The sequence below is a fragment of the Grampus griseus genome (genome assembly GCF_964374135.1).
Source record: "Grampus griseus genome assembly, chromosome: 20".
Classification (NCBI taxonomy): domain Eukaryota; kingdom Metazoa; phylum Chordata; class Mammalia; order Artiodactyla; family Delphinidae; genus Grampus; species Grampus griseus.
In genome coordinates this window covers 40,220,768-40,290,090 of record NC_139014.1, presented here as the reverse complement: position 1 = coordinate 40,290,090, position 69,323 = coordinate 40,220,768, and the positions used below count along the sequence as shown (strand labels likewise).

The following is a 69,323-nucleotide window of genomic DNA, read 5'->3' as shown; positions in this document are numbered from 1 at the left end:
TGGCGCAGTGGTTAAGAATCCACCTGCTGATGCAGGGGACACAGGTTTGGGCCCCAGGAAGATCCCACAGGCCGCGGAGCAGCTAAGCCCGTGCGCCACAACTACTGAGCCCGCGTGCCGCAACTACTGAAGCCTGTGTGCTGCAACTACTGAAGCCCGTGTGAACCTAGAGCCCGTGCTCTGCAACAAGAGAAGCCACCACAATGAGAAGCCCGTGCACCACAACAAAGAGTAGCCCCCGTGCGCCGCAACTAGAGAAAAGCCCGTGCACAGCAACCAAGACCCAACGCAGCCAACAATTAATAAATTAAAAAAAAAAAAAGATGTAACTCAGGAGCAGCCAGATGGAAGAGAGGCACAGGACCAGGTGTGGAGAAGGACACGGAGCTTCCAGCCCTCCAGGTGTCCACTCTCCACACCTCCCCGTGCTCACTGACCCAGAAGCTCTCCGAACCCCACACTCTGGAGAGTTTCTGGAGATTTCATCACATAGGCTCGACTGATTACCTCGGTCGCCATTGGTGACTGATTCTCTTCATCCCCTCTCCCCTCCCTGAGATAGGGACGGGACTGAAAGTTCCAACCTCTGATGACATGGTTGGTTCCCCTGGCCCCATCCTCAGGTGACCAAGGGGCCTTCCAAAAGTCACCTCATTAACAAAAATAAAGTCATTAAAAAAGTCATGTCTGGGTTTCCCTGGTGGCGCAGTGGTTGAGAGTCTGCCTGCCGATGCAGGGGACATGGGTTCGTGCCCCGGTCTGGGAAGATCCCACATGCCGCGGAGCGGCTGGGCCTGCGCGTCCGGAGCCTGTGCTCCGCAACAGGAGAGGCCGCAACAGTGAGAGGCCCGCGTACCGCAAAAAAAAAAAAAAGTCATCTCATAACAAAAGACACCTTTGCCTCTCTCATCAGTTAGGAAATTCCGCAGGTTTTAGGAGCTCTGTGCCAGAAAGAGAACAAAGACCAAATATCTATTTCTTATTATAAATCACAACATCACACTAGACAGATGGTGGATGGGGGTCTCACTAGATCACCCCTCCTTCAGGGGTGAGCAAGTGGGGAAAATAACCCTGTGCGTCGGAGAAATACTGTGGAGGCTGGACCCTGACTCTGGAATGATCTACGGCAGGATCCAGGGGAAATGAACTTCGTGGGAAAAGAACAAAATGCCACGAAAAGAGGCAAAAAAGAGAAAAAAGACAGAGGGTGAGATGAAAAGGGAGATCGATGAGCGAAATAAGAATTGCAAGGACTCGAAACGCTGGCCAACACACAGTCCTGACTGGAAGCAGTGGGAGTGGGGTTGACGGTGCCAGACATGAGGTCAGTGGCAGAAGGCAAACCCTGCCCGTCCACGGGCGTGTGTTACGGGATGAACACGAGAAGAGGTCAGCTCAGAAGGCGCTCAGAGCCGGCATCCGCCCTCCTGATGAGACAGGCTATAAAAAGGTCCGTGTTTGTAGATGGAATGACCCCAACACTGAAGGTGAATTCAAAGAAAACACCCACAACCAGATATACAGTGGTAAAAATTGTAATAACCAATTACAATTGGTTGGCAATTGTAGTGGCCAACCAATTGGTGTGGCAGGCAGAAAAACAATGGCCAGGAACATGTGCTCCCTCGTATCTCAGGAAGGTGTCTGTTTTTGCCTGCCTAAGTGGCAGGATCTTTTTTTAAAATTTAAATTGTTGCAAAATGCACATCACATACAATTTACCATCTTAAATTAACCATTTCTACACTTGAGTATCGTTAAGCACATTCACATTGTTTTGCAACCGTCACCACCATCATCCTCAGAACTCTTTTCATCTTGCAAAACTGAAACTCTGTCCCCAAGAAACAACTCCCCATCCTCTCTCCCCGAAAGCCCCTGGCACCCGCCGTTCTACTCTGTGTCTATGAAGTTGACTTCTCTGGGTACCTCATATGCGTGGAATCATCCTTTTGTGACTGATTTCTCTCAGCGTAATGTCCTCAAGGATCGTCCACAGTGTGGCATATGTCAGATCTCATTCCTTCCTATTCCATTATAGACATATACCACACTTTGTTTATCCATGTGTCTGTAGAAGCTGATGGACACTTGGGTCGTTTCCACCTTTTGACCCTTGTGAATAATGCTGCTACGAACATAGGCGTAGAAGGATCTGTCTGAGTCCCTGCTTTCAGTTCTTTGGCATATGTACCCAGAAGTGGAGTCGCTGGGTCATACGGTAACTCTGTTTTTAATTTTTTGAAGGATCGCCGTGGTGTTCTCCACGGTGGCTGCACCACTTCACATTCCTACCAGCAATGCACAGGAGCTCCAGCTGTGTGTCCATCCTCATCAACACTGGCATCTTCTGGTTAGAGTGGGGCTGGCGGTGGCTTGAGCTAAGAACTGGATGAGCCAGAGAAGTTGATTTGATTTGTATTAGGAAGGGAAGGGCTGGATGCTGAGAGGGTTTGCAGGGTCGAGATGAGCCGCTGAGGGGCCGGTGGGGTCTTGGGGGAGACACAAGGAAGGGATGTTAGGAGTTTTGGTGGGCTGTCCTGAGGGTGCCCTTTTGGTGACGTTGTAAGATTGTTGTAAAGACATCAGCTGCTTTTCGGGCTATGCTGTATGTTGAACTGATGTTCCTGGGAAGGGGACCGTGTGCTGAGACCATCCAGGAGAGGCAGCTAGAGGTTATTGGCAAAGACAATCCCATGGACGTCTGGGCAGAAAAAGCAGCTAAAGACACAAAACCCAGGCTGCCTCAGAGTCACCTGCCATGCTGAGTACCAGGGGGCTACCGCGTTTTGAAGGTTAGTCTCTCTCTAGCCAGGTTGCCTTCAGGTGTGACGTTAACATAAAGGATTTTTCAGGTAGGCTAGAGCTCAGAAAATAACCACCCGTGTATTCATTCTGGATGACGTTCTCCGGCAGCGACGGCATGAGGTGCAGGTATGGGAGCAGCTCCAGGGAAGGGCTGAGCGGTGGCCCTGAACGCTATCGCAGTCCCAAAGACGCGCAAATCTGTGTTCAGACTGAATGCAAATGGCCAAATTTTATCATCGATAGAGTGCCTTTAACAATTAAAAAAAAACCCCACAAATTAAAACAATAAGAGCAGTGACCTGGATCTAAAATCTCTGATTATACCCATAAAGGCCAAGAAGAGGAGAGGCTGGCGGTCAGGCAAGTGTCAAAATTCCCCGCTGACCCTCCACCCCAAGCGCTGCCGAGGTCCTGGGGGCCCCCTCTGAAGCTGCCCGGGGTCCCCACGGTGCCAGCTCACTAGTTCGGGGCCAGCCCCCGAGATTGATATCGCTTCTGCTCCCAGACACCAGAGATGAGCTGTGGGCATGGGCGGAGCTTCCTCTCCCAGACCCCCCCCCCACCCCGCTCCACCGCCAAAACCACACCCGCATCAACAGGGAGCCTCGCTGAGGGTCGGAGTGACGGGAGAGAGCACAGCAGGGAAGCTGCACCCTCCCCAGGGGCTCCCTGGCTCCTCGCCTGGCTCAGCTTAGCCCCTTTCTCCCAGGGTACCCCATGCTTCTAGCGCTGCGGTTCTCCAGCTGTTTTCGGTATCAAGAGCCCTCTTTATTTTTTCTAATTTAATTGTTTTTGTTTTGTTTCTGGCCATGCTGCGCGGCGTGCGGAACTTCCCCCACCAGGGATCAAACCCACGCCCCCTTGAGCGGAAGCGCAGAGTCTTAACCACTGGACCACCAGGGAAGTCCAAGAGCCCTCTTTATACTTTTTTAACTCTTTTAAATTGAGATATAATTGACCTATAACATTGTTTAAGGCCCACAGTGTATTGACTTGATACATTTATATTGCAATGTGGTTGCAATTGTTGCGTTAGCCAACACCCCTGTCTTGTCCCATAAATATCACTTCTTCTAGTGTTGGTAACAATAGTTTTGTTGTCTTTCATAGTTGTACTGTGTACTGTGGAGACTTCCAGGACTTATTTTTCTTCTGGTTGCAAGTATGTACCTTTAAACACCGTCTCCCATTCCCCTACCCCCCAGCCCCAATCCACTCTGTTTTTCAGAGTTCTTCTTAGGTTCCACATATAAGTGAAATCATGCAGTATTTGTCTTTCTCTGACTTACCTCACTGAGCATAATGTCCTCAAGGTCTATCCACGTTGTTGCAAATGGCAGGGTTTCTTTCTTTCTCGCGGCTGAATAGTATTCCATTGTATATATAGACCACAACTGCTATATCCAGTCTTAGGTTGATGGGCACTTAGGTTGTCGCCGTGTCTTGGCTGTTGTGAATAACGCTGCGGTGAACATGGGAGTGGAGATATCTCTTTAATAGTACGTTTTCATTTCCTTTGGATATATACCCAGAAGTGGGATTGCTGGATTGTATGGTAGTTCTGTTTTTAATTTTTTGAGGAACCTTTATACTCTAAATTATGGAGGACCTCAAAGAGGTTTTCTCTCTGTGGGTCATATCTTATAAATGCTATCTGCTGTGTAAGAAATCAAAACAAAAATATTTTAAAGATTTATTTATGTATTCATTTAAAGTTAATAAGCTTGTAATGTGAAAGAAATTTTTGTGAAAATAACTGTATTTTCCAAAAGAAAAAATATAGTGAGAAGAGCGGCATTGTTTCATAGTTGTGTGACTCCCTTTCGTGTGTGGCTGGCTTAGTAGAAGACAGCTGGATTCTCACACGCACTGCTTCTGCATTCGGTGTCTTGCAGTAGGTTGTTCTGGTTGAAGTCTACAAAGAAAATGTAGCATCGTGCTGCTGTGTCACTGGAAAAGAGGCCCTCACAGAGGCCCTGGAAGGGTCTTGAGGACCCCCTTCACACTTTGAGAAATACTGTGAATCTCTGCTCGCTGTTTGGAAAGCCGTACCCCTCACTCTTCCCACTGGAGTGAGTCCCCAAACCTGGTTCTTCAAGCTTCAGTAACACGGGAGCCCCACTTCTTCGAGGTGACACGTGCTTGCCGTTCACCCTCTTGGTCGCAGGCCAGCGACACTGTCCGTGCCAAGCTGCCCAGAGCAGTGACTCGGGCTGGTGTTCCCAGGTTTTCTGATCGGGGACGGACCACACGCACAGGTCCCAGAGATAGTACCATTTAGATTCGCAATGAGGAATCCAGGAGTCTCCTCGGTGCCTGGTTTTTGCAAGGCAGGCCAGCCCCTCCAAGGCCAAGGCAGTTGCCCGGGGCAGCCTGGAGGAGCCGCACGTGGATTTGGTTCTTCCACCCCCGCATTCCCCCACCCCGACGGGCAGCCAGGGCAGAGCGGAACACTGAGGTCCCCGGTGGGCAGGGTCGGTGGCACTGTCAGTGCAGTCATGACACATTTGTCCCCAGTGTGGGTGACAATGTGGGTGGCTTGGTGGGTGACTCGGAGAGGACACCAAGGACGCCAGACGTGGCCCGAGGCCCTCAGGACACGTGAGGTGTCTGAAAGCCGCACAAGCATTCCGGGGGCCTAGGTGGGGTCGAAGTAAAGGAGTAAAGCGATAGATAAAAGTGCAGCAGCGTCTGTCGGGCCCCCATCTGGGTCCCCCTGTTGCAGCTTCTTGTAACCCGGAGCCCTGGGACCTCCGGGAGCCCCACCCCAGCTGGAATTCACAGGGCGGGCGGTGGCCATGACTCACACGTAACTTACCCAGAGCACGGGAGCAGAGCCACATCTGCCTTCCTGGGGAGACCCCCTCCCTACCCCTTCCCTTCCTCCCACCCTCTGCCCCCTCCCCAGCCACAATTCCATGACCCCAGACAACAGCAGCAGCATGGAGAGAGGGACCCACTGTCAGCAGGCTGGGCGCCCAGACTGACAGGGAGGGTGGGGACATGCAGGGCGGGACGTGGCAGGGGGCCGGGGTGGGGGGGGGCTGGGGAAGGACAGTTTACATCTTCCCACACCTGCCCCAGCGTCCTGGGTTAGCAGCTAGGGTTTTCTTGGTCCTTCCAGGATGGGATGGCCTCTACTGGCCTGGGAAGGAGGGGAGTGGGAAGACGGGGCAGGGCTGGTAGGAACCCAAGAAACCCAAGCAGCCATCCAGTCCCAGGGTTTCAAACTTCTCTGACAACAGAACTACTTTAAAAAACAGAAACAAACAAACAGAAACCCTGAAGGGCAGCCAGAGAGCTGTTCTGCGGAGAGCTGGGCCCAAAGCCTTGGGCCTCTCTCCATCATCATCAGCCCCAAGGTCTTGGGACACGGCTCAGTAACTACGAGTGTGGTCCGTTTGCCCATTTCACAGATGGGGAAATGGACCCCAGGGGGGAAGAGGTCTCTCGTCCACGTATTGACAGCCTGAATTCCGCTTCCTATATTCCCAGCCTCTCCTACCACACAGAGGGCAGCGCCGGAGTCTGCACTTTGCTTGGTGACAATTAGCGTCCCCGCGGCCCCGGCACGCCCTGCTGACCGTGAGGCCGGTGTGGTCTGTGCGCCAGGCTCCCTGTCCTGCCCCGACTCCCGGGCTTTTCTAGAGAGAGAGAGAGGTCGTGGCTTTTGTCACGTTCTCAAATGGGCCTGGTATCCAAAAAGAGGCTAAGAACCTCTGTACGTGGCGGGGCGTGGCGGGGGGGGGGGGCACCGAAGGGGGAGGGGCGCTCAGCTGGTGATTCTCTTCCCTGCGGAGGCGTTACCCTGTGTTACTAGGTTTATGTCCCTCGCCCACCTGTGACGCGGGGTCACCGTCCCCATTTTACATACGAGGAGGCTGAGACGCAGTGACACAGGTAGCGTGCCCCGGATGCCTCCCGAGAGGCTGAGGGGCCGGACAAGCAGGGTGGGGACAGGTCCACGGCAGGATTGGACCTGTCCGCAGCCTGATCCGACGCCTCCCTCACCGCGTCCACGCCAGACCGTGTCAGTTATCTCCGCAGCCAGAGAACCTGGCGCCGGGCACGGCTGCTGCCTCTGACGCTCGTTCCTGCGGAACAGAAACAGCCCAAGGCTGGCCCCTCGTGTCCTCGATGGCACTCGAGACCCATTTCTTCCAACAGGGAGGTGGAGGCAGAGGTCCCGGAACCATTGCGGGGGGGGAACCCCGCTAGGACCTGGACTCGCGAGGCTCCCCATGGGACAGAGAGCACGGCCCCTCCAGATACCCCAGCAAAGCCCTTTCTCTCTTCGCTCTTAGAAATGTCAGCGGCCAAACCACAGGGCAGCATCCCCGCCCTCCAGCCTGCTTGCTGCCCAGCTCACCCCAGGGGTGGACAAGGCAGATCCTCCCAAGACAGGCCCTAGGCCCACGTGGAAGCCCGCCCCTACCATTCCTGAAATTCTTTTTTTTTTTTTTAACATCTTTATTACATGCAATTTATTTTTCTTTCTGTGTTACTGAGATATAATTGACTTGGCACTGAGGTTAAGGTGTATAGCATAATTACTTGACTTACAAATATTGCAAAATAATTACCACAATAAGTTTAGTTAACATTCATCACCTCATATAGTTTGAAAACATGTTTTCTTCCTTGTGATGAGAATTTTTAGAATCTACTCTCCTCACAGCTCTCAAATATACCACACAGCTGCGCTAACTGTGTCACCAGGCGCACATTCCATTCCTGAAATTCTGACGGTTGGTTGAAAACAGAGTCAGCTGCTCCGAGCCTTAGCTTCTTCATCTGTAAATTGGGAATAACGAAACCCAGCCTACTTGCTTTCGGGGATTTCTAAGAATCACATGGGGAAGGTATTTAGAAAAGTTCAGGATAACTCACCGAAATGACAAGGGAGCAAACCCCGGCTGGGACTCACCTGTCACCACACATTCCTGTCCGCAGGTCGCTGGACCATGGCAGCCCGGGCTGGGAGCCTGCCTTCTCTGGGCGGTGATGGGGCAGCTCCACATACGGCTTGGGGGCCCAGGGGACCTAGGGTGGGGCAGTCCTCAGACGGGAATGTCCGCGTTCCTTTCTGCTCTGTGCAAGGGACCAAGCTAGGAGGGAACCTCAGCTCCCGCCAAGGACAACAGAAACTGGAGAGGGGGTTTGAGAAGAGTCAGAAGCCATACCCAAGCTCTTCCACAGACAGAGGGCACAACGTGTGGTACAACACCCTGGGGTAGAAAACCATCTTTCTTTACTTCTCTAAAGCAATTAACCCTGTTTCAAGCCCCCGCCAGCTTGGCTGGTGGGAAATTCAAGCTTAGCCGTGCCTGGGGGGCCTGCCCCTTTCCTGGGGTTGGACAATCTTCGGGTCTTGTACAGTCCAGAACATTTGGAGCGAGGCCCCGGGGATTAGGACCCAGACCGGTCACTGCTCTTGGCCAAGCCCGTGGGGTCTCTTGCTGGTGGACAGGGGTCTCTGCAGATGCTCCCAGCCCTTGCCCCTCCCCAGGCTTGGGGAACCTCTGCCCCAGAGGTTTCTGCCATGGCCCCCGCCCACCCCGTGCCCCTTGCCTCTGTGCTCCCGCCCCTCCTGTTACGAGGACTGCACTTGACACCCTTTCTTAGGGGGAGGGCTGGTGGGTTTTCTTCTGGGTGCCTAGCAGCTTCTCCTTTTAACCCCACAACTCAGAGACCCAGCCCCCCAAGGCAAAGGAACACCAAGGCGGGATCCTTAACAGAAGGAGCAGTAAAAATGACCTCAGAAGCAAAAAGAAAGCAAATAAATATCAATTCAATACGTGGTCCTGTCACAAAGCACGGGAGTTTTACTAGCACGCCGTTTCCAAATTTCGTGGAGAAGCAGCCACCAGCGCTGTGGCCCACAACCCTTGGCTTCATCCTCGGGGGGAACTGGAGAGACAAAGGCTGGGGGGCTATCTGGGGAGGGCCGCCTCTGCAGGGGCTTGTCTGGCCCCCGGGCGAATTTCTGTAAATGCTTCCGTGTGGGATGGGAAACCTCTTTGGAGGGGTCTCCTCCCTGGCCAGGGGGTACTCTGGGCATGTTGGGCGGGGCTCCAGGGTAAGGTGGGGCCTCGCTGACCTCTGGGCATCCTTCCCTGTTGCAGGACCTAGGCATGGAGTCGACCTCGCTGGACGACGTCCTGTACCGCTACGCCAGCTTCAGGAACCTGGTGGACCCCATCACACACGACCTCATCATCAGCCTGGCACGCTACATCCACTGTCCCAAGCCGGTAGGGTGGCCGTGGTCTGAGCCAGCGAGCGCCAGGGTGTAAGGGGGGAGCTTCCTGGGCGGAGCAGCCCGGTGCCCGAGGGGGGCAGGTCACCCTGCCCTGAGGCCCAGCATTCACGGCGGAGGCTGCGTACCAGCACCATCAGCGCTGGCCTCGTTTGGCCCATGGGCTGCAGTAAATCTGGATTCATTGCCAACATGTAAACCTCAGAGTATTTCACACAATCCCCATATTAGCTGCTCTTGAAAAATGGGAAGCTCCTCATTTCTACAGGCCTGGAGCTGAGTAGCCACCCCTGTTACATGGGGTCAGAGCCGCCAGGTACGGTTGTGTAGGCTGTACCCTGAACAAAGATGTGTACACAGAGGTGGCAGGGGTCGGGGAGACAGGAGACAGCTTGGTCCAGCCCTCTCTCTGCCCACCAGCCGGGGGCACGGGTGCAAGACTGTGTCCACCTAGAGATGGGCTTTGTCTTCTTTGCACAAAGGTGCTGTGTAAGCAAATGTAGCCATGGCCCTACATGCCGCTCTGTTTGCTGCAGTCCCCGCTATGCCCACTTGTCCTCCTCTCTGAGGCCAAGTGTCATTTTACACCCACCCACTTCACTCCTGTCCACTTCCTGCCTGGCTCCGAGGCTCTCCAGGCTCCATGGGCGCTGCCCAGCCCCTCTGGGTCTGGGGGATCTGCCCCTCTTCCCTCTGGCTCCACAGTCCAGGCTGGGACCCAGGCAGGGACAGGAGGGCCAGGGCAGGGCAGCTCCACACTTGGGCTTTTCTCTCTGTTTTGGTTTCTTCTCTTCCATCCCTCAATTTCCAGCAGCTTCCAAGAGATGCACTTCCTTGCAGCAGGAAGGAAGGGGCAGGAAGCCAGAGCAGGATGGAGGAGTGCCTGGGGCGGCCTCCACTTCACAGCAGGACCTAGGATCAGGGCGAGAGGCGGTTCCCAAGCCCACGCCGCACCTGGCCCGGGCGCCCAGGGCTGGAACCTTGCTCTGGGGTGGTACCTCCATCTGGGGCTTTGTCTAGGGCCTTCTCTCTGGCTTCTCTCTGGACTGCCTGGTGTCAAGACTTCAAGGTGGGGGGCTGGCCACGGAGGGCTGGGAGCCCGTCGGGGCAGGTGTGGGGTGGGTTGGTGGAGGGATACAGCAAGAGGCAGGGGTGCTGGGCTCAGACGTGTGACAGTAATGAGTGTCGGCAGACTGGGCGCCCCAAGGCCTGGGGTCGAGGGGCTGGTGCAGGAGCCATGGGGGACCGGCTGCAGCTGGAACTGCCCGCTTCTCATTCAGGGTATACCTGGCTCTCCTGGGGAGCTGAGACCAGGCCGTAGGAGGCCTTGTGGGTGCCAGACCCCTGCCCTTTCCAGAGCATGGATTTAGTTGCCCACAGATGAGAGGAGTGACAGATGACAGGGCACTCAGAGCAGCTCAGTAGGAGAGGACTGTTTTTTATGCTCATCTTAGAGTTGAGGAAGACGAAATACAGGTGATGAAGCGATCTGAGAAAGGTTACGGCCCAGGTGAGAACCCCAGCGTTTGGGCCCCACTGCTGGGCAGGGCAGGCCAGCGCTCAGGTGCTGGATCTCTGGGCCATCAGTGCTCCGTGGGGCTCACAAGGCCTGGGCTGGGCTGGGGAGGAGGGGCCTGTTTGGGGGCAGTTCCAGTGCCCCCCTCCCTCCACGCAGGCGGGTCTGCAGGTGGCCAACTGCCCATGTCGACCCCAGGAAACAGGACAGGGTAAGGGGCTGCGGGCTGAGGCCAAGGGGTCCTGCACTGCCATCTGTCCCTTCCACTGGGGAGGGCTGGAGGGCCATTCATAGGTGGTTTTGCTCAGGCTCCGACATCAAATCGCCACTGACTGGGTGGCTAATAAACAACAGACACTCACCTCTCACAGTTCTGGAGGCTGGAGGGCTGAGACCAGGGTGCCGGCCCGGGCAGGTTCTGGTGAGGACGCTCTTTGTGGTTTGCAGGCGGCCACCTTCTCCTTGTAGCCTCACGTGGCAGAAAGGAGGTGAGCTAGCTCTCTGGTCTCTTCCGATAACCCTCGTGGCCTCATCCAATCCTAATCACCTCCCAAAGGCCCTCCCTCCAGACACCATCACGTCGGGATTGGGGTTCAGCATATGAACTGGGGGCGGAGGGGGGACAAACATTCCGTCCATCGCACAGGTGTAACCTTCTCCGGTCACTTAATTAGCTGAACTTCGTCTTCCTCAACTCGAATGTGGACACAGCCATGCCCTCCCCTATAAAGCTGTCTCCAGAGCTCAGTGAGGTGATTTACAGGAAGCGTGGGCGTGTGCCCGGCACGGCCGAGAGCCTCGTGCCCAGGAGCCGAGGTGTAACCAGTCTGTGGGCACTGACCACGTGCCAGGCAGGGTGCTCAGACTTAGCAGGTCAGTTGTGGGACACAGAAGCAAGAACGTCGCGGCCTCAGGCCCAGCCCCTGTGGACTCAGAGTCTTGGAAATCAACAGGCTGATCGCCAACCCAGATTTCCAGAGGCAGCCAGAGTGGGGTCCACCCCGCTGGAGGCCTAGGGCCTGGCCAGTCCCCTCCCCGTACCCCAGGCCACGTGGCAGGAGAGGCCCTCTGGATGACTCTCCCAGCTGGGGTTGAGGCATGGGTGGGAGATCCTGGCTCTGAGGTCCCCAAGCTGATGATGGGGGCGGCCTCTGCGCGCGCGCGCGCGCACACACACCCGGGAGGTTGTAGACTAAGGGGGGGCGGGGTCTCCCTTAGCTGTGAGAGGGGACGAAGAAAGTAGCCGTTTCTGGTCCAACTCCTGGGGAAGCATCCACAAGACACAGAATCCTTCCCACTGCTAAGACGACCGCCTCGAACGAGTCCTGTCTATTTTCTCAACCTACCAGAAACCCCCTCCTGTAGCCCAGCAGGGTGTGGGCCGAGACCCTAGACAGGGCTGGGTCTGTGCCTGCCCGCAGAAGGGGGAAGAAGCAAAACCCCATCCCGCCCCTGACTGCGTATCAATGAATCCCAAGTCTGTATCTGCAGCCTGGCTTTAGACTCAAAAGTCTCTCCACTCCTGGACATTTCCGCCTGGGTGTCCCTAAATCCCCCAGAACAAATCCCCCTGTCAGCGCGGATCATGTCGCGGGAAGTTTTAGGAACTCCTTCCTTCCCACCCAGCACGTCTGTTCCATCATGTCCACCGTCAGGCTTCCCACCAGCAGACACTAAAATGAGGGTGTATGCTCAGTGATTTGTTGAGGAGCTCTCCCAGAACCACCTTCTGTTTTTTTTCTTCTTTTATATTTTACTGTATTTTCTATTGCTGCATAGCAAGTCACCCCAAAGCATGGTGGCTTAAAACAACAGACATTCACCATTGATCCACCTCTGCAGGTCAGGAATTCAGGAGCAGCACAGGCGGGGGTTCTAGTCAGGGGCTCAGGACATTGGCCCAGGCTGCGAGTCGTGGTGGCTCGACGGGGACTGGCAGGGTAGCATGGCTGCTGGTGGGAAGCCTTAGCTCCGAGCCCCGTGGCCGGTCCACAGGACTGCTTGAGCTTCCTCACATCAGGGCAGCTGGCTCGCCCCAGAGGGGGTGATCCCCGAGAGCAAGGGAGAAGCACAGTGTCTTCTATGACCAGCCTCAGACGTCGCATACTGTCCCTGCTGCCGTAGCTTATTGATCACCCAATCAGCCCTAACGCAGTGCGGAAGGAGGCTGCACCCTCCCAGGAGGCCAGCGTCCGTGGGGGCCGACTTGGAGGCTGGCTAAAGCAGGGCGAGAGTGAGAAGAGTTAATCCTGGGCCTTTCTGTCCTGCCCTCTAACCTCCCTCCCGTTAGCTGAGTCGCACTGACAGCCAGGAGCAGGAGGGCCGGGTGGTGCCGTCTGTGAGAGCTCAGCCTTCCCAGCACAGAGAGCGGGGTGGGGAGTGAACAAACAGCCCAGCACAGTCTCCGGATCTGGAGCGGCGTCCAGGTGCAGTAGACAGGGCAGTCATGTCTGATGACTGAGTGAGGAAGCCTTGGGTGCAGAGTGGTCAGGGCTGTGCTTGCTACACTTCTTGGGGTGGGGGGTTGAAGACGGCAGGGGAGTCGGAGGGACACGGTGACCCGGCCCGGAGGGGCCTGCAGGTCTGCCGTCGGCCTCTCTCCCAATGGGTCAGTGAGTCCCTCAGGCAGGGTCTTCTCCGAGGCCCGCGGTCAGCGGCACTGGGCCGGTGCCCAGTGTACCCGACTTGCGCCACAGCCCCTCCCTCTCCTTCCTTCTCCACGGGTGGGAGGGAAAGCTGCAGATTCCGCGGCCTGCCTCGAGCCAGGAAGAGGACTTACCCTTCCCGGTGGCAGCCAAGCTTGAAAGAGGCACTAGAACCCCAAACAGCACAGACACCTGCCCCCCTCCCTCTGCTCCACCCAGCCTCACTCCCCGCCCCCCGTACCCACACCTCATGGCTGCCCGGGGCTCCTGAGTTGACTTGTCAGTGTTCAGCCCCCGAGGAGTCTTGTCCCAAGTCGGGACTCCCCCAGGGTCCGCCTCTGGACCGGTCAGCTGTGGCTTGGGAGTGGGGTGTGGTCCCACAAAAGCGCTGCTGGGCCCCGCGGCTTTCCGAATAAGAGGAGAGGGGCCAGCATCCTCCTTCTTCGCCTCCTTCCTCCCCTTCCTTCCTCGTCCTCCACGCTGGGCGACTCCTCTTCCTGCAGGAGGAGGCCTGGAGGGGGCTTCCGACAGTGATGGGGTTGGGAAAACGTAGGTGGGCTTGCTTGAGGCTTTTCTGGTTTGCAAACAATAGAAGCTACTTGAACCAACCTTTGCAAAAGATTCATCCCTCAAGGGCAGAGCAGAGCCCAGGCTCAGAGCGGCTGCGGGGTTTGGATCCTGATGCCATCCTACACGTCCAGTGGCCTGCCACCCCCTCCACTTCTTGGTGCCTCGGTTCCCGCATTTGTCAAGCGGGATTGTAAGGGCCCCTGTTTCATGGGATGGCTATGAGTTAGTGCCCAGCGTATAGTAGGTAATATAACTCGGTAAACGTTAGCTGTGTTTCTTTAGTCCAGACAAGCGGAGGGGCTCTCACTTCCGAGGACATTAGCTCACGTTTGGTCTCAGGTCCGCTGTTAAGTGACCACATCTTCTGTCCCTGTTTAGTAGATGAGGAAACAGGCTCAGGTTGGGGGCCTCGCCCTGCGCGCGGCTGCCCCCTGGTGGCAGTGTCGGCGCACTGCGGCGGCTGCTTTGCCGCCTCTTTTCCTGTTTCTTCCTTCCGGGCCTGGAGGGCGGAGGGAGAGTACGTGGCCCCCGATTTTGGAAGCCCTGCGGGAGGTTAGGTTTAGGGCCAGGAGATCATTCTTCGGCTTTGGAACGGGTGCTGTGGGAGACTGACCACGTTCTGTCCCGGGTGGTCGCAGGGGTGATGCCGGGCAGACCACCACACCCCACCCAATGGTCCTTCTTGTCTTTCAAGTGTGTCCACCTGGCAGCACAGGGGAATCACCGGGGGAGCTTTTAAAAGTCCCCGTGCCCGAGCTGCCCACCCATCGCTGCGGGGTGGCCCAGGCAGCAGTGTTGTCTAAAGCTCTGGGTGATTCCAGCATGCAGGGGTCCTGGGTGCAGCCCCTCCCCTTCTCCCTTTGGCCTCCAAAGTTGGCCTTCACCCCGGCCGGCACCGTGACCCTTGGGATACGTTCCAAGCCTTCATGGGATGCCTGAAACCGCAGAGAGCCCCAAACCCTAAGAACACTGTTTTTCCTATACTAAAGGGCAGGTAACATACACAGCGATAATGCGCTGTACAAAGGGATGATCTATGTCCCAGGCGGGAAGGAGCGGGACAGCAGGCAACTTCATCACGCTGCTCAGAATGACGCACAATTGTACACGTCTGAGTTTATTTCTGGAAGTTTCCACTTAATATTTTCGGACCGAGGTTGACCATAGGTAACCTGAAACCTTGGAGGGCCAAACAGCAGATGAGGGGTGGGGGGGACAGCACTAACAGCGTGATGATGATAATGGTAATAATCAAGCCAGCCTTTACTGAGCAGCCACTCTGTGCCAGGCGCCCTGCTGGGCACTGGCCCCCTCACCACATCGCGTTGCTGTCTGCAAGTGGGTTTGCATCCGTGCCTGGTACTTCCTGGCCTTGGCCCTTGGCACTGGACCATCTGGTGGGAGCACACGCTCTGGGCCACTCAGTCTCCCAGGCTTCGGGGACTCTTCGTTGAATCGACTCCCCTTGAGACAGAGTTGGAGCCTCTGAAATCTCTCTGCTGCATCCTTTAACCCAGCGTATTTGTTTGCTGGGGCTGCCATGACAAAAATACCACTTAAACAACAGAAATGTATCTCCTCACAGTTCTGGAGGCTGGAAGTCCGAGATCAAGGCGTCAGCAGGGTTGGTTTCTTCCGAGGCGTCTCTCCTTGGCGTGTAGACGACCGTCTCCTCCCTGTGTGCTCATATGGTCTCCCCTCTGTACGTCTGTGTCCTGATCGCGTCTCGTGAGGACACCAGTCGTATAGGGTTAGGGCCCCCCGCAGTGATCTCATTTTACCTTCATTACTCTTTAGAGGCCCAATTTCCAAAGACAGCCACATTCTGGGGTATTGGGGATTAGGACTTCAATTTAAGAACTTGGCGGAGGGACACAATTCAGGCCGTAACACCCAGGGTCTCAAGGTCAGATGCTGATGGGCCAGACAGGTAACGAAGACGAATGAACTGGGCCGGAACCACTTGGCGCCTCATTCTTTTATTTTCCCACCGTTGACGTGGGCAGAAGAGATGTGGTAAAGTATTTCACCGTCCCCTTTGCTGTGTGGAATACGCGAGCAAGGACGTTTGCTTGTGGTTGAATCCCCAGCTTCTAGAGCAAGTGCCCGGCACCTAGGAGGTACCCAGCGGGTATCTGTCAGGCGAGCGAGGGAGTGAGCATGATAAGGTGGCCCTGGGCATCGGGGAGCGGCAGGGACCGTGGCGACCCTGGCTAAGGGGTCAACTGTCAGATCACCTGGAATCCAGACGTCTATAGAAATCTCAGGTTTTTCAGTGATAGCAACGAATTCACAGAAACTAAAACCATCGTGCAGATGAGTTTGCAACCCCTGCTCCCTGCTCAGGGCGGCCACCTTGGGCCCTCACAGCAGGCCTCCCCAGCTCGGCCTGGGGTCCATGCTGGTCCCGCAGAGGCAGGAAGCTGGAGGTGGGGGCCTGGGCTCCCTGCCTGCTCCATCCACTCAGGGACCTGTGGCTTCCTCTGCAGGAGGGCGACGCGCTGGGCGCCATGGAGAAGCTGTGCCGGCAGCTGACCTACCACCTCAGCCCCCATTCCCAGTGGAGGCGCCGCCGCGGGCTGGTGAAGAGGAAGCCACAGGCCTGGTGAGTCGCGGTCACCCGAGGCGGGTCTCCTCCGCCGCCGCCCAGCCGCCTCCTACAAGGGCAGCTCAAAGCCAGCTGTGCTGGGCCGGTTGTTGGGGAACAGCTCTCCGTCCCGGGGCCGTGGGGGGAGGGCAAGAGCTGCTTGGAGAAGGTGAAGTGAAGGGCTGGGGGCCGGGGGAAAGTGGCAGGCAGGATGGGCATTCCAGGTGGGCAGGAGCCCTGGGAGATGCTGGCGGCTGGGCCCCGCTCTGTGTGGTGGGATCTGGGGGTGCGCGCCCGTTCTGATGCTGGGGGAGGGGGACAAGAGGGGTTTCTGATCCTGGTGCGCTGAATGCGGGCACTCGCCCCACCACCTCCCTCCCCCGAGCCTTCCTGATGTCTCCCAGGGGGACCCAGACCCCAGCCTTGTCCCTGGCGTACAGCAGTGAGGACCCTCAGGGCTCGTGTGGCCCCCTGCACCCTGGGGGCAGAGGGGACACTGGGACACAGGACCTGGGAGCCAGAACAGCACCGCAGAAAGAAGCAGAGGGGAACTGTTGCAAATCACGGAGCGGAGCGGCTGGGGTCCCGAGGCTCTGGCAGGGCCCTGCTGGCGCGCAGGCTCCTCCAGGCCCCACAGACGGCAGGGGAAGGCCAGCCTCCTCGCTGAGCAGAAGAGCTCTGGGCCCCCTTCCCTTCTCCTGGACACCACCCCCCGCCCCCCAGGGCAGGAGAGGAGATGGATCCTCAAGGGCCCTTCCCTGGTGGAGGAAGTCACCAAAGGGGGCACCAGGTGGGCTGAGGGCAGGGACCAAATGCGGGGACAGGGCAGTTCTGTCTGCTTGTGCGCTAGTTCTGGAGGAGGGAAATGCAGGAGGGTACGCTCTGCTGGGACCCAGGGGCCTCCTGTCTCCCCGGCACACAGGGCGCTCAGTCCATTCTTCGTTCAGAAGCCTTACTCTGCTCGGACGCCTCCCCGTCCCGCTGACTGAAACCCACTCAGGCCCAAGTGATGGTCCCCCGCCCGCCCCCGCCCACACACTGGCCTTCCTGCTGGTTCACAGACACGCTGAGCTCTACCAGCCTCAGGGCCTTTGCACTTGTGTTCCCTCCGCTGGGACTCTTACCGAGCTCTTCCCTTGGCCTGTTTTTTCTCCTAAGAGGCCGACAAGGAAGACCAAGCTGTGATCCCAGGGCTGCTGATGGTAACAGGTGCTGCGCCCCCTCTAACTCCCTGTCCTTCCCAGGGTTGGAGCCTCGGGGCTCGCCTGGGGTATCTGGAAGCTGGGAGATCTGGGCCCCCGAGCAAGGGAGCGGGTGAGAAAGAGCAAGGGGTGGCGGGCGGTAGGGAGTGGAAGGGGGTGGACAGCAGCCCACACCAGGCTCGGGGCCCCTGCGCCCTCACCCGCCTGCCGTCCCGAGGGCCCCCCCAAGGACCCTCTGTCTGGTGGGGAAGATGGTCTTGAAGGAGGGGCTTCCGAGATCTGTGGCACTCGTGGGGGAGCAGGGAGCTCGGCCCTTCGCCGCCCTCCTGCACAGGGCGCCGTTCTGACTGCGTTTATTATTTCACATGACAACCCTGTGGTACCCAGTTGGCTTCATTTCTCAGGCAAATAACAGGCGCAGAGGTTAAGGAACTAACTAAAGGTCGCATGAGGGACGAAGCCCGCCTGCCGCAACTAAAGATCCTGCGTGCCGCAACTAAGACCCGGTGCAGCCAAAATAAAAAAATAAAAAAAAAAAAGCAGGAAGGAAGGAGTCCAGTGCAGACCCCGGCGTTGGCCCCAGAATGTCCCCTTAGTCACTGCAGAAACACTTGGGCCTTGCCCTGTGATCCCCAGGCTCTGCCCGCTGGGCAGCCAGGCTGAGATGTGGGCAGTGCAAGGGGACCGGGGCCCCTGGTCTCTGCCCCGCGGGCAGAGGGCTGAGCAGAGGCTGCCTCCGGAGAAAAGCCTGCCCCACCCGCTTGAACCCTGCTGTCTCGTCTCCCCTTCAGCCTCAAGGCAGTCCTGGCCGGGAGCCCTCCGGACAACACGGTGGACCTGTCTGGCATCCCGCTGACCCCCCGTGACCTGGAGCGGGTGACCGGCTACCTGCAGCGCTGCGGGGAGCAGGTGGATAGCGTGGAGCTGGGCTTCACGGGCCTCACGGACGACATGGCCCTGCAGCTGCTGCCCGCGCTGAGCACGCTGCCCCGGCTGACCACGCTGGCCCTCAACGGCAACCGGCTGACGCGGGCCCTGCTGCGCGACCTCACCGATGCCCTGAAGGACCCCAGTAAGTTCCCCAGCGTCACGTGGATTGACCTGGGCAACAACGTGGACATCTTTTCACTGCCCCAGCCCTTCCTGCTCAGCCTGCGCAAGCGCTCCCCCAAGCAGGGTCACCTGCCCACCATCCTGGAGCTGGGCGAGGGCCCGGGCAGTGGGGACGAGGCCCGGGACGAGACTGTGGGCCAGGAGGACCCTGGAGGGGACCAGGAGGCCAGGGAGACTACAGGTGCATCTCAGACGTGACAGGGAGGTGGGGGCCTCTCCAGGGAGTCCTGCTGGGGTAGGATGGCTGAGGCAGGGCGGGCGTTCCCAGCGGGGTAGCGGGCCACCATCCAGAATGGGCCTGGCAGCACCTCCCCCCGACCCAGGAAGCCAGATGGTAGCATCTAGGAAAGGACTGTAATTCCTCTCTGGTCCTCTCCATCACCCCCTCGTCAATCCACATCTGCCTTTTGGCTCCTCAGCAGTCATCCCTGGCTCAAGAGGAACCAACCCTCAGCTTCCCAACTTGTGGGTGCCGTGTAGGGGCTGGGGATGCTGGAGGCTTGAGTTGATGTGAGCGGTCAGAGCTTTCCCCCCCAGAAAAGGAAGTGTAGTGGGGGCTCTGCATCTAACCTGGGATTTTCCAGTCCTGAGTTACAGATATCCAGATGCTGGATGTGCCCCTGATCAAGGCAGGTCGGAATCTCTAGCTCCTGGCTGACGGTTGGGGTAGGGGACTGGCTGCTGGAGACCCCAGGAGCCTCATCCCCGTCTGGACTGAGGGGTGTCTGCCTCCTCCTTGTGGCGCCCAGGCTCCTTGGGACCAACTTCCCGGCCTCAGCCTCCATTTTCAAGGCTCGCCCTTCAGCCTGACCTCAGAGGCCACGGGACCAGCCACCCTCCATACCCTTCAATATTTAGGACAGTCTGGGGCAGACAGTGCATGCCACTCAGAAACCGCACAGCATCTCCACCTAGTGCAACTCCACATGCGTCGGTGTTCCTAGGGTACAGGCCAGAGTGAGCCTTGCTTGCTTTCATAAGGACCCTTTTCCCATAAAATCCCTCCCCATGGAGTCCCCAAAGTAATCCTTGCTACTTTGAGCACATTCCCGAAAACCCAGGACCACAAAGCAAGACAACTGGGAGAAGGGGAAAAAAATAAACCGGAGGTTCCCAAGGGGAGAAAGCCAAGGTTTTCACCCTACCTTCCCCTTACCCAAGGCCTACGGGTTAAAAAGTCATCCCTTTCAGGCACAATTAGCAAGTCCAGGGAGATTGGGAACCAATCATTCTTGAGCTAGAGAAAATCATTCTGGGTGCCCAGTGTTGGTGAACCAGACAGAGCCCCTCAGGCAAACAGCAGAGGGCTAGGGAAGCACAGCCTGACATGCCTCCAGCCTCAGGCCAGGTACGTCGGAAGGTGGCAAGATGGGGGTGGGTGAAGAGTCAGACAGTGGGACCTTGCCTGCTGCTGTCTGGGCAGGTGTGGGGTAGGGCTTCAGGAGCTACAGGGAGGCTATGCAAAAGGGCAGACAGAGCCCAGAGGGGCTGGGACTGGACTCGCGTGTTACAGATGCCTTAAAACGCTTTGGGATTTTTGCCCCAAGTCTCAAGAGGGAAGAACAGCTTAGACCTACCTAAAGGGAAGGTGACAAGTACTAATACCTGGACCGCTAATATTTGTCAGCAGTGATCAAACTGGACTTTTTCTTCAAATACACATTTGTAAGAACCAATACCAAAGACCATACTTTTATTACATTGTTGATGGTTAACTGCATGGAGATACAAATTTCAGGAAGTTTCCAGTTCAAAAACCTCAGGCTCTCACCCAAGAACACACTTATACAATATTTAAAAGTACAAAAGCTCCTTTTGGTTAAGGGACGATACAAGAAACCTCATGAACTTAGTGACACCAGAAATGCCAGTCCACGCGGTCCCAGAAAATCCATTTCTTGGCTCTCATTGGTAAGAATGTCCCTCTGATACTGAGCACAAGGTGTTTCTACACCAAATGCGGGAGGCCCAGGTTTTCAGGGCCCAAGCTGATGGCTGCCCTTGTTCCTTTGGACTTCAAATTCTGCCCCTGCCGCAGCACAGCCTGCAAGGAAATTAAGTATCAGTTAATCTTACTTTATACTCTAAGAACAGTCATTCACAGCCTAAAAGATATCTTCAGAAAACCGTAGGTTCACCACCACACAATCTGCCGGTAATTCCAGCTTTTTTAGGTGATTTCATCATTTGATATCCTTTTCTGCAAATCCATTTCAACAAAACTAGCTGCTTATCCATTCTACCGTGGGGGTGGTCATTGTGTAGACCAGATCTTACATCTTCTTGGGCTGGGGTACTGCTGCCACTGCCGCCCGCTTTAGAACTCTGCTGTGCAGATCCCACTCTTCGGTGCTCAAAGCTTGGCGGGATGAATGAGGCACCCACGGACAGACAGCAGATGCCAAAAGCAACTGGAGGCAGTTTCCATCGTCTTAACCTCCGTTCAAGTCACGTTATCGCAAACAGACCCAAGGCTGTCCATCTCAGAGCAGATAAGCAGTTTGCTCAGGACTGTACAGCCATGACATCAAAAGGAACTCCTGGGCTCACTCTGCCGTCTGGTCCAGACATCACGCACCGAAATCATTCTCAGATATTTTCTCTAATGCTCAAGGGCTGCACCGACACAAAGTATTAGGTCAGCCGGACCTGTATCTGGTCCAGCAGAAACTTCACATGAATCAACAGCTAGGCCTCCTCAACCACGAACTTCTCCAGAGCCCAAAGCTAGCTTACCTCGGAGCAGGCCGATGCTCGGGCTCCCACACGGTGATCACGCGCTGGCCACCCTTCACTAGCTTGCAGCCTGGGTGAAGACAGATGATGGGTCACAGTCCAGCCCAGCTTACTCCTGGGCACCAGCTACTGGTGAGGACGCGTGACTGCAGTCAGCCAGGAACTGGTTTCGTCAGTTATCGCTTCTGACGGCACTTCCTATTAGTGATTTCATCAGAGCAGCCAAGCACCTCACCACAGTACCGCCCCAGAGACCTGGGCTTCGGCTAAAACCGCCGTAAGGCATCCGTGTCTCAATACAGATCAGGCTTAGACATAACTAGGGGCCGCAACCTCCTAACCGTTGCAGTTATGCAACGAGGCAGCGCATAATTACGTCAAATGCATGAAAGCGACAACAGGTAAGACACCAGGCAGTTATCAGTGCATTTAAGGTTGCAAGACCGACACGGCTAAGTAACAATACGTATTAATCCTTACCCAGACTGGCTCTTAACCTCGGGTTGGGATGCTGCTCCCGTCTCCAAAAGCGAGTGTGTCTACCCTCTGAAACAAAGATTAGGGCGTGCATTTAGGGCAGACTCGGGCAGCTACAGTAACGTAAAGCATCAGGTGTCAGCGACTGCGGTCGGATGGGCTTAGAAATCGTCAGTCCTCGCGTCTGACGGCACTTGCTACGGAATCATCAGGATAGCCGACCAAGCCTCCCTTGCGGCCCCACTACGAACGTCGCTCCGCGCCCTAGTGTGCAGGCAGCCCCGCTTACCTAGTTCTCTCGGGGGGTGCTCACTCCCGGCGGCAAGCCCGGGGTCAGGGGTCCCGAGACGGTGGCTACCCGGCCGGACGAAGACGCACGCGGTCCTCGGGCCTCGGCCCCCAAACTCGGACACAAGGCCACGGCGCCCGCCCTGAGGCCCGCGTGGACGCAGCCGCCCGCCGCCCTCCAGTTAGGCTCCCCGAGGACATTGTCCGAAAAATTAGAAAAGCTCTGGGGCTTCCCTGGTGGCGCAGTGGTTGAGAATCCGCCTGCCAATGCAGGGGACACGGGTTCGAGCCCCGGCCCGGGAGGATCCCACATGCCGCGGAGCGGCTGGGCCCGTGAGCCATGGCCGCTGAGCCTGCGCGTCCGGAGCCTGTGCTCCGCAACGGGAGAGGCCACAGCGATGAGAGGCCCGCGTACCGCAAAAAAAAAAAAAAAGAAAAAGAAAAGCTCTGGCTCTCTCGCCCTTGCTGCCCGCGGACTGGCCTAGACGAACTCACCACCAGCCGCCCGACACCTACGGTGGAAAGGCCCCACAACAGCCGTCCCAGCCTCTTAAGCAGTCGGAACATTCCACCCCTCACAGAAGGGAGGGGGATTATGGCAAAAGACTCAACGGAACTTCCAGCCCGTTTAATGGTGCAGGCGCCGCCCCCGGACTCCCCCCTCCTGCAGAGCCCATGGTCTCTTCCGAGGCCGTGGAATTCTGGGTCACAGGGGCACAGCGAGCCCCAGCGCGCGTGCGCAGGTTCAGTGCGCGCCAGCCGTTTGGGGACTTTCCCGCCGCTCCGCCGCCCCTCCGCCCCTCCGCACCTCTGCCGGGTGGTCCTGAGCGGAGAGTCCGCCGTCGTGAGCTTCCGGTTGCTCCTCTGGAAGGTGGAGCGACGGAGGCCCCAGACGGCGGTTCTGCGCATCACGTGCGATCACGCCCTTGAAACCCTGCAGAGCCTGGGCGCGCGGCAAGTGTGCACACACCGTAGCTGCTTCTGGCCCTGGGGGGCGGTGCCGTCTGCTCTCCCTGCACGAGCCTCTCCAGCCCCCTACGCTCCGACCCCCCTCCTCAGTCTCCTTCCTCCGTCCCCTCTCCCTCGGGACTCCTCCAGCTGTGCTCCGTCTCACCAGCGGCGAAACCTCCCTCCGTCCCAGCGTGGGAACAGGCTCGGCTCTTGCCACTTAAAAAACATTCAACCCGTGCACGCGCGTCTTACGAACACACATTACCCTAAGGGTGAAAACTGGAAAAGCGGTAGTGAGACATAGGTTTTTGAGCTGGTTTTAGAAATAAGCGTAGCATTTTAATGGAGGGAGGGGAGGCTTCTAGGGAGAGCCAAGCCTAGGAGTCAGACACACACGAGGTCCACCATCCTGCGCGAAGGATATACTGCAGGTGCCAAGGAGAGCAGGAGGCGTCTGCAAAACCGCGCGGAGGGCTGGGGGGTGCCAGCTAGGGCCCCCGTGGGCGCCGGGAGCCTCTCAAGCCTTCAGAGACGGGGGTAACTTGTTGCCCTTGTGTCTCAGGAAGGTCCCTCAGGCTTGGAAGGGTGGGAACTGCGCAGGAAGCCAGCGGGGAGAGGAGGCAATAATCCACAGCCTGAACTAAGTAAGCCCAGGAGCGCAAAGGCTTTGAGAGACGTCCTGGGGTGGCTTTAAGGGGCGTCTGGAGGCTGTGGGAGAGGAAGGACAGGCTGCTGTGCTTGCTGGTGTCCACCACCTCGCGTCTGCGGTGACAGCAGGCACAGCGCCTCGGCTAGCTGCCTGCACCCCGAAGAGGGCAGCTGGGGGGCGGTAGGTGAGGGTCCCTGTGCTCAGGAGAGGGCAGGAGCAGCCCGGCCCCAGACACAGATGTGAGCTCACAGAGACATGCAGACGCCGACCAGCTCAGGGGCCCAGTACCTTTTTATTTTTTTTAATTCTTTTTAATTTTATTTTTGGCTGCGTTGGTCTTTGTTACAGTGCGCGGGCTTTTCTCTAGTTGCATTGAGCGGGGGCTACTCTTCGTTGCGGTGCGTGGACTTCTCACTGCGATGAGCTTCTCTTGTTGCAGAGCACGGGCTCTAGGCACGCGGGCTTCAATAGTTGCGGCACGTGGGCTCTAGAGACCGTTGTGGTGCTCGGTCTTAGTTGCTCCGCGGCATGTGGCGTCTTCCCGGACCAGGGCTCGAACCCGTGTCCCCTGCATTGGCAGGCGGATTCTTAACCACTGCGCCACCAGGGAAGTCCTGGGGCCCAGTACCTTTACTCAAATAATGTTTCCAGGAGAGTTAGCCACAAGAAATTACTTATTTATTTTTGCCACCAAAGTCTCTTGAGGTCCCAGAGCCAGTAGGTGGGGCTGGAAACATTCCGTGCTCTGTCCTCCCGGCCCCCTGCTGCATCAGTGGGACTCAAGGAGCTGGAGGGGCACATGGTCTTCCTCCACGGCACTGTCCTGGCTGGATTGGGAGGCCAGGGCTGGGTTCTTCAGGGCGCCTGTGAATGGGATGAAGGGAGTGTCCCCAGGACGCAGACACCAGGGAAACAGGAGGGAGCCACGGCCATGAAACCACATTATGCCAGGGGACAGCAGCCTCGGGGTCCCCAGCAGTCCCTCTCCTGCCTCCCTGCTTCTGCAAGCATCTCTTGAACCCCTGCCAGGTGCCAGTCAGGGACCTCCTCCCAGGAGCTGAAAGCCCCTGCAGGTGACAGGCCTTTGTGTTAGAAACCAGAACAGCCGATGATGTGCTGAGGAGCCAGAGGGAGGGGAGCGTCAGGTGCTCAGACGAGAGAGGAGACCCCCCACGGCCCCCCGCCACCGGTGGGGAAGGTGGAGAAGGGACGCCCGGAAGGATGGAAGGGCACCTACAGAGACACGAGCCCGGGAAAGGAAGGGACGTGAGCACTGTGGAGGGACCGGCCGGCACATGGAGGGAGGTGCGGGGAGGGGGCTGGACAACGGCTCTGGGCCTTGACCCCGGGGGGAGGGGTGCGGCCTGCCAGGGAGTGGGAGGCGGTGTGTGGTGCGGCTGTGTGTAGTTTTCGTCTACGTACGAGGGACTGGAGTAGGACGAGCCTGGACTTAAAGCCTTGTCTGGGGTCCGGGTGCCAGCTGAGCAGCCCCCGCGTGGTGCAGACGTGGGAGAGGTGAGGCGCAGGGCAGAGGGGCCGGCGGCGGGACCGCAGCCACCGGAGGCCCCAGGACACTCAGCACCAGGGGGAGGGGGAGAGACCCGCAAGGCCCCCCGCCTGGCCAGGAGGGTGGGGCCGACTACAAGGCTGTTCCTGTTGGGGGCGTCCAGCTGGAGGCGGCGCGGGCGGGTGGGACAGGGAGTCGGGGCGGCGCGGGGCAAGATGAGGGACAAGGGGGCTTTCCGAGTCTTGCAGGGATGGGACGGCAGGACTCGGAGGAAGGGCGACACAGAGACAGGTGCGCAGGAAAGCTGTCGCTTCGCGAGGGCCGCGGTCAGGGACCCAGGAGCCCGGGCGGCCGGAGGAGACTCCACGCACGTACAGGGTCTCGGGTGGCCACGGCAAGTGGAGGGGTGGGAAAGAGCACGAGAAAGGAGAGGAGGGGGGACGAAGCCTTGAGGTGGGTGCCTGCCGGCCGTGGAGGGGGACGAAGGAGTCGGGGTGGAGGGGGCCAGCGCCACCCTAGAATGGAGGGGACGCGGGCCTGATGGGGACAAAGGCGGATGAAGTGGCCTCTCAGCGGTGTGGCGGCAGCGAGGCTGGCCTGTCGGGGCGGAGCCACGGGGCTGGGGGGCCTCCCTAACTTGTCCCCCTGCTGGCGGAGGAGGGAGGGGAGGGTGCCCAAGAGCCGGTTTCCCAGGCGACGGGGGGGGGGGGGGGAATCGCCGCTTTAAGGGGCAAACCCTTTACACACACACACGCACACGCACACACACTCCACAGCTACTCACCAGGGCCACCTGGCCCCGAGGGCTCCTCACGCACCGTGGGCAGCGTCTGCTCCCACGCAGCCCAGTTCACCTCCTCTACCCTGCGGGCCACAGGGCGCTGTGAGGCTCCAGGAGGCCGAGGCGGCAGCGTGCTCTGCCCCAGGAGAGGGGCCCCCAGGGCTGTGAGGAGGACAGGGCTTCTCTCCGCAGGACACTGGGCCACCCAGCAGCCCCCCGCGAGCCCCGTCCTCTCGGCTCTCAGACTGCCGCCCCGGCCAGGCACCCACCCCCGGGGGGAACAGGCGTCTGTCCCCTCTGGCTGTTCACGGCGACCTGGGTTGCCCCCAGCATCCAGAGAGGAGTTTAGATCAGCTGGATCTGTGTGTTCCCAGGTTCCGGGGCCCTTTCACGGCTACTCTACGTGGCTAAGACCCGCCGCCCTTGCTTGGCTGCTACCTCAGGAAAGTGTGTTGCTGGCCGAGCACTTGTCACCAGGTTCCCGCCCCCATGGGAGCGTCTGCTCTGCGTGGAAGGGTTTGTAGCCTCCGTGGTCAGGACGGGGGCGTTGGGAGGACAGAGCAGACCAGCCAGGGCAAGCTTAGCATGCTCTAACCCGAGGATGCCTCTGGCTTCTTGGCCTCCTCACTGTGCCCCCTTTCAGGCCAGAAGGAGTCGGTCAGGGACCACTGGGAGGGACCTCCAGTTTCAGTCAGTGGGACAGGAAGGTGACCAGACAGGAAGAGCAGGCAGTGGAGACCGGGCCTATGAGATCCAGCATCGCTGACCTCGCCTGTCCAGGGCAGAGTCCCCTGGCGCTCCGAGGCCCTGCCTTTCCCACCAGACCTGACTCCTAGCCGCTGTCGCCTGGTTTTCAGCAAGGTCCCCAGGCCACCCCCCAGCCTCTCCACTCACCTGAAGCACCAGCGCTCGTCGGGGAGACCGTCCGGCCTGGTGCCAACTGTCAGTCTCACCCCTGCCCGCTGCTTCTTCCTCCTGCACCACCAGTAGCCGTTCTCCATCTCCAGGACAGAGATGGCTTTCTGGGGACAAAGGATACATCAGACAGAGTAGCCAGCACTTTACAGTAGAACTCTGCATCTGCTAAGTGCATGGATTTGAGTCCAGCCCCGAGGTTTGATTACGTATGTGGTGTCAGGCCCTGTATCCCTCTGAGTCTCTTTCCCACTTACAGACTGAGGCCAATATGCCTTGGGTGGTTGCTGGGAAGTCGGCATGTGACGAACGCCCTACAGTTCCTTGCAATTGCAACGTTACAGGTTCTAGAATTCCACCAGGTATGGAACGTCACATGTGCCTGCTGCTATCACACAAGCGAGCTGGGGGCGGGGGGCAGGCACAGAACTTTGCAGGTGAGGGGCTTGCCCAAGGTCAACGGTGAATTGGTCACACAGTCCAGCCCCCGCGGGCGAGGTTCTCCCTGCACCAACTGCCTAGGCCCACCCCCGACCCTCCCCAGTCAAGAAGCAGCTCTTGCTTCCACGGCAGGCAGGTGCCACATGAGCTCCCAGCTACCCGAGCCCCTGCTCCCAAAGCTCCTGCAGCCTGGGCCAGCTCCAGGATCGCGCATCCCGCCTGCCTCGTCCACCAAGCCTGCCCCACGGAACAAGCGACGAAGGGGGCTACATGAGGGCGGGGTCTCCGTCTCGTTCTCCGCCGGGTCTTTCGAGCCTAGAACTGTGCCTAGCCCTGCACTAGGCTCTCAGGAAGCACTTAATACTAATGATGACGGTGGCTAACACGCTGAGCACCTACTGTGTGCCAGGCACCGCCCTCAGCCCTTACTGCAGCCTCACGTCAGCCCTGCGCAGGAAGGAGTGGCCAAGGGAGGCCCCGAGAGGGCCGGACCCACTCGGGGGCCCAGCTCAGTGGGTTCTGCGTACTCCTGCCGGGCCTGGAACGCTGGAGGGGACGGGGCACCTCGCCGGGCACCTGCAGCTTCCAGATGCTCCAGCTGTCGCTGGCGACGCTGCTGACGGTCTCGCTCATGAGGGCGACGAGCATGTTGAGCAGCAGGACGTAGGTGAGCAGCACGTGGGTCAGAAGCAGCAGCAGCGCCACCCCACGGAAGCGCAGCTGGGCCTGGACGGCCAGCTCGCCCATGCCGATGGTGAACTTGAACAGCTCCAAGGAGGCGTCCAGGACGCCCTCGTACGGGGCCGTGCTGCCCTCCGCGTCCCCCTTTCCCGCCACCTCCGTGGTGTTGGAGCCCGCAGGGGCCCCGGAGTCCCGGGCCTCCCGGCTCAGGCTCACCAGTGCTGAGGAGATAGGCAGGGGGTCCTCAGCCTGGGGAGACCAGCAGGCAGCCTCGAGGGGGCGCAAGGAGTGGGTGGGGGACGGGGGGCCTTTACCTACAGCGAAGCCGAAAAGGAAGACCAAGTAGACCAGGAGGAAGCGGAGCAGGTCCCGCAGGATGACCTAGAAGGCACGAGCCGGTGGGGGGTTCAGCTTTGGGGAGTTACCTGCCTGCCGGGCCCACGAGGAGCCCCCCGGGGTGCGGTGTCCAGCCCTGCCCGGTCTGGCTGCACGGGGCCACCCCTGCCTCTCACCTTCTGGATCATGACACTGTAGATGCCCGTGTGCTGCAGGCCGCGCGTGTAGTACAGCAAGTTCAGCCAGCCCAGCGCCAGCGAGCACACGAGCAGGGGCAGGTACCACTCGACGGCCAGGAAGCACAGCACCTGGGACAGCACGGTGAGCAGCGCCTGGACCAGGCTGCGTGGAGGCAGGGCGGGGTCAGCTCGCGGGCCTCCTGTGGCCAGCACTGACCCCCGCTGCCGCTGCCTCCGCGGTCTCAGAGATGAGAAGGTCCGCCTCTGTCTGGGACTGGATCCAAGCATCCTGACCTCCACCTCGGGCAAGGCATTCAACCCCCGTGGGCCTCAGTTCCCTCCCCCGTACAACGGGGGTAACAGTAGTAACGCCCGGCTCGGAGAGTGTCGGCGAGGATTCAGGGAGACACGCGTGTAAAGACTTCAGGCTCCACTGGTGCGGAGCGAGGGCTCGGTCGATGTGACTACCATGCTCAGGGCCCGGACCGGACAGCAGCCCGACTCCGGGGTCTGGCCTGTGAGCTGCTCCCAGCCTCCTGGAGCTCCCTGGCCCAGGGTCCTCACCCCCAAAGCCCGCCTGGTGCCCTCTCCCAGGCAGGAGACGGGGGAGGAGTGAGGGCGCACGTACAAGAGGATTTCAAAGTAGCTGTCCATGAACGAGATCCAGATGAACAGACGGCGCCTCCAGAAGTACCACAGCTGCGGGGGAAGGAGGAGGACAGGCCGTGACACCTGCTCTCCAGGCCACAAGCAGCCCCGCTGCCCTCAGGGCCGCCGGCCGGCCTGCTTGTAAAAGTCTCGCCAGGACCACCTCAGGGGCTCGGGCGGCAGCTTTGAATTTTTGGGGTGCTCATGAGTCCTGCTGGTAGCTGAGAAAGTTTGGACCCTGTTTCCAAAAAGTGCAGAGACCCAGACAATGCCGGGGCCTGCTGTCTCCCTGTGGGTCCAGGTGGAGGGCTCACACTCCGCGTGGTGAAACAGGCTCCTTTCCCTCCCCCGCCCTGGCCTCACAGGGACCACCGGCTGCTCCAGCCAACCTGGCCTCGGTGCCTACGTCCTGCCCACCCTCCAAGACTCACTCCAAGAGTCTCAGTGCCACAGCCCAGCCTGTCTCCTGCAAGCTGGCAGCATCTTGCCCTGAAGAGGCCGTGCTGGAGGCACTGGGCTGAGTTCCCCCTGCCGCCACCCTTCTGTGCTCCCCAAGTGAGGAATGAGCCAGGGACCTGGGGTCAGGGGCTTCCAGCTCCATTCCCAGGGGGGCAGAGCCGGCACTGCCAAGGAGTCATAGGAGATATCTGCTGCCCCGTGGGCACCCCAGAAAGCACAGCAGGGAGGGTACCCAGCCCAAAAGGCAAGGCCAGAACCTTCGGCCCTCAGCTGCCCTGAGGCTGGCCAGGATGGGACCAGGTGTGGGATTCAGCTTCCCGTACATGGAGGGACTGTCGTGAACTCACTCTCAGGCTGCTTGTAGCAGAATTCCAGGTTTGAGGTGGGGGATGTGAGGAACCCTCACCTGGCCCATGAGGATGTTGGCCCCCACAAGCAGCATCAGGATGTGGCCCAGCAGCAGCATGGAGTTCCCAGCAGTTCCTTCCAGCGGGAGGAAGTCCTGCACGAAGACACACTCGGGTCAGGCCTGGGGTCCCCCCCAGCAGCTCCCCGCTGAGAGCGAGGCTGGGGGCCCATTGCTCGTGAGAGCTGTGGGGAGGCCCCCCGAGCAGCAGAGCAAACATGGGCTCTGGAGCCAGACTCCCTGGGTTCAGATCCCAACTCCACCACTCACAGCCTGTGTGACCCTGGGTAAGTTCCTTAAACTCTCTGCGCCTTCCTTCCCTCAACTATAAACTGGCAATGATAAGAGTTCATCATCTCAGAGGGTTGTTGTGAAATTAATTAAATACGTTAACACACGTCGTCAGTCACTTGAATACTTTCTCACGTGTGCTGCACACTCAGTGAGTAGTAGTATTGTTGTTGTTACTACTATGTTGTTACTTCCGTATCATGACCAGCTGTGTAAGCGCCGTGGGCAGGCCACCAAGCGGTCCGGCCTCCGGTCAGCATTTGCAGGACGGGGTTGTAATCCCTGCCCCATCTTCTGCCAGGATTGTTCCCAGGAGGCCTCCCCAGGATGTGCCCCTCCCTGCCTTGCCTTGTCCAGGGCAGGCTGGTAGTAGGTGACAGCAGTGAAGATGGACATGTAGGTCAAGTAACACAGGAAGTTGAAGAGGAACCTGGGGATGAGCAGATTCCACTTCACCTGCAGCAGTTTGTTCAGCGGCTCCAAAACCACCATTCGGTGCCGGTGCTGGGATGGGAAGGCGAGAGCCAGAGGTGCATTCAGCAAGTACACGTGGAGGCACCAGGGGAGAGCGGAAAGGGTGCGGAGCCCCGAGCGACCCCTCCCCGCCGGCCGCCACCCCACCCTCGTGGCTGTGGAGTGACAAGTCCAGAGCAGGTGCTGGTCAACAGAGAGGCCCCCAGTGGTAGCCACCGGGACCCCGGTGTGACCCCTGTGTCGGGTGGGACCGGCCTGTGTGGAGCGAGCGTGTGCCCAGCGGCCGGGTGCGCACGTGCGGCCACACCCCGACTGTTCGGTTAAAGGGCAGGGGCGGCCCTGCAGGCAGCCCCGAACTGTGGACCTTGCAGGGAGCTCTGCCAGGCCCCCTACGCACACCCCCGCCCCTGGGGTGAAGCAGGCTCACCGGGCTTTGGCAATGAAAGGCGATGATCTCCAGCACTGAGTTCTCCTCCCAGCTGTCCACAGAGGCCAGGTCATACAGCGACACCCGCACAGGCCCGTAGGACCACTCCGTGAACTTGCGGGAAAGGGACTGGCACGGCCCCGGGAACTCCCGCTGCAGGATGTGTCTGAGAATCTACAGGGCAGGCACGTGAGCTTGGCGTGCACAGAGCTGCTCACCGCCCAGACACGCGTACATGCCCTGCACCCACGGGTCCTTGCGCATATGAACTCTTACACAGGTCCACGCACACTCAGCCACCACGTAGACACTCCCACCCACCCGCCTTTGCCAGCCTGCCTCTTCCTTCCGCACTCCTGCCCCAATGCCTCTTTCCTGGACACTCATATGGCCGAGGGACCCCCAATCCAAGGGTCCTTAAGGCCCCATGAGATCAGAGGCTACCAGTTACACACGTGTGTGCACGTTTGTGGCCAGAGTCTAGAGCTTTCAACAGACTAGAAGCCACCCCTAACCCGGACAGCTCCAGAAGCAATTTGGTCTTACAAATGAGGAATGGTGGGGAGGCTTCCCAGATGGGGCAGCGGCTTCCATAGGCCACACAGCCATGCCTCTAGACGGCAAAGAGAGGTACCCACACCCCAGGGACCTTGGAGGGCAGGAAAAAAACATAAAACTTCCGCTTATGTTTATTTTTATCTTAACCTTTAAAAATACCTGTGTTCTAAGCATTGGGCCCTGTGTCGGCTGTGTGGGTTGTAAGCTCCCCTAATAATAAGGATCAGACAACAGGAAAGTCTTTTGGGAAAAAAGTAAAGCTGGATCATGCTTTTCTTTTTTTTTCTTTTTTGCCGAGCGGCTCTTAGTTCCCCAACCAGGGATTGAACCCGGGCCCTCGGCAATGAAAGCAAAGAGTCCTAACCATCGGAACACTAGGGAAGTCCCTCGTGCTTACTCTTTATAAGAGTAACCTATAACTTTCAGATAAATCAAAGTTTTAGGCATTCAAAATCAAACTGCAAAAGAAAAGTCTGGAAGCAAATATGGATAGGGAATATACACACTCACGTGCACACCTACACATGCACACACACACACACACACAGTTTTAAAACCTTGTAGAAGGAATTAAGCAATAGCAAAACCAAAGAAAAGATAACACTTGGATACATAAAAATGTAAAAATTCTGTGTCGCAAAAAATGCCACAAAAATTTTTTTAATGTTGAACTGGGAGAAAAATTTGCAACTGTTATAGTAAACAAAATGATGATAACGTTCGTTATCAAGACCACTTAGCCATCAATACGAAGAAAACCTGAGAGCTAAGAACATGACAAGACTGTCTCCTAATCAAGAAACCCAAGTGACTTAAAAAATCCCTGGGAGTTCCCTGATGGTCCAGTGTTTAGGACTTGGTGCTTTCACCGCCGTGACCCGGGTTGAATCCCTGATCAGGGAGCTAAGATCCCGTAAGCTGTGCAGCCAAAAGAAAATAAATAAATAAAATAAAATCCCTGTTTAAAAATGTAATATATTCATTCTGTAGCTCACATATAATTTATCAGTAAACACACACACAGGAGAGGTGCATGCTGAAACTGTTCTGAGCTAGACACCACCCCAGGCTCTTCCTGCAGAAATCCCGGGTTGAGTCCTGCTGCTTCCTGGAAAGGGGGGCTGGCCACTCACCTCAATTTTGCCCTCCTTGGCGGCCAGCTTCAGGGGCGTGAGGCCCTGCAGGTTGGGGATGTCCTCGAGCCGCACCGTGGGGCAGAGGCGGGCCCCCGCCTGGAGCAGCCCATCGTACATGCGGGTCACCATCTCCGTGTTCTCGGCCGAGTCGTCTGCGATCATCACCAAGGCGTGCAGGGCCGTGTTGCCCAGCGAGTCGGCGGCCTGCAGGCTGGCGGGCTGGTGCGGGTTCTCCAGGAGGTAGGTCACCACGTCCCACTGCTTGGTGCACGCGGCCAGGGAGAGGGGCATCTCGCCTGGGGGCCGAGGGGACAGCTTGGGCCTTGGGCCTCCCAGCATCCACCCGCCTGCTTCTCACCCTCCCTGGACCTCCTTGAGGTGGGTCAGGCGCCCACAGGAGAGGATGCGCACAGCCTTGGGGTCCCGGGCCCACCCAGGCCAGTGCAGTGAGCGGAGAAGGCCCCGGGCCCCGCATCCTCCTAGGAGCCCCAGTCAAGGTGGCTCTGTCCAGCTCTGACCCAAGGGAGAGGGGCCCAAAGCTCTTCACCATCTAAGGGAGCAGAACGGGAGCCTGCCAACCAGGGTTCCCGCCCCTCGCCTCTTTCTCTTTGCTTTGCCGGGGCCTAGACACCCCTTTCTTCAGGCCCCATCTGGTCTAGTCTCCTCACACACCAGTTCTACGCCCCCGTTCCCCTGCCCTGGTCTGAGCTCATGTGTGGTGAGCTTCCTTGGCCAGACAAGGATAAAACACCTCTTAAGACAAACTGCTTTTGCAGGCGGCCTAGCTATTAGAAGCATGAGCCTCAGGGTCAGACAGATCTGGGTTTAAGGGTCACATTAACCCTGTGACCTTGGGCAAGGCCTTACCCCCTCTGCAGCTCAATTTATCCAAGAAGGCTCCTCACCGAAGTAGAAGCAGGTCTCTTGGCTTTTCTTCTGGAAGAACTGGCCACAGGCCCGGGCATGCACGTCAGCCCCATTCTCCACCAGGAGCTTCACACACGGCAGGCTCCTCTTCTCGATGGCGATGTGCAGGGCGCTGTGGCCTCGGTAGTACTCATCTGTGCACTGGGCGTTGACCAGAGGCCGAGGATTGCCCAAGTCCCGGTCAATCTGCAGCAGCGGCTCAATGCAGGCGTTGGTTCCGTCCCGAAGGTTCAGCACGGCCTTCATCAGGCATGTCTTCCCCGTGGAGCCCTCTGTGGGAGGAGGGGGGGGCACCGTGGTGCTCAGGCCACCCACCCGCCTGTACAGTGAGCCCATGCCCCAAAGTACCCCGGCTGGCTGGAGGGAGCTAAGACTCCAGCCAACAGGTGTTAGAATACCAACAGGTATGACTATAGTTTCTGCCCTAGAAATTAAGTTTCTAAGACAGTTCGTCATGTGTGCAACACTATCTACACGAGAACATGTGGAGCAGTATTTCTTTTTTTTTAATTTTTAAATTTATGGCTGCATTGGGTCTTCGTTGCGCACGGGCTTTCTCTAGTTGCAGTGAGCAGGGGCTACTCTTCGTTGTGGTGCACGGGCTTCTCATCGCGGTGGCTTCTCTTATTGCGGAGCACGGGCTCTAGGAGCACAGGCTTCAGTAGTTGTGGCTCGTGGGCTCTAGAGCACAGGCTCAATAGTTGTGGCTCATGGGCTTAGTTGCTCCGCAGCATGTGGGATCTTCCCGGACCAGGGCTCGAACCCATGTCCCTGCATTGGCAGGTGGATTCTTAACCACTGCGCCACCAGGGAAGCCCTGGAGCAGTATTTCTTAAGTGGCTCTACCACTTAATGACTCTGTCTCTTCTGGGCAAGTCACTTGGCTTCCTGTTTATTTATTTATATCTTTGGCTGCACTGGGGCTTCGCTGCTGCGCACCGGCTTTCTCTATTTGTGGTGAGCGGGGGCTACTCTTTGTTGTGGTGTGTGGACTTCTCATTGCGGTGGCTTCTCTTGTTGCGGAGCATGGGCTCTAGGCGTGCAGGCTTCAGTAGTTGTGGCGTGCGGGCTCAGTAGTTGTGGCGTGCGGGCTCAGTAGTTGTGGCTCATGGGCTCTAGAGCACAGGCTCAGTAGTTGTGGCCCACTGGACCAGGGATTGAACCCGTGTCCCCTGCATTGGCAGGCAGATTCTTAACCACTGCACCACCAGGAAAGCCCCTTGGCCTCTCTTAACCTCAGTTTTCCTCACTGTAAAATGGGACCCTTCAGGGTTATTGTAAGGATCACATGGAATTATATACAAAATTCTTAGCCCACAGAGGGCCTGGCACACAGTGTGTTGAGGCTGAAAACTACACACAACCTAAATGGCCACCAATAAGGGGTTAGTTAAGTAAATTGTGGTAAATGTACAGGATGGGAAACTCTGCAGGTTGTTACAGTGACTGAGTTAGAGGCCTGTGTACTGAAATGGACTAAGTTGGGGGAAAGCCCATTACAAGCACATCATTATGTATTTACATCAATGGCATGACCCCATTTATGTAAATATATGCCTAATGTATTTAAACAGTTTGAAAGTATGTACCCCAAATCATTATCAGGGGTCCAGGATGACAGACTGTTTTTATCCTCAGCTTTATACATTTCATTACTATTTGAACCTTCTAGAAGGCACACATGTTCTTTTCCTAATCAGATATCCCCAAACAATACAGATATTTAGATTTGGGGCAAAGAATGCTCTGAGATGGATAAAGTGTAAGGTACGTGTATTAGATCTCAGCGATGCTGCTACTCAAAGAGAGAGAGAGACAGGGAAAGGCTGCATTGAGGAAGGCCGTGAACATCCCTCCATTCGGCCACTGAAGCGGCTGAGGGCGGCAGACACAGGCTGGGAGCCGGTGGGGTGAGTGGAAGAGGGAGTGGGCTGTCCTCGCTCTGTCAGCAGGGCCCCTGCAGTCATCCTGGCAGGAGGGCTGCTAGAACTCCGCCCCTGCTCGCCCCTCAGTTCCTGACTGGGGCCAACACCCAGCGGCAGCCTGGTCTCAGCACAGCACACGGCGGCTCTGGCCCGAGCAGCAGGCCTACCTGTGTACTCCGAGTCCGTGAGGTACTTGCTGGTCCGGCGCAGGTACTCTGGTAGCCCCACCAGATCCTCGGGGACCCCCCGGGCCACCACGCTGAAGAGCCGGTCACGGTCGAAGCGGTTTGGGTCTGGTTGGCTGTGGGGGGATGTGGTTTGTGACTGACGCTGCAGGAGAGCCCTGGGCCCCCAGAAAGTCCTGCTTCCCAGGGAGCCTTTTCTGGGGCCCAGGAGCCCCTTTTGAGAGCCTCTACGCACCCAGGCAGACCAAGGAGACCGCAAGTGCTCAGACCCGCGGAGCAGGGGGCTCTGTCTGGGGCACCGGACCACGCGTCCTGACTGCAGGCGTCTCCTGTCACTCGCCAGGTGCTCGCAACAGCCTCATTATCCATTTCAGCACAGGAGCTCGTCATGGCTCTTGAGCTGGGCTCTGGGGCGGGGCGGGGCTACCGGAGGTGCCCACAGACTGTTGGGGGCCGTACGTGCCGCTGGCCTCAACAAGAAAATCAAGAAAAGCCCCACATCCTCTCCGAAACCATCTATGGACGAACAATGGAGTACCTGCCCCTTTGGCCCTTTCTGCCCTGCGTGAGTAATCTCTATTTTCTCCATCAGACAAACAAGGAGGTAGAGTAACTTTCCCAAAGTCACACGGTGCAGAGCTCACGGGGTGTGGGATGCTGGCTGTTCAACTAACTCTAGACCCCGACTCCCAACCCCAGAGAGACTCCAGGCTGGACAGACGGAGGTTTCTCAGAGACGTGGGGTCCAGAGCGGACACCAGACACTCACAGAATTTTCCTGAGAAGCCACACCTCCGGGAAAGGCCCCAGGAGGTGCTGGTAGCCCTTCTGAATCCAGCGTGTGTGGGCATCCCCGCCTGGGCTCGCCCCTGGGGCTCCTGGTACCACGACCAGCAGAAAGGAAGGGACAAGAAAGGGGGGACTGTTTGATGCTTTGGGGACCCTCAGGTCTGCCATGGAATGGATTAACCAAGAAAGGGTTGGGGGCTCTGATGAGTGGGACTATTGGGATCAGTCGTGTTTTAAGCCATGATCCAGCAGACCACGCGGCCACGACGTGACCAATAGGTCACTGCGGCTGACTGGTGAGTCCCGTGGTCAGTCCGGCCAGGGGAAGTGGCTATTTGGACAAAGCACTTCCTGTCACAGGGAGGCATCACGGTCCTGGTATAGGGAGGCCCCACGGGAGCACAGATTGAAGCACCAAAGGGCATCGAGGGGCCGGTTCTGCCTCGGGCAGCCTCTCCCCGTTCCCAGAAGCTTTGCAAGCATCCTCTCCTGACCTGGTCTGAACCTGACCTCGGGCCTGCAGCACAGACAGGACAGGCGGCTCTGCGCTGGGAGGCCGAGGCTGGGGGCTGAGTCCCAGGCATGAGCAGGGAGGGCGGGGCTTCCCTGGCAGAGTGCTGCCTGGCCCACGCACGTTCTCCAGCCTCGCATGTCGGACCTCACAGTGCGGGGATCCAGGTGCACCCTTCCCCCACACCCACAGGACCGGAGGTGGCGCTCCCGCGAGAGTGGCTCCCACAGTCTGAATTAGAAGACATCACGGGAAAGTCACAGTGAAGGTGGCTCTGAGCAGAAGGCCACCGTCCTCAATCCCCAGAGTCCACGACCCCAGGGCAACAGGTCCAGCCTTGGAGCAGAGCCCGGGAACACCTGGGACATTTCCAGATGTCCTTGATTCTCTTGGACTGGAGCATGGATCTTGCTAGCACCCCCCGCAGGGACTGTGGCTGGGAAGGGGACGTGCCAGGAGGGGAAAGAGTATGTCCCTACAAGAAGAACACAACCCCAGGAGACAGAAGGCCAAGAGTGGGGAAGGTTCTGGAAGGAGCAGCCCCAGAGAGCAGAGCAGGGTTCAGCCTGTCGGGCCCAGGAGCCATCAGAGCCAGACCCAGGACCCCCAAGGCTGTGGCACAGGGGCACTGGGGCTGGGCTAGGCCACCCAGTCTGACTCTGCTGGAGGTGAGGCCCCCGGGCTCCCCCCGCCCCGCTTGCTGCCTCACCTGGCACCTGCCCCCTTTCGGAAGCTGAGGTTCACTTTGATCTGAGGCGAGAAGTTCCGGTCCTCGCCCTGGAATGGTGACTCCATGGGGGGTGGCCCGGCACCGCTGCCCAGTTTTCCTTTGTCCACCTGGGCACCATCTTCTTGGCCTCCATCTGACGTCTCGAGCCTGAAAGCGGGCGGGCTGGAGGGCGAGGACATCCTAAGGGGAGGAGGCTGCTCCTTCCGGCTGGAACCTCTGTGGGGACAGAGATGTCAGAGGCATCTGCTTCTCCCAGCAGGAGTGGGGGCAGGAGGGCTGGCTGAGGCCCAGGCCCAGAGAGGTTTAGAAGCTGGGTACAAGCAGACCAGCCGCCAGCCGGGAGCTCGGCCCGGCAGGAGCGGGGAGGAGAGCAGGAGGGAGGGCCAGGATCTGCTGGAGGAACAGGGGCCACAGCTGTCCCTGACCTTCCCTCTGGGACTTCCTGATCCCTGAGAGGCCACAGGCCCTGGTCCGAAAACATCTTGCTCAGTGGCCAATATTTACATCAAAAAAAAAAAAATGCAGATTTGGGTGGGGCAGGTCGCTCAACCTCCCACACAGGAGGTGTGGGGTGCTCTGGGGAAACCGTTGGAAACCCCCTGGCCTATCAAACCCCTCATTTTGCTGCCAGGAGGACCAGGGCTCAGAAAGGGGAAGTGACTCTCCCAAGGTCCCAAGCTGCTGGCAGAGCCTAGTCTGAAACCACCGCGGCCTACCGTGAGGTTCCTCTGCAGTTCTCAAAACCTTTCAGGGCCCATCTGTACTTGCAGTTTCTGAGGAGTGCCACCTCGGTGTGCCTTAGGGTCTCTAGGGGCTTCACAGCAGGAGGGAGACGCCTCGCTGGTGCCCAAGCCCCCCTCGCCCAGCAGCTCCCCGGCAGGCCCGAGGCCAGGCTGGGGAGCTCAGCGCACCCTCCGGGGAGAGCTGAAACCACAGCCGCCAGCGCTCGCCAGGGCGTGGCCCCAGGGCGGGGAGGGGGAAGCCCCGGGGGCCCCCCCAGTGGATGGGCAGAAAGAAGGCAAATGAGTCCAGAGCTGGGGAAGGGGGAGACAGCGGGGCTGGCAGGGAGGAGAAGGGGGCAGGGAGCGGAGCAGAGCTTGGGGACGGGAAGCGGAGGGTGGGAGGGTCAGGGCCTGGACCATCTTCTGCGCAGCTTCAGCCCCGGGGGGGCGGGGGGCCGGCGGGGGGCATCTTCCCACAGCAGCAGGAGAGCCCAGGGCCTGTCGACTGCCTCATCATGCAGTTTCGACCTCGCGTCTTTCTGCCCACCCTGGGGCGTCCTTCCCGGGCCACACGCCATTCAGCCTGGCTGATGTCCCCAGCCCCTCACCATTCTGCCTCCCAGCCCTGCTCCCAAGTCTCCGCAGCAACAGCTGTCTGCCCAGCCGCTGCACCACCGGACCCCCCATCCTCCCGGCCGGGGAGGAAGGATCTGGTAGGCCAGGTGGAGAAGAGAGCCGGAGCCCCTCGAAGACCCTGGCTCAGGGCTGGGGGAGCAAGGCGCCCACCCAGGCTTCCCGGCCGCCACCCTTCACCGTCAGGATTCGGGGCCCGGGCCCCTGGGAAGCCCGCATCATCCCTGACTCACCGGCTCGGCGGAGGCTGCGCGCGGCGCGTCCGGGCGGGCGGCGGAGCTGCCGAGGAAGTGCGTAGGGGGCGCGGAGTGGCTGGGAGCCCCGCGAGCCGGCTGCGTCCGTCGGCGTTCCGCACGCTCAGCCCACCCGGCCCGCGCGCCTGGCCGCAGCGGGGTCAGCTCTCCCGCGGCAGGACCCGCTGGCCGGGAGACTGACCCTCCGGACCATGGGCCACACCCTCTCTGGGGAGACACGCCCCTCCTCCCACCCGCCCCCACCCCACTGCCTGCCGCTGAGGCCCCCAGATGCGGGGGGGCAGTCTGAGGCAACCCTTGGGTGCGGGGCCCTGCCTCGGGGGGAGCTGGCGTGTCGCATGGGGCGGGGAGGGGACTCGCCCCACTGCACGGACATCCGCCCCTCCCCTTCCCCACCACTTGCCCCCCAGCGGCCATGTGGCTCAGCCTGGCAACTCGTGGACCCGTCGCAGGGCAGGGAGAGCTGATGTGGACGCCCCCCGGAGAGGAGAGACTCAGCCCAGCACCTCCCCCTGGAAATGCACCCCGCCCACCCAACCTTCCGGGGCCTTCCCCCAGCCCCCCAGCCCCCCAGCCAGGGGCCCTGACGGCCGCTGCCTTCCTTCCCTGAGCTAAAGGCGCTTCCAGCACCAGCCAGCAGGGGCAGACAGGAGGCCGACTTGGGCTTCGAAATTAGACCTCCCTTCCAGACCAGCCCTGGTCCAGACTCAGCGCTGGGACTTGGGGACGCAGCCACCATCCAAGTTAGTATCCAGCCCTAGGTCACCTCCCTCTCCCTCACTCCTAAAATCCAAGCCGTCAGGATCCCCACACCCGGCAAACCTACCAATTTGTCTCTATCTCTGCCTGATCCAAGCAACTATCATCCCTGCCGGGGAGACCACAGCTGCCTTCAGGCTGGTCTCCCTGCTTCACTCCTGTCCCCAACACCCCCATAATCGATTCTCCTTACAGCAACGAGAGTGATCTTTCAAAAATGAAAACCAGATCACCTAACTCCCCTCCCCCCAGCTGGTGGCTTCCCTCGACACTTGGAGTAAAAGGCAAAGCCCATACCAAGCCGGTGCAGTCTGGATGCCCTTCTCCACACTCCACCTTCATCTCTGATTGAAGGTACACACTACACTCCAGTGTAAACACCTGTGCTGTCCAATGTAAGTTCACCAGCCACAGTGGCTATTTAAATTTAAGTCAGTTACAATAAAATTAAATCAAACATTCAGTTCTACAGTCACATTAGCCACATTTCAAATGCTCATAGTCACATGTGGTTAGTGGCTGCCACGTTGGATAGCACAGAGATAGAACTGTTCCATCATAGCAGAGAATTCTACTGCACAGCCCTGCTCTAGACATTCTGAACACATTTCAGTCTCTCCAGATGCCATGCTCTCTTCTGTTGCCTCCAAGCCTCCAAGACTTTGCACAAGGTGTTGCAACTGCCAGGAACACACACACACACACACACACACACACTGCCTTGCTCTAGCCAATTCCTACCTCTCTGTTTAAACATCACTTCCTCTGGGTAGCCTTTCCTAGACCCCACTCTGTGTTCCATGACACTTTGCATTTCTCTGATCATAACTCATTGTCCAGTATTGTTAACATTTACTTTATCATCTGGCTTCATCTCTTTTTTTTATAAATTTATTTATTTATTTTTGGCTGCATTGGGTCTTCGTTGCTGCACGTGGGCTTCTCATTGTGGTGGCTTCTCTTGTTCCGGAGCATGGGCTTCTAGGTGCGCGGGCTTCAGTAGTTGTGGCTCGCAGGCTCTAGAGCACAGGCTCAGTAGTTGTGGCGCACAGGCTTAGCTACTCCACAGCATTTGGGATCTTCCCAGACCAGGGCTCAAACCCGTGTCCCCTGCATTGGCAGGCGGGTTCTTAACCACTGCGCCACCAGGGAAGTCCTGGCTTCATCTTTAACAATAACAGATGCCTTGTGAGCAGTCACTACGTGCCAGACGCTGTGCTAAGTGCTTTACGTGCAACTCTCAGAGCAACCTTATTTCACAGATGAGGAAACTGAGGCTGGGCAAGAGTAGATACCCTGTCCAAGGCCACGTGGCTGCGAGGTGACAAAGCAAGGATTCAAATCCAGAGCCACACATTTACCCACCAAGCTCTCCAAGAGGTGAGATCTTGCTTTTTTTTTTTTTTGCTGTATCTCATCACCCAGCACAGCGTCCAGCCCCCAGTTGGTGCTCAGGAAGGCTTTGAATTATGATCATAATGCAGAGGACATTACTGTGCTGTTGGGGAAAAATTAAAGAGTAAGTGGAGACCCTCAAGTCCTTCAGAGGCATCACCACATCAGGTGACAATGACAGTTGGCAGACAACTCTAATTGCAAATCAAGTTTATAAAAAGTTCTCAGATTATCAGTCATCGGGAAGATGCAAATCAAAAACCACAATGAGATACCACTTGACACCCACTAGGATAGCTATAATTTAAAAGACAGATAATACACTACATTGTAAATCAACTATACTTGGATAAAATAAATTTTTTAAAAAGACAGATAATAATAAGTGTTGGTGAGGATATGGAGAAGTTGGAACCCTCATACACTGCTGGCGGATTATATGGTGCAGCCCCTTTGGAGAACAGTCTGGTTGTTCCTCAAAATAATTAAACATAGAGTTACCATATGACCCAGCAATTCCACTCCTAGGTAAGTACTCAAAAGAAATGGAAACGTAAGTCCACACGAACACCTGTACACAAATGTTCACAAGAGCATTATTTATAATAGCCAAGTGGAAACAACCCAAATGTCCATCAGCTGATGAATGGATAAATAAAATTCTATCCATACGATAGAATATTATTCAGCCGTAAAAAGGAATGGAATAATGATACATGCTACAACAGGGATGAACCTTGAAAAAATTAGGCTAAGTGAAAGATGCCAGTCACAAAGGATTTATATTGCATGATTTCATTTATGTGAAATGTTCAGAATAGGGGACTCTACAGAGACAGAAAGTAGATTAGTGGTTGCCTAGGGCAACAGGACTTGGGGGGTAATGGGGAGCTGAAAGGTACAGGGCTGCTTCTGGGGGTGATGAAAAATGTTCTAAGTTTGATTGTGGTGATTGTTGTAAATATGCCAGACCATTGAATTGTGCGCTTTAAATTAGAGAACTATACGTGAATTTTATCTTAAAAAAGAAAGAAAAGGTCCTCTGAGCAGAGAAGAAACACAGCTTCCTCAATTCCAAGGCCACTGGACTCATGTTTCAAAAAGCTTCAACCAGTCCAGTCTCCACGCGAGGAAAATCTCCCCCAAGCAGTCTTTAGGCTCAATCTTCCCATGTGTTTCACTTCACACTTAGTAACTTTTTGTAAAGGAATGTTTTTTCACTTGAATTGATTTTCAGAGTCGATTTTAACAAAAACAAGTGAGAGGTTCAAGAAAGGTGCAGCAGGGGACTTCCCTGGGGGTCCAGTGGTTAAGACTCCGTGCTTCCACTGCAGAGGGCATGGGTTCGATCCCTGGTCTGGAACTAAGATCCTGCATGCCACGCGGCCAAAAACAGAAAAGAAAGAAGGAAAGAAAAAAGCGCATCCGAGATATCCTCTGGAGTGGGGAACTAAGTAAGGGTGGAGGGTGGGAAGGCAACTTCCTTTACGATATGCATCATTTGGACTATTTGAATTTTTTACCACTGCCTTTAGAAAAACAAATATGGCATCTCTTGCAGAGTTAAACAAGCAAACAAAAAAACCCAACTCAACTGTGCAAGAGATGTCTAAAGCCTGTGCATAATTAATGTAAATTCTAAAGAGAGGTGGGAGAGAGGGGTCCAGAGTGGGAAGGAGGGAATTGCTCTGGCCTCGGAGGGAAGGGAGGGTGGGACTTGGGGGGGAAGCGGGGTGCACAAGCCTGCACCTCTGCTTCTCCCAAAACTTGGTCCAGAGCCTGGGCTGGGCCTGTTTACTGGCCAGATGCAGCCTCTCTGAGCAGCTTTGTGTCTGAGACTGACAGAGAAGAAATAGAAATAAGCCAGTTTAGGAGGCTGGACAGTCTTCCTGGAACAAGGGAGACAGGGACTGGAGTTGAGCAGAATCGTAATGGGAGAGGAAAATACTGGCTGAGGTGGCCCTGGCCCTCAGAGGGCCACGGAGGCCAAGGGTGCCTCCTGCAGGAGAACGGGACCGAAGTCCTGCTGCTGTGGGTGGGGCCCTCCTGGCCTGGGAGGCTTCTGGCTCTCAGGGAAAGCGAGCTGCCCCTTCCCACACGGCCTCAGCGCCCCGCAGGCCACTGCTCAGCCAGGCCCAGATGTGGGGCCTCTCTCCCGGGACTCAGAATAACCACAGCCAGGCCGAGGGCTAAATCCGGGGACCCAGTCCCAAGCGCATAGCCTCTGGGGAATTTCCCCGACCTCGGGCTGGATCTGGGCCCGTCATAAACAGCCCCCGCTATTGGCTAATAGATGTCTGATTTTACTACTGAAAAGACCTGGAGAGAAGGATATTCTGTCGTCTGGGAGACAAGAATAGAGAAAGGGGGTGTGGGGAGGCGGAGGCGAGATACAGACGGGACAGAGAGAGGAAGCTCTGGTCAAAGGGACAGAGTCAAGCCCGATTAGAGGGGCACAGCCTGAGGCCAGATAGGCAGGCCAGAACCAGCGACAGCGACAGGAGAAAGACCAGACGCAGGCTGAGTCAGCCTGGACCAAGGAAGCATCAGGTAGCCTGACCGAGACAAAGGATGAGCCGGAAGGCGTCCGAGGTCGAGCCGAAGAACCGCGGTCGAGCACCGAGGGGTGAATGCCAATCAGGAGACCAAGCAGGTGACGCAAAGGGCCCGCCTCCACGCCTCAGCCACGCCCACACCCGCGACTCCTCCTCTCCGCGCCTCAGCGTCGCTCGCACACCCAGTTTCCCGAGGGAGCCCCTCCCTTCGCGTCCCCTCAATTACCCGCCCAGGTGAGGCCCCGCCCCTTTTCCCGACGAGCCGCGGGAGCCAGGTGACCGCGATCCTGCTGGGCCTCCCAGGTAAGGACGCGGTAGGAGCGCGGCGGAGCCTCGCCGCTGACGCCCCCCTCCCCTCCCCTGTCACAGCGCGGGAGTGCGGGCGTCCGGGCTGTGGCCCCCGCCTCCGTCCAGGGGAGCGGGTGCGCGCCCGCGGGGCGCACCCAGCGGGTAGGGAGGCACCTGCCTCGGGCTTTCTGGGCGTGGGCAAAGCTGGAGGCACGCGCTCGAGCCGGCGCCTCGGAGGCTTTCTGTTTTTTACGCCCCACCTCCACGCTGAGAGGGAGATCTGTGGGCGTCTCGATTTTTGAGAAGCGGAAACGGAGTCTGAGGGGTGAAGTTAACTGGCTCGCTCTTGATTACAGCTCAGTTCGCAGGTGATGGCGGTGGGACTGGGAGCAGGCGGTCCCGTCTCCTTTTGCGTTCCCATCTCTTTTTTTTAAAAAGTCAGGGTTATTGTAGTATAACTTACACCCTTTAAAACTTGAATGTGCTTTGTAATTTTTAAGAATTTACACCCCTTTAAAGCCAGCAGGTCAGAGAATTTTGACAAAAATATACAAGCATGGGCTTCCCTGGTGGCGCAATGGTTGAGAGTCCGCCTGCCGATGCAGGGGACGCGGGTTCGTGCCCCGGTCCGGGAGGACCCCACATGCCGCGGAGCGGCTGGGCCCGTGAGCCATGGCCGCTGAGCCTGCGCGTCCGGAGCCTGTGCTCCGCAACGGGAGAGGCCACAACAGTGAGAGGCCCGCCTCTACCGCAAAAAAAAAAAAAAAAAAAAAATATATATATATATATATATATATATATATACACACACAGAAGCATATGACCACCACAGTGGTCAAGATACAGAACATTGTCATCACCCCAAAATGTGCTCTGGTGCCCCTTTGCCCGCCCCTCCCCCACCGCCATGCTCTGGTAACCACTGATGATTTCTGTCCTCTACGTCTGCGGTCTCCACAATGTCATGTGAGTGCAGTCACACAGTACATGTCATCCCTGGCTTCCTTTAAGGTCCCACATATCTTGCTTTTGCTGCAGTTCCCCTTGGCAGTGTCTGACCACCTCCCAGACCCCTAGACTTTGAGGAAAATTTGTTGTCCCTGCCTGGGGCTAGTGCAGGCCTGGAAAGGAAGGATGTTTTGAAGGTGCCTTAGTCCATTCAGGCTGGTATCACAGACTAGGTAGCTTATAAACAACAGACATTTATTCCTCTTAGTTCTGGAAGCTGGGAGTTCAAGTCAAGGCCCCAGCATGGTCACCTACGGTAAGGACCAGGATGGTAGCCAGGGCCTTCTCCCTGTGTCCTCACCGGATGCAAGGGCAACATCCCTCTGGGTCTCCTTTATAAGGGCACTAATGTCATTCATGAGGACTCCATCCTCCTGTACTAAGCACTTCCCAAAGCCCTACCTCCTAATACTGTCATCCTGGGCAATAGGATTTCAACCTGTGAGTTTTGGGGGGCACAGAGACTTTCAGACCACAGCAGAGGGAAGGACAAGTTGACTCAAGAACCAGGGACAGGAGTGCAGAACAAGGGTTTAGGACGTTTCAGAAATGCCACTCACATTTAGACTTTATCATGTAAGTTGTGGAGAGTGAGTTAGAGTTGACTGTTAGACCCTCCCTCAGAGCCCCAGGGTGCCCCAGGGGGCTGCCTCAATGTTAAAAACCCATCTCAGAAGAGAAAGGGTGTTGGCGAGGAAGGCTGAGTGTCCAGGCCAGCACAGCCTGAAAGCAGCACTTGGGTCCAGTGAGTTGGAACGAGAACAGGAAAGCTTATGCCTCAGAGTCTCCTTTGTGTCTCTGCGTGGTCTCCTTTGGTCCCAGTTCCACTTTTTCTGTTTGTTTTGGGGGGATCTCTGCCTTTCATGGAAGAGGCTTTCCTCGAATGTCTGGCACCAAAAAGCCAACTGTGTGGATGGGGCTTCACTGAGCATCCTCCATGGGTGATGTCACAGTTCCCACAGTTTAGCTGACAGGTGTCCACTTCATTCCCCCCAGTCAGCAGGGTCTCCTCTGTGCTTGGGTTCCCAGGGCACTAGGTCTCAGCTTCTCTACTGAGTTACGAGTGGCCATCCACCGTCCATGGCGCAAACACTGCTGGCCGTGCCTCTGCCTGGTCTCCCCTCCCACTCTCTTTGTCCCTGTGGATTTACTTTTTTTTTTTTTTTAATCTTCTATGATCACTTTAGAGGGGCTTGGGGAGGAAGCCATTTTTAAACCATGGTTGTGATGTTTTATTTCTTTTTTCAAGACAATCTGAAGTCATCCCCACCCCCTCTGCCCACAGAAGGTGAAGAAGTTGAAGTTGGGATAATGTGCAGACCACCCTTTGGAGGTGTTTCATTATACAGGGAAGCAGGGAGGTGGCACAGTAACTAAGGAGACGTGAGGTCAAGGTGGGTGGGGATTGTTCGTTTAAAGATCAACTGTCCATGAAATGGCAGATTGTGTTTGTATGCTGATGCATGTCCAGTGGTCAGTGCAGGGGGGAGGGTACCTGCAAGAACAGAGACCTCAAGAAGGTGAGAGGATGGCCCAAGTGGAGGTTTTCATCTCTGTTCATGGAGCGAGAAAAGGAGTCAGGTGGCCCAAGTGTGGACAGGTTTCAGGCCAAGGGTGGGAAGGTCTGATGGCCGGTGTTTTCTCAAAGAAACGTGAGGTCAAGGTCACCATCTGGGAGTAAGGGTGTGGGAAGGTTGAAGAAATAGAGCCTATCACCTCTTAGAGAAATGGAGAACTGCAGGGCAGTGCTCAAACCCCTTCCGAGTTTTGTCGTCATGAATTTAAAATGAAGCCAGTCAGCTGAGGTGTGTGATACCCTCCCCCGAAGGCAGGTGCAGGACTCTTCCAGGCTTCAGGTTTTGCTAGGTGACTAGGGAAGAGGAAGAGGTGTGTTTCCAAGGGAGGGTATATGCAGGGATCAGACCCTCTCCTCCCTCCCCCACCCCAGCAGCTCCCAGGGCCCTGGGTACCCCAAGGCTAAAGGGGTTCCCAGCCTCTCTTGTAAATAAGCCAGTTACCACATGACAGCTGGTGCACAAATCTGCCCGAGCCTGAGAAACTCAGGGAGAATGTCAGAGAAGGAAAGAGAGGGAAGGGGCTTTCCAGAGGCTGAAGTAGGGGGCATCAATTAACCTCCAACCCAGAGAGCTGATCCTGCCCAATAAAGGGCTCATGCCAGGGGCTGGGGCTCTGAATTCACTTCTGTACCTCAAACCTGCAGAAGTGCCAAGGCTCTACCAGCTCTGAACTCATGTGTGCAAAAGTTATTTTAATTCTGACTTCAATGGTTGGTTTTATGAAAGTATTTCCCCTTTTTCTTTGCTCTTAGCTATATATATTTTCCTTTTTTGGCTGTGCTGTGTGGCTCGCAGGATCTCAGTTCTAATTAGAATTTTTGTCTTTTCTGGATATGTGCCCAGAAGTGGGATTGCTGAATCAAATGGTAACTCTAGTTTCAGTTTTTTAAGGAACCTCCATCCTGTCCTCCACACTCTCCAGCATTTTTTATTTGTAGATTTTCTGATGATGGCCCTTCTGACCGGTGTGAGGTGATACCTCATGGTAGTTTTGATTTGCATTTCTCTAATTAGTGATTTTTTGTTTTGTTTTGTTTTTGGTTTTTTTTGTGGTACGTGGGCCTCTCACTGTTGTGGCCTCTCCCGTTGCGGAGCACAGGCTCCGGACGCGCAGGCTTAGCGGCCACAGCTCACGGGCCCAGCCGCTCCGTGGCACATGGGATCTTCCCGGACCAGGGCACGAACCCGTGTCCCCTGCATCGGCAGGCGGACTCTCAACCACTGCGCCACCAGGGAAACCCATTAGTGATGTTTTTTAAAAATTTTACTTATTTTTGGCTGTGTTGGCTCCTCGTTGCTACACACGGGCTTTCTCTAGTTGCGGCGAGCAGGGGCTACTCTTCGTTGTGGTGCACGGGCTTCTCATTGTGGTGACTTCTCTTTGTTGTGGAGCATGGGCTCTAGGCTCACGGGCTTCAATAGTTGTGGCTCGTGGGCTCAGTAGTTGTGGCTCACGGGCTCTAGAGCGCAGGCTTAGTAGTTGTGGTGCACGGGCTTAGTTGCTCCGCCACATGTGGGATCTTCCCAGACCAGGGCTTGAACCCATGTTTCCTGCACTGGCAGCTGGATTCTTAACCACTGCACCACCAGGGAAGTCCCAATTAACGATGTTATTAGTTAGCACATCTTTTCATGTGCTTCTTGGGCACCTGTATATATTCTGTGGAGAAATGTCTATTTAGGTCTTCTGCCGATTTTTTTATTTTTATTGAGCTATATGAGCTGTTTGTATATTTTGGAAGTTAAACTCTTGTCGATTGCATCATTTGCAGATATTTTCTTCCCTTCCATAGGTTGTCATATCATTTTGTTGATGGTTTCCTTTGCTGTGCAAAAGCGTATAAGTTTGATTAGGTCCCATTTGTTTATTTTTGCTTTTATTTATTTTGCCTTTCCTCCCCTCCATTTTTATCTCCTTCTTCCAGGACTCCTATTTTCTAAATGTTACCACTTCTACTTTTATCCTCCGTATCTCTTAGCTTCTGTTTTATACTTTCTGTTCCTTTGTTCTTTCTTTTTTCCTTTTGGGGAATTTCTGTTCTTCCAGTTCACTAATTCATTCTTCAGCTGTCTAATTCATCCATTCAAGAGAATGTTTAAATATTATTTTTTAGTCCAACTATTACGTATTCAACCTAGTCTCTCTTATTGGTTCTTTTTGATGTTTTCTTGTTTTGTAGTTCCAATAGCTTCCTTATATCTTTTAACATGTTTATTAATCTAATTTAAAATTCTTATTCTGAAGATAATGCAGTGTGTAGCTTTTCTCTTGAAAGTGGTGATGTCCTTAACCTGTGGGATCTGACCTGTCTCCAAGTAGATAGTGTCAGAATTTAGTTAAATTGTAGGACACCCAGCTGGTGTTGCTGAATTGGTTAGTGTTGGGGAAAAAAAAACCAACCTCACATTTGGTGACCAGAAGTATCAGAAGTGCAGTATTGAGAGCAGAGGAGGTTGCCATACTATATCCTCTGGGTATATTCTGTTCTGTCCGCAGGCCCCAACAAGCTCAGCGCATGGGGAGTAGATAAACCCCAGAGGGAGGCTCCAGAAAAGCACAGCCAGCCACCCCTCGACCCACAGAACAGCCCCTCCAGGCCTGTTTCCACACTGTGCTCTCCAGAGGGACTCGCCACTACGACGTCATCCGTTAGGCCTGGTTGTTTGGAGGGGGGATGAGTAGGCAATTGCCGAAATCAGTCAGTCCCAGCCTGTTTTTCTCAGCGTCTCCCAAACACAGGAGGTCTGGGCCGCCCTGATTTGGCTCCAGAGGCCTGGAGCAGAGATGAGAGTCACTGGAGGGGTGGCAGCAGGTACTGCGTGTTCCAGCGCAATGGTGGGGGAGAGGCAGGAGCAGACCCACTCCTCCATTTCATCGTCCCAGTTCAGAACACGCGTCCCCCCCAGCACCCCAGGAGACTTTCACACCCTCCCCTGTCTTGGGGAGCAGCCCTCAGGGCTCCTGACCCTGACCTAGCTTGGTATTTATCATCCCTGGTAAATATGGGGATGTTACAGGCCTGTTCCACTTGATGACTGGGCATGTTTGTCTGGGCGGCCTCAGTACTTTGCACAGGGTAAGGAGGACCAATTTTTTTTTCCTTTTTTATTTTTTTAATTGAAGTATAGTTGATTTACAATGTTGTGCTAATGTTTGCTGTACAGCGAAGTGACTCAGTTATACACATATAGACATTATTTTAAATATTCTTTTCCCTTCTGGTTTATCCCAGGAAATTAGACAGAGTTCCCTGTGCTATACAGTAGGACCTTGTTGTTTATCCATTCTAAATGTAAAAGGTTACATCTACTAACCCCAAACTCCCAGTCCGTCCCTCTCCCTCCCCTCCCAGAAGGACAAATTTTATTTCTACACACGTGAGGCTTTGGAGTAAGGCCCAGAACTCGTATCCCCAGGAGATGTTTAGGCCCATATTCACACAGAGCTGTTCGGCCCCATCTGTCCAGATGGAAGTGGTGACATTTGCTGATTTCTGGGTGAGACCAAACCATGCTCCACAGAAAGTTTGTGTCTCCACCTTCTGCCCCTTACGTTCTGTGTTCCTGGGTCACCCCAGAGAGCCTGCACAGATGGTGTATATACTTTGGGGTATGTCTTTAGGCATGGGCCTCGTATTTCACTATAAATTTCCATGTGAGGAGACCCATTTTGCGCCCCGCTCACCTGAACCTCGTGGCCAGAGGTTGGAGCCGTGCTGCACTGCTCTGGCCTGAAATACAAGTGGGGACGGCAAAGCAGGAAGTGAGATGAGTGAATTATTTTAGGTGGATGACGTGAGTCTGCAGGGGAGCAGCCTCTTAGAGGAAACCACCAGCACTTTACTAGGGCTGAGCAGTCTCCACCTGCCTTCTTGTGGTTTTACAGAAAAGAGGAGAGGAGGTCGCAGAGGTTTCAGCGTCGGGGTGGGGGTGGGGGTGCCAGAGGAGTGCAGAGGATGCAACGTGCATACTCTTCCAGCCCCCGCTGCACCCCTTCAGCCTCTGTCTTCTCGCCTCTGGAGGTCTCTGTTTGTCTCAGCTCCCTGCTCATGCCCTTGCGTGGCTCGGGGCCTTGGTCCCTCCCGAGGTCCTGGCTGGTGTGGGAACAGGAGCCTCCAGGAAAAGCTCGGGGCAGGAGTAGCATCATCTAAAAGGCCGTCAGAGCACCTGAACTTAGTATTGGCTGCAAAAAGAGAGCAGGCCGCTTGAGCTTCTAAAGGTGATTACGCTCAGGCCTGATGCTCAGAAAAACAGCTTTCACAGGAGTGGGAGGGGCCGGGGTGCCGATTCTCAGAAGCCAGGGCAAAGCAGGAGGTGTTGGGGCTGCCAGCTAACCCATATATAGCAGGGTGGGAAGGCTGAGGATTATGGAAGGGGAGAGCATTCTCCCTGGGGAGTAAGGCCTTCTTTGGGTAAGCCCCAAAGGCCCTTTTCTCTCCCAAATGCTGAAGCATCCCCTTTGCTGGAGCGGTCAGTATTTTCCACTCTGACTCAGGGCGAGCAGAGCAGTTCTGAAAACTAGAAGTCTGAAGAAAGGCAAGCTGAGCACAGCCGGGCCTCCCTCCGGCCTTCTCCCGCTCCAGAGCCTCCTGCGCAGATGGATGTGAACTTGCTGCTGCTTCGCGCAGCAGCCTGAGTTCTGGGGCCAGGTGGCCCTGCTGGCCCAGCCCCTCCACTCCTTCAGCGTGTGGTCCATGACTCTCAAACACTGGCCTTGAGGGATGGAGGGAAGGCCCTCAATTTTCAGAACGGCTCCCTCACTTCCTTGGCCCAGCAATCATAAAGAAAAGGATTGGCAGCTTCCTTTTGAAATCCAAACCTTCGGTTTTTACAAAGACACCATAAACAAAAAGTGAAATAACCCTCTGAAAGACACTGTTTATGACAGTTATAACAGAAAAATGATTACTTTTTAGAATGTATAAGGCGGTCCTACAAATTAATAATAAGAACGGGCAAAGATGTGAACAGGTAATTTGCAATACAAATTAATGTCAAAAAATGCAAAAAGTGTTTAATCTCACAAGTTTAATCAGGGACATGCAAATTAAAAGTGTCATTTTTGCCCTTCAAATTATCCAAAATTAAAGTGATTATTAATATATATTGGATATGGTCACCTTATCTTTGATAAAGGAGGCAAGAATATACAATGGAGAAAAGACAGCCTCTTCAATAAGTGGTGCTGGGAAAACTGGACAGCTACATGTAAAAGAATGAAATTAGAACATTCCCTAACACCATACACAAAAATAAACTCAAAATGGATTAAAGGGCTTCCCTGGTGGTGCAGTGGTTGAGAGTCCACCTGCCGATGCAGAGGACACGGGCTTGTGCCCCGGTTCGGGAAGATCCCACATGCTGCGGAGCGGCTGGGCCCATGAGCCATGGCTGCTGAGCCTGTGCGTCCGGAGACTGTACTCCGCAACGGGAGAGGCCACAACAGTGAGAGGTCCGCGTACCGCAAAAAAAAATGGATTAAAGACCTAAATGTAAGGCCAGACATTATAAAACTCTTAGAGGAAAACATAAGCAGAACACTCTATGACATCAATCACAGCAAGATCCTTTTTGACCCACCTCCTAGAGAAATGGAAATAAAAACAGAAATAAACAAATGGGACCAAATGAAACTTAAAAGCTTTTGCACAGCAAAGCAAAACATAAAAAGACAAAAAGACAACCCTCAGAATAGGAGAAAATATTCGCCAATGAAGCAACTGACAAAGGATTAATCTCCAAACTTTACAAGCAGCTCATGCAGCTCAATATCAAAAAAACAAACAACCCAATCCAAAAATGGCCAGAAGACCTAAATAGACATTTCTCCAAAGAAGACATACAGATTGCCAACAGACGTATGAAAGAATGCTCAACGTCACTAATCATTAGAGAAATGCAAATCAAAACTGCAATGAGGTATCACCTCACACAGGTAAGAATGGCCATCATCAGAAAATCTACAAACAATAAATGCTGCAGAGGTGTGGAGAAAAGGGAACCCTCTTGCACTGTTGGTGGGAATGTAAATTGATACAGCCACTATGGAGAACAGTATGGAGGTTCCTTAAAACACTAAAAATAGAACTACCATACGACCCAGCAGTCCCACTACTGGGCATATACCCTGAGAAAACCATAATTCAAAAAAGAGTCATGTACCACAGTGTTCATTGCAGCTCTATTTACAATAGCCAGGACATGGAAGCAACCTAAGTGTCCACCAACAGATGAATGGATAAAGAAGATGTTGCACATCTTCAATATACAATGGAATATTACTCAGCCATAAAAAGAAATGAAATTGAGTTATTTGTAGTGAAGTGGATGGACCTAGAGTCTGTCATACAGAGTGAAGTAAGTCAGAAAAAGAAATACAAATACTGTATGCTAACACATATGTGGAATCGAAACAAAAATTTAAAAAATGGTTGTGAAGAACCTAGGGGCAGGAGAGGAATAAAGACGCAGATGTAGAGAATGGACTTGAGGACACGGGGAGGGCAAAGGGCAACCTGGGACGAAGTGAGAGAGTGGCATGGACTTATATATACTACCAAATGTAAAATAGATAGCTAGTGGGAAGCAGCCTCATAGCACAGGGAGATCAGCTTGGTGCTTTGTGACCACCTAGACGGGTAGGATAGGGAGGGTGGAAGGGAGACGCAAGAGGGAGGGGATATGGGGATATATGTATACGTATAGCTGATTCCCTTTGTTATACAGCAGAAGCTAACGCACCACTGTAAAGCAATTATACTCCAATAAAGATGTTAAAAAAAAAAAATATATATATATATATATATATATATATATATATATATGGGATTCCCTGGTGGTCCAGTGGTTAGGACTCCATGCTTCCACTGCAGGAGGCGCAGGTTTGATCCCTGGTCTGGGAACTAAGATCCTGCAAGTCGGGCAGCGTAGTCCCCAAAATATATATATACGAGGGTCTGGAGAACTAGGTACTCTTGTGCAGTATTGGTGGGAATTCATATTGGTATAGTTCTCGTTTTTATTGTGTTAAAAAATACATAACAAAATTTACCGTTTTAACCCTTTTTAAATATAAGATTCAGTGGCATCAAGTACATTCACATTGTTATGCGCCATCACCATCATCATCTCCAGAGCTTTTTCATCATCCCAAACTGAAACTCTACACCCATTAAACACTAACTTCGCACCCCCTTTCCTCAGCCCCTGACAGCCACCATTCTACTTTCTGTCTCTATGAATTTGATTGCTCTAAGCACCTCGCATAGGTGGGATCATAGAGTACTTGTCCTTTTCGTCTGGTTTATCTCACCGAGATTCATCTATATCGCATGTGTCAGAATTTCCATCCTTTTCAAGGCTGAATAATATTTCGTTGCATGTGGTACCGTCTTTTTTTTTTTAATAGAGCATTTTATTTTTAAAATTTTATTTATTTATTTATTTATTTTTGGCTGTGTTTGGTCTTCGTTTCTGTGCGAGGGCTTTCTCTAGTTCCGTTGAGTGGGGGCCACTCTTCACCGCAGTGCACGGGCCTCTCACTAGCGCGGCCTCCCTTGTTGCGTAGCACAGACTCCAGACGCGCAGGCTCAGTAGTTGTGGCTCACGGGCCTAGTTGCTCCGCGGCATGTGGGATCTTCCCAGACCAGGGCTCGAACCCGTGTCCCCTGCATTAGCAGGCAGATTCTCAACCACTGTGCCACCAGGGAAGCCCCCTGTACTGTCTTTTTGAAGGGCAACTTTGTAGTAATCACAGATTTCAGTGCCATATTCTTTGATACCATTCCACTTCTAGCTATATCCTGAAGAAATATTTGCACGTCTGAGATGAGACGTTCTCAAGGATATTCATTGGAGCATTGTTTTATTTATTTATTTATTATTTTTTTGGCCACCCACCACATAGCTTGTGGGATCTTAGCTCCTGACCAGGGATTGAACCCGTGCCCCTAGTGGAAGCCTGGAGTCCTAACCACTGGACTGCCAGGGAAGTCCCTGCAGGGTTGTTTTAATAGCCAAAAAACCCCACACATATCCATCAGTAAAGAGATGGGTAAAATATGGTCTATCTGTACTGTGAAATATATTGTAGCAATTCAGAAAGAAGCAGGGAGATCTGTATGTGCTGGCTTCAAGCTACATGAGTATGTTCTGTACAATTCCTTTTATGTATAATTTTTAAAGTATGATTTTATATAATACATACATATGTAAACACACTAGAACAACCTGGTGGTAAATACACCAAACCTTTACCAAGTGACACAGAGAAAGATAAGTGTGGAGAGAGATTCCGAGGAGGGACACTGAAAAAGGACTTTCAAGTTTTATTCTATACACACACACACACACACACACACATCCATTGATTGAGTCTTGACAACTGGATCACACTCACTGTTATTTAAGTAAAAAATACTGAGAAAATAGGAAATATGCTAAATTGAGTATATTTGGATTGTAGGTTTAATGGGTGCTTTCTTTTTCTGTATTTCTCAAGTTAATTACATTGAGTATGTATTACGTTCATAATTAGGAAAGCAATAATTTTTTTTTTTTTTTTTTTTTTTTGTGGTACACGGGCCTCTCATTCTTGTGGCCTCTCCCGTTGTGGAGCACAGGCATGGCTCACGGGCCCAGCCACTCCGCGGCATGTGGGATCTTCCCGGACCGGGGCATGAACCCGTGTCCCTTGCATCGGCAGGCGGACTCTCAACCACTGCGCCACCAGGGAAGCCCTAAAATTATTTTTTAGTAGCGCTTTTTTAAACCATTTTAAAAATTGAAGTATAGTTAATTTACAATGTTGTTAGCTTCAGGTGTACAGCACAATGATTCAGAATATATATGTTCTTTTTCAGATTCTTTTTCATTATAGGTTATTATAAGACATAGAAATTGAAGTATAGTTAATTTACAATGTTGTGTTAGCTTCAGGTGTACAGCAAAATGATTCAGAATATATATGTTCTTTTTCAGATTCTTTTTCATTATAGGTTATTATAAGACATAGAATATAGTTCCTTGTGCTATACAGTAGGTCCTTGTTGTTTATTTGTGTTTTTTTGGCCATGCCGCCATGTGGGGTCTTTGTTCCCTGACCAGGGATTGAACCTTTGCCCCCTGCAGTGGAAGCGTGGAGTCCTAACCACTGGACCGCCAGTGAATTCCCGGGTCCTTGTTTAGCAATAAAATTATTTTAAGGAAAACATGGTGTACCTACTATGAACTATTATGCAGACATTAGCAAGATTGAAGTAAATATATACATTGGGACATGTATATATTTACACAAATGTGTCTGTAGTGGCATAGAAATCCAGAAGGATACCTACAACGTGTATCCTTACAGTGTCCTTATGAACCAATAAGTAATGTTCCCATCACCCCTGATATAATTTCATTCCACTTTTCTCCTTGCTAAGTTCCTGCTATACAGGCCATCATATTGATCTTGAATTTAAGCTTTCTTCTGCCGTAGGACCTTTGCACATGATGTTCCCTTTGCCTGGAACACCCTTCCCCCAGATATCATGAGGCAAGTCCCTCATTTCCTCCAGACCTTTGCTGAAATGTCATATTATCTGTGGGGCTTTCCCTGATCACCCAATGCCCTTTATTCTGCTTTATTATTATTTTTTTTACTATAGTACTTTCCATTATCTAAAATATGATGTATTTACGTATTTGTCTGTCTCCTCTCCTCTTTAATGTAAGTTCCATGAGGGCAGACTTGGTCAGTTTTGTTCATTGCTACATTTCCAATGCTAGAAACACAGTAGACGATAAATATTTGTTCAATGAATAAATGGATGGAAAAATAGTCTCTTTCAATGGTTTGCTCGGGGGTGTGTGAGAGAGGTAAGAGGGGATTTTTCACTTTTTACTGGATACTCCTATATGTCATTGGATGTGTTTTATCAAGAGCTCGGAAAAAAAAAAAAAGAGCTTGTATCACTTTTGTATTTAAAAAAAATCAGGTAACTTTTTAAAAAAATCACATGTCCAAACTTTACTACTGTTTTGTCTGTTAACAGCTGATGAAGACAAGCCATAGCAGGTACCAGCTGACTAAGAACAACTTACAGAAGAAACATTTAACCTGAAAAGTCTTATCCATTTCCCTGTGAGTTGGAAAAATGTTTTCCTTTATATTGTTCTCTTTTGTATTTGTGTTGCTCTATTTTTTTTTAATTTTATTTATTTATTTATTTATTATTTATTTTTGGCTGCGTTGGGTCTTTGTTGCTGCGCGTGGGCTTTCTCTAGTTGCAGCGAGGGGGGCTACTCTTCGTTGTGGTGCGAGGGCTTCTCATTGCAGTGGCTTCTCTTGTTGCCGAGCACAGGCTCTAGGTGCACAGGCTTCAGTAGTTGTGGCACATGGGCTCAGTAGTTGTGGCTCGTGGGCTCCAGAGTGCAGGCTCAGTAGTTGTGGCACACAGGCTTAGGAGCTCTGCGGCATGTGGGATCTTCCTGGACCAGGGCTCGAACCCGTGTCCCCTGCATTGGCAGGCGGATTCTTAACCACTGTGCCACCAGGGAAGCCCCTGTGTTGCTCTGATTTAGTAGTAGAATATCCAGACCCAGTTTGTGACACTCCCTGAGGCCAGCAATGCTTCTGCCCTGCAGAGGCCAGGAAACCAAGCAAAATCAGCAGTGCTGGGTAGGGAGATGGGAGGGGTCATGGCTCTAACAAGGTTTCTCAAAGTGTGAGGGATGTTACCCGATTGAAAAGTTAAGTGGAAAAAAAAAAAGTGAAATTGGAACACACTGGGTTGAACCACATTAAACCGGTTCCTTTAAGGCAGAACTTTTTGGAGTCTTCAAGATGGTCTCCAAGGGGGAAGTAACAGACAACTTCCTGAGCTCCTGTGACCACAGCATCCTTTCACGGTGGTTGTAATGTTTGGAGGACAGAGTTTGGGAAACACTGATATCAGAAACTTGTGTAGGTAAAGGTGTTCCTTAAGAGGAGTGCTGGTGTTAACATGGTTAGAGGAGTAGGTGCTAGAGTAAATTATAGGCGTTGGCAGACCTACTAGCTGGAGAGTGACACTCAGCTTCTGATGGCCACGAAAAAGAGGGGGAGATAAGGATGGTGATGGGATCAAGAAAGTATGAAAAAAGGAAAATCTCGGGCTTCCATGGTGGTGCAGTGGTTGAGGGTCCGCCTGCCGATGCAGGGGACGCGGGTTCGTGCCCCGGTCCGGGAGGATCCCGCATGCCGCGGAGCGGCTGGGCCCGTGGGCCATGGCCGCTGAGCCTGCGCATCCGGAGCCTGTGCCCCGCAGTGGGAGGGGCCACGGCAGTGAGAGGCCCGCGTACCGCAAAAAAAAAAAAAAAAGGAAAGGAAAATCTCAAAACTTATTTCCCAGTTAGTATCGTTGCACTAAGTGCAAGATCCTTTCCCAAAAATCAACATTTATCTTAAAGCTTCCACTTGGTGTTGGCTGGGCCTGATTGAAAGAGAGCCATGACTTGCCCCTTTGGATTATTTGAGGAATGAGCAGAGTGTATCTAAAATGAAGCTTGTGATGGACTTCCCGGGTGGCGCGGTGGTTAAGAATCCACCTGCCAATGCAGGGGACACCGGTTCGAGCCCTGGTCCGGGAAGATTCCACATGCTGCAGAGTAACTAAGCCCGTGCGCCCCAACTACTGAAGCCCACGCACCTAGAGCCCGTGCTCCACAGCAAGAGAAGCCACCGTAATGAGAAGCCCGCGCACCGCAACGAAGAGTAGCCCCCGCTCAACGCAACTAGAGAAAGCCCATGCACAGCAATGAAGACCTAATGCAGCCAAAAATAAAAATAAATAAAAAAAATTTTTTTTTAAATGAAGCTTGTTGAGGTTCAGTAATCTTGTTGAGGTTCGGAAAGTCTCGTGAGACGTAGTTTCCATGGAAAATGAAACAGAGACTGGTGCAAAATAAGTCTACTCTGCAGTTTGGGAGTGCGGCCTGACTTCAGGGCGGAATGACTGGCCCTTGGACGGGGACCCGCTTGTTGTGAACACTGCTGCTGCTGTGTTGTCAGTGACTTCAGTCCTCTTGAAAGCCTGGGGGTGGCGATAAGCTGAAATACATCTCCCTTCACAATCCCCCCTTTCCTCTCCTGAAGCCACACACAGGGGCCCACTCATCTGCGTGCTTGTGCACATGCGCACACCTTTTGCTCTAGCATTTTTCACTGTCTTGAATGGTGTTCCATGAGTTCCTATCTCCTTCATTCTGTTGAACTACTGCATTATCATCATTTAACCACTCCCCTTTGATGGGCGATTAGCTTGTTCCCAATTTTGTCATTACAGTAGCGTTGTCGGCACTAGGCAAGTTTTTCCATTGTTTTAAGTACTTCACATGTGATCCTCATAACTACTCTGATAGGTATAACTACCCCATTTTTATAGGTAAGGAATCTGATGTACTGACAGGATAAATGAGTTGCCCAAGGTTACAAGCCAGTAAGTGGTGCAGCCACGTATGAACTCAAGTAGTCCTGTCTCCAGAGCAACACTCTGAACCATTACATTAGACATTTTTACACTGAGGGCATATGATCTTTTAAATTGAATAGACCTAATTTTATGTAAAATCCACTGTGCCGTTTTCATATTTTTCATTTCACTGAGAACTGGCAAAAACTTATCTTGGAGTGGCAGCAGGCCACAGACCAGCCCCTGGGACCACTGCTTTCAGTATACCAAGCAAGTATTCTTTTAACACATCTTTGCACACACATGTGAGCATTCTTTCAGGAAAGGGAACAAGAAATATATTAACAGAAACTCTTCTTTTATCCAATTCCTAAGTAAAAGGGAAACAGTGAAGATTACAAGTGGGGTGGTTGAGTGGCAGCTTGTTGTGCAAACTCTGGCATCTCAGGGCACGTAATGATGTACGGTACAAGCAGTTCTGGTCAACACAGGGAATCTGCTTTCCTGAGATAGCACAGGTCCAAGATTAAGTTTAAAATAATTTGCAAGACTGACCCACATACACTTTGGACACCAGTCTAACAAGTCACAAAGGTCCCCTAAGCATCCCTCTGTGTTATTGTTTCTGAGGTTTTATAAGGGGTGGAGAGGTCCAGGGAGACATTCCCTTAAAGGAAGGGCAGGTGAAGTATTTGCACCATGGGCTGTAACGGAATATACATGTATCTTCCTTCCCATGGGCTCTTTAACATTTGGACCAACACTGGACTTGAGAACTATATTCCTGACAGTTGGATGAGAAGCTAACTGGACAAGGAACGTTGAGATGAGTAGGTGATAGGACTGAGAACTCTCTTGGCTTGAGATACGTGAACAAATCTTTATGAACTCTCCCATCCCTTTCTAGGTCATCCCAAAGTTTCACTCCTAATCACATTTCCCCACTGCATTGCTGACCCCTCAGTCAACAGGAGTCAGCTGGAACCACAAACCACAACTGGCCTGTTGAATTCAGCGTAGAGCAAGGTTTGAGGCCAAGAGTGAAAAACCGACTTCCAAAACCAACTGATGGCACAGGTTGTTGAAGACCAACACATTTAGAGAGACTTTTCCTTGCTCAGACTTCAGGTGTGTAGAGTGAGTTTCCTGAGATCCACAGACTTCAGGTGTGTAGAGTGAGTTTCCTGAGATCCACAGATTTCAGGTGTGTAGAGTGAGTTTGCTGAGATCCATGAATACCTTAAGGGATCCCTACAGATAGGAAGAGATCCTGAGAGAATTAGGGCAACAGCTGAAACCTTACTCAAGGGATTCACAGGACTGCAGACCTGCGAGCCTGTCAAGTCAGTGATTTGGGAGAAAGGCCAACACAATTGTGCGAGTCCTATCGCCCAAATCAGCACTAGTCTTCACTTACTCAGGTGAAATGATTTTTCAGGTTTATTAAGTGTAACGTGTAGGAAAGAACTTTTAATCCTCAAAACCCAGCTTTACTGCAAAAGGCCTAAATTATTAAATATTCAGCAAAACACCCGACCTGCAAGCAGCAGTTTGAGGGGCAAGGAACCTAATAAAACTTCATGAATTTTCTGAGCTATGTCAGAGTTGACACTTGGATTCCAGTCCTTGGTTTGCCTGGAACAAAAACCAGGCCTTGAGCAAGTCAAAACACTGGGACTGGGAAGGATATAACCTTCCAATCTGACAGTGAATATAATGTGTTCCCTTAAGTCTAAGGAAGGCTTTTTAAAGGCTTGATGTTTCATTACCACTTTTTGTTGTTGTTGTTGTTGCGGTACGCGGGCCTCTCACTGTTGGGGCCTCTCCCGTCGCGGAGCACAGGCTCCGGACGCGCAGGCTCAGCGGCCATGGCCCACGGGCCCAGCCGCTCTGCGGCATGTGAGATCCTCCCAGACCGGGGCACGAACCCGCGTCCCCTGCATTGGCAGGCGGACTCTCAACCACTGCGCCACCAGGGAAGCCCCATCCGAAGCAGGGGACGCGGGTTCGTGCCCCGGTCTGGGAGGATCTCACATGCCGCAGAGCGGCTGGGCCCGTGGGCCATGGCCGCTGAGCCTGCGCGTCCGGAGCCTCTGCTCCGCGACGGGAGAGGCCCCAACAGTGAGAGGCCCGCGTACCGCAAAAAATTAAAAAAAAAAAAAAAAAAAGGTTTAATATAAGCAGTTCCCCCCCTCTCTGGCCCAAGTTTTTACCACTCCAAGCAGTTGAAGCATTAACAGTCTAAAATTAAGAGCTACCTCCAGTGTCTAACTTAACCAAGAAAACCGGGTAAGTATTCCAATTTAGTATTTCTAGGACAGAAGTTTAAGAAAAGCTACTGCGAGGGCAGAGTTCCTAAAACTATGCGCCAAGCACTTCCCAGGTACACCTGGAGTTATCAAAGGTGTATTTCTAGACATGCTCGGCTTTCTACATTTTTATAACACGCCTCTGAGTGATTCTTACCCCTAACATTGCTTTTGTGGTTACACCAGCTTTAGTACCAGAAGAGCTATTTCCCTAGCATAGTGCAAAACTGAGATAACCAGGAGGGCTTCCAACTCCTCCCCCTTACTTGCACGTCCCTCCCCTCACCACTGTTTTGTACCAAGTTGAGAAGGAGCACTGAAGTTACATTACAGCGAGTCGACTGTGAAGGGGGAAAAGGTTGAGAACTTGAAAGTATTGTAAAAAAATAAATTAAAAAAGAGTACCTTGTGCCCAGAAAGATTCTTACTCCCTCGGTTTTGTATCAGTATTGGAAACATACTGCCTAGTGTTTATTGGTATGGCAGCACAAAAACTGCTTGTGTAGGGCTTAGACAAGATTCTTACCACGACCTGAATTAGAGAATCTCTTACTGGAGCAATCTTATCCTTACAGTGAGGCAAAGCTGTTAGTCATTAGGAACCAATTATGTTAGGAACCACCTTAATTTGCTGCCTAACACACCCAAGTCAGCAAGTTCCCTTAGGTTAGTATACCCTTTGTTATTTTAGAAGATGTTGGGGGTAGGAGTTTATTTTTGCTGTGCTGGGTCATACTTTCTGTGCGAGGGCTTTTAGTTGTGGCAAGCGGAGGCCACTCTTCATCGCGGTGCGCGGGCCTATCGTGGCCTCTCTTGTGGAGCACAGGCTCCAGATGCTCCGTGGCACGTGGGATCTTCCCAGACCAGGGCTCAAACCCGTGTCCTCTGCATTAGCAGGCAGATTCTCAACCACTGAGCCACCAGGGAAGCCCTAGTATACCCTTTTAACTCAGGAATTCTTCCAAGCAATTTGTCTCTCCACCTTTGTTGACTAGGGCTCCACTTGGTTCTTGGCTCAGTTCACAAAGCAGAATTAGGGTTCTATATCATTGTCTAAGGCTGAGCACTTAAATGTATGCACTAGAAAGAAAAAAAAAAGCACAAGGATAGTCAACAAATAATGATATTGAAAGCACAACTGAGCAGCCTGGATCACCATCTGAGGTGGAGGCACACAGGCAAGTTTGCTTTCTCTCAATATGCCTCCATATTCAATAGTTTTAAATTCTTACACTTTAAAATTGTGTTAATGACACCAGAATCCTAACTTGTAAATGATCTTGAACAAAGGACAAAAGTCCCTACACCTTGGCACACCCAATGTTTACCAAAGTCAAGTGACTTAATTTTGGTCATATTGACAACCTCAAGTTAAATGTCTTCTTTGAACACCACTTTAACCAGTTAGGAGTCCCCACCATCACTACATAATTTCAGGACAACAGACACCAAATATGCTACCATGCAACAAAACCTTTATTAACATTTTGAACAAGTTCAGCTACTACTGGAACTATCTTAAATTGGGGCAAATAGCTAGAATGCAGGGTGATGCCATTATTGGGCATTATGAATGCAAGACTGAATAATTAACAGCCACCCCTCAGACGAAGGACCAGGTGCAGGGTCGACTCTTTCTGGATGTTGTAATCAGAGAGAGTGCGGCCATCTTCCAGCTGTTTGCCTGCAAAGATGAGCCTCTGCTGGTCAGGGGGGATGCCTTCCTTATCCTGGATCTTGGCCTTCACATTCTCGATGGTGTCACTGGGCTCCACCTCCAGGGTGATGGTCTTGCCGGTCAGGGTCTTCACGAAGATCTGCATACCACCCCTCAGACGGAGGACCAGGTGCAGGGTCGACTCTTTCTGGATGTTGTAATCAGAGAGAGTGCGGCCATCTTCCAGCTGTTTGCCTGCAAAGATGAGCCTCTGCTGGTCAGGGGGGATGCCTTCCTTATCCTGGATCTTGGCCTTCACATTCTCGATGGTGTCACTGGGCTCCACCTCCAGGGTGATGGTCTTGCCGGTCAGGGTCTTCACGAAGATCTGCATACCACCCCTCAGACGGAGGACCAGGTGCAGGGTCGACTCTTTCTGGATGTTGTAATCAGAGAGAGTGCGGCCATCTTCCAGCTGTTTGCCTGCAAAGATGAGCCTCTGCTGGTCAGGAGGGATGCCTTCCTTATCCTGGATCTTGGCCTTCACGTTCTCAATGGTGTCACTGGGCTCCACCTCCAGGGTGATGGTCTTGCCGGTCAGGGTCTTCACGAAGATCTGCATACCACCCCTCAGACGAAGGACGAGGTGCAGGGTCGACTCTTTCTGGATGTTGTAATCAGAAAGAGTGCGGCCATCTTCCAGCTGTTTGCCTGCAAAGATGAGCCTCTGCTGGTCAGGAGGGATGCCTTCCTTATCCTGGATCTTGGCCTTCACGTTCTCGATGGTGTCACTGGGCTCCACCTCCAGGGTGATGGTCTTGCCGGTCAGGGTCTTCACGAAGATCTGCATACCACCCCTCAGACGAAGGACGAGGTGCAGGGTCGACTCTTTCTGGATGTTGTAATCAGAAAGAGTGCGGCCATCTTCCAGCTGTTTGCCTGCAAAGATGAGCCTCTGCTGGTCAGGGGGGATGCCTTCCTTATCCTGGATCTTGGCCTTCACGTTCTCGATGGTGTCACTGGGCTCCACCTCCAGGGTGATGGTCTTGCCGGTCAGGGTCTTCACGAAGATCTGCATTTTGACCTACAAAGTAAAACGTTAGTGTTTCACCTCAGGATTTTTTACTGCTTTCGTCGGTAATCAATTCTTTACAACGAACAGTTTATTATTCTTAACTACGTTAATGACTCTCACAAACCTCCCCCAATTACTAGACTAACCGTTAAGTTAATCACTGAAAACAAAATTCCTTAGTCAAAACGGCAACCCAAACGGGATGGCAGAATCAAAAGTGCTTTCTGAGATGAACATCCAGTTCTCTCTCCCTTAACTGCTACAAGTATTTCGCTAAAATGCCCCCGCCCCAATTTCCCCCAAACCTAGTATCATGGCGGCATTAAAATAAAAATCCCGGTTAGACGGAAGTACGGTGCGATACCTTCTCCACGTCGGGATTCAAATTAAAACCTTTCCAGAAGCCCCAGCCGACTACCTCTCTTCCACCTTCCCCGCCACGAAAAGAGAGGATGGAATCTCCATCGGTTAAGTATCCGTTGGCCTCTGCGGGCTCGCGCACCAACCGCCCCGCTCCCAACCCGTAAACAAGGCCCGCTCTTCCGGAAAGGCCGGCGCCGCGTCACCTCGCCTCCCCTCCCCCACCCCTCCCCGCGGCCTCCGAGCCCCCGCCCGCTCACCCTCACGGACGCCCCCCTCTCCAGTTCTCCCGGCACTCGTAGGCCGTGGGCCAGTACCTGTGAGCGAATCCGAAAATGCTGCGAATTCAACGACGCCGAGTCACCTCCACCCCAACACGGCAGACCCCAACGATGCCAGTCGCCTCTGAACGCTCCGGTTCGGCAGGGCCGAAATTTATGCAACGTCTGTTGCGTCACTTATCACTCTTACGTAGGCGCCGTGTCCGTGCGCCGCTGAAAGTAGTTCGCTCGGCCTCCACCTCCCGCGACGCACTTAGGCCCTTCGACTGAGCCCTAAATTGCTTAGAGCCGAGCAAAGGATCCTAACAAGTCAGCTCACCTCTCTTCCAGGTGATCCTTCTCCTCCTTTCGGAAAAGGTAGGAAAATTATCGGGCGGATGAATTCGAGTTAAGGGGACCTTCCTCGAAAGCTCTGGAAACTTCCTTGCGGCGCCGGCGCTGATTGGTGAGGCGTGTGAGGCGAGGCCGGCGCTGATTGGTGGAGAACGCGGCGGCTCGGCTGTTGCTGGGCTCTGGCTGGAGTGGTTCGGTACCGACGTTGCTTAGTAACTGAGTGCGCGTGCGCGGCAGAGGAGTGCCTTCGGGAGAGAAGCGTACTTCCGGCCGGGGGTGGAGGAGGGGGCCTTCCCTCCTTCCTCCGAGGCCCCGACCCCGTAAATGTCGTGTTTTCAGGGCTTTGGTTGGAGCATAGCGGGCTCCGCGGCGACCTTCCTGAGAAGGGCTCCCTGTCCCGGTCTGGAGGTGCCCAGGCGCTGGGCGGCGGGGCCCGTAGTAGTTTTTCCCGGTGTCTGCTCTGAAGCATAAGCCCCCCTCACACTGGCCTGTTTTTATTTTTGTTCTTGTCTGGATCAGCGTTGCGGAGCTTTAGTCACGCTTTACAGTTAGGGTGCTTTGGTCGTGCTCTGAGGAGACGAAATCTAGACTCTGTCGGTGGACTCTCTGCTGAGCCCCGGTTTCTCCCCCGACCCTTCCTCCACGGCGGAGCCCCCGGCTCCCACCCCATACCGTGGAGGTTTCTCCTGAGCTCTCTCATTGCGGAGCACCCCTTCCCCCAGCCTCTCCCACGGCGACGCCTCCCCCACTCCCCATCCCCCCACCGCGGATCCCCACCCAACGCACGCTGCGAAGGCTCCCTCCCTCTTCCGCATCATGGAGGCCCCGCTCTCCCCTCCACAACACCCTCCATGTGACCCGGCGGCTGTGCAACGACCAAAACTGCACATCCCTTTCCCTCCTAGCAGTTTGTCCAGACTCTGGTGGGGAAAGAGGGAATGTGGATTAGGGAGCCGAAAACCCACTTGGAGAGACAGAGAATCCATGTACGAGAAATAGCTAGTATTTTTAGTGTCCCATCAATGTGTTGGTTGTGCACGCGACAGTAAAGGTGGGCCTAACCAGCTCGGACTGGTTTCCGCGCACTGGGGTTATGGCCGCTCGTCCGCAGGGAGATAACCCAGGGAACGTGAGTCAGGCAGGCGTGTCTGGATCCGGAGCCCCGCAGCTCCGCGTCTAAGTCATGCAGGTGGAGGCGTAAACAAACGTGTGAGCGGCTGTTTGTCACGTAATAGCAGCCTCCCTAAGTTAAGAGGTGGTGTAACGATGTGCGCATGAGTACCAACTGGCTAGCTATCACTTAGAAAAGGTCGTTAGTCATTAAATGACATCACTAAGCTTAACATTAAGACTATGTCGGTGGAGCTGCAATGTGACAGGTTTATGCGTTAACGCCTAGACAGCTCTGAATTATTTAAAACTTGGTAAGATCTACTTACAGGGGTAATAGGAGATGGAAATAAAGTTTCTTTAAGATCATTTGGATTGGGAGGTAGTTGATAAAATGTTTATTGCGCAAAGTATAAATTTTCATTTTCGTTAAGCTGACAGTGAGTAGTCTGAGCTTGTTTCACCAAATCGCAGTTCCTCCTGAGTCATACATGTGAATTGGTAGAATGATCTAGAATGGAGATCTCATGGTTTGATATGATGACTTGGCTGGGAATTCTAGCAGTTACCAGAAATAAGTTAGTTATACAGCTTCTTGGTTTAATGTTTTACCGAAGGGCATTTGGTAAGCTCAACATAGCAAACTGTTTTCAGAAAGGAGGCCTGTGCCTTCCTTGTATAATAAAAACAAGATGAATTTTTTATGGCCTGTTTATAAATAATACTTTTAATAATAGCATCATTTCTGGTGATAAATTGTAAAAAGTAATTGGTAAACAAATTAAAGACTAGATGGGCAAAATCCCCCAAATCAGGAATTTGGAAATCTAGCACAATACTTGGTATTGTGCTCAATAAATGTTTGTTCAGTGAAGTGCAGTTTCCCTTTTGTTCAACTGGGAAAAAAAAACCCAAACAAACAACTGTGACACCCTTAGACACTTAAAATACAAAACAGAAAGACAGTACTTATTTAACATCCATAGGCAAATAGTTTTTGCCTAGGCAGTTCCTTTGAAAAAAACGAAGAGGATTTGATTCTGAGATTCAAAGTGATGTTTTACTTAGCTAGATGTCTTTTAATAAAAATCTGTGAGAAAACTATGTTTCCAATTATAAATTCACAATTGTTTTCTTGACATTATCAGCTGATATTTAAAGTATGGAGTTAGTCTGTGGTTTGTCATTTCCTTGTTTGGCAATTTATCTCGACAGAATTATGAGACTAATTCCTAATTTCTTACCACCGAGTTAGAAACTTTGATATTGAATGCCCAAATGAACACAGAGCAAAATTCTAAATTGTCTTTACACTGGGCCTCAAAATTACAAAAATCTGTCCATTTAAAAATAGGTACTCAAAAATGTTTTTACTGTGAAATATTACATACATATATGAAAGTTGGAGGTAATATAATAAACACCATATAACCACCACCCAACTTTATTAAATCTTAACATTTTGCTATTTTGCTTCAGCTTTTTTTTTTAATATAAAAATTTATTTAGTTTATTATTTTTGGCTGCGTTGGGTCTTTGTTGCTTTCTCTGGTTGCGGTGAGCGAGGGCTACTCTTCGTTGCGGTGCGCGGGCTTCTCGTTGCAGTGGCTTCTCTTGTTGCAGAGCAACGTTGCGGAGTGCGGGCTTCAGTAGTTGTGGCTCGTGGGCTCTAGAGCGCAGGCTCAGTAGTTGTGGCACAGGGGCTTAGTTGCTCCGCGGCACGTGGGATCTTCCCGGACTAGGGCTCGAACCCGTGTCCCCTGCACTGGCAGGCGGATTCTTAACCATTGTGCCACCAGGGAAGTCCCAGTATTAGTCATTTTTGGACTGGCTGATTTCACTTAACATAATGTATTCAAGGTTCATCCGTGCGTGTGACAAAATTTCCTTCTTTTTTAAGGCTGACTAGTATTCCATTGTGTGTATAGAACCCATTTTGTCTATCCATTCATCTGTCTATGGATATATTGGATTGCTTTCACCTCTTGGCTGTTATGAATAATGAACTGCTGCGATGCACACGTGTGTGCAGATATCTCTTTTTAAGACCCTGCTTTTAGTTCTTGTAGACAGACACCCGGAGGTAGGATTGCTGGATCTTTTTTTTTTTTGCCGTACGCAGGCCTCTCACTGCTGTGGCCTCTCCCACCGCGGAGCACAGGCTCCGGACGCGCAGGCTCGGCGGCCATGAATCATGGGCCCAGCCGCTCCGTGGCATGTGGGATCCTCCCGGACCGGGGCACGAACCCGTGTCCCCCGCATTGGCAGGCGGACTCTCATCCACTGCGCCACCAGGGAAGCCCTGCTGGATCTTAATGTGACAAAATTTTTAAGTTTTCGAGGAGCCTCCATACTGTTTTCCACAGCCGTTGCACCATTTTACATGCCCACCCAAAAAGGCACAGCCACGATTGTTCCACTTCCTCAACATTTGTTACTTAAAAAAAACACAAAATGGTGGCT

The 69,323-nt window shown here is 53.9% G+C and overlaps 3 protein-coding genes and 2 long non-coding RNA genes across 7 annotated transcripts in view; 2 read left to right on the top strand and 3 right to left on the bottom strand.

The window, feature by feature from the left end:
* The window catches only part of LRRC75A (leucine rich repeat containing 75A), a gene marked incomplete at both ends in the record, with an annotated part of 33,790 nt that extends 14,889 nt beyond the window's left edge, over positions 1–18,901 (top strand). Inside the window, 3 exons of the mRNA XM_082679927.1 lie at positions 8,937–9,065; positions 16,291–16,406; positions 18,382–18,901. Of these exons, the coding sequence (XP_082536053.1) occupies positions 8,937–9,065; positions 16,291–16,406; positions 18,382–18,901 (765 nt within the window). The remainder of the gene's footprint in view (positions 1–8,936; positions 9,066–16,290; positions 16,407–18,381) is intronic.
* A 1,478-nt stretch (positions 18,902–20,379) lies between these two features.
* On the bottom strand, positions 20,380–23,059 carry LOC309837768. 3 transcript variants are annotated; one of them, XR_014298299.1, is made up of 4 exons: positions 23,013–23,059; positions 21,920–21,985; positions 21,440–21,509; positions 20,380–20,747 (listed from the first exon to the last, which is right to left on the bottom strand). It is a non-coding gene; the product is annotated as an uncharacterized lncRNA (long non-coding RNA). The 3 variants fall into 3 exon arrangements; XR_014298300.1 differs by lacking the exon at positions 23,013–23,059 and adding an exon at positions 22,700–22,860; XR_014298301.1 differs by lacking the exon at positions 23,013–23,059 and adding an exon at positions 22,206–22,693.
* A 1,039-nt stretch (positions 23,060–24,098) lies between these two features.
* TRPV2 (transient receptor potential cation channel subfamily V member 2) lies at positions 24,099–40,820 on the bottom strand (the record flags this gene model as incomplete). Its single annotated transcript, XM_082679444.1, has 16 exons — positions 24,099–24,668; positions 26,096–26,175; positions 26,987–27,114; positions 28,025–28,350; positions 28,444–28,510; positions 28,642–28,807; positions 29,273–29,343; positions 30,158–30,253; positions 30,797–30,952; positions 31,350–31,523; positions 33,041–33,339; positions 33,949–34,242; positions 36,063–36,196; positions 38,090–38,326; positions 39,699–39,844; positions 40,776–40,820. 16 exons carry the CDS (start codon positions 40,818–40,820, stop codon positions 24,574–24,576), a joined length of 2,514 nt encoding a protein of 837 aa, XP_082535570.1. The 3' UTR covers positions 24,099–24,573.
* Positions 40,821–44,626: 3,806 nt separating this feature from the next.
* On the top strand, positions 44,627–58,803 carry LOC309838316. The gene is made up of 3 exons (XR_014298345.1): positions 44,627–44,731; positions 57,339–57,427; positions 58,735–58,803. It is a non-coding gene; the product is annotated as an uncharacterized lncRNA (long non-coding RNA).
* Positions 58,804–63,502: 4,699 nt separating this feature from the next.
* Positions 63,503–65,568, bottom strand: UBB (ubiquitin B). Its single transcript, XM_082678016.1, has 2 exons — positions 65,454–65,568; positions 63,503–64,785 (listed from the first exon to the last, which is right to left on the bottom strand). The coding sequence occupies exon 2, from the start codon at positions 64,777–64,779 to the stop codon at positions 63,634–63,636; it is 1,146 nt and encodes a 381-aa protein (XP_082534142.1). The 5' UTR covers positions 64,780–64,785; positions 65,454–65,568; the 3' UTR covers positions 63,503–63,633.
* Positions 65,569–69,323: the final 3,755 nt, after the last annotated feature.

Excerpts from the sequence above, each read along its gene's own strand:
- UBB (XM_082678016.1), bottom strand. The coding sequence starts at position 64,779 with ATGCAGATCTTCGTGAAGACCCTGACCGGCAAGACCATCACCCTGGAG.